The 67,964-nt window shown below is 33.6% G+C and overlaps 7 protein-coding genes across 9 annotated transcripts; 4 read left to right on the top strand and 3 right to left on the bottom strand.

Moving 5' to 3' along the window:
* Nucleotides 1-27,380: 27,380 nt before the first annotated feature.
* LOC107924682 (UDP-glucuronate:xylan alpha-glucuronosyltransferase 1) lies at nt 27,381-30,652 on the top strand. Of its 2 annotated transcripts, none has more exons than XM_016855234.2 (5): nt 27,381-27,556; nt 27,738-27,832; nt 28,472-28,678; nt 28,773-29,401; nt 29,490-30,652. In XM_016855234.2, the coding sequence occupies exons 2-5, from the start codon at nt 27,777-27,779 to the stop codon at nt 30,518-30,520; spliced, it is 1,923 nt and encodes a 640-aa protein (XP_016710723.2). In that variant the 5' UTR covers nt 27,381-27,556; nt 27,738-27,776; the 3' UTR covers nt 30,521-30,652. The 2 variants fall into 2 exon arrangements, with proteins under 2 accessions (XP_016710723.2, XP_016710725.2); XM_016855236.2 differs by having other exon boundaries at nt 27,398-27,561.
* A 10,754-nt stretch (nt 30,653-41,406) lies between these two features.
* LOC107924037 (probable pectinesterase/pectinesterase inhibitor 51) lies at nt 41,407-44,278 on the bottom strand. The gene is made up of 2 exons (XM_041080751.1): nt 42,641-44,278; nt 41,407-42,345 (listed from the first exon to the last, which is right to left on the bottom strand). The coding sequence occupies exons 1-2, from the start codon at nt 43,680-43,682 to the stop codon at nt 41,660-41,662; spliced, it is 1,728 nt and encodes a 575-aa protein (XP_040936685.1). The 5' UTR covers nt 43,683-44,278; the 3' UTR covers nt 41,407-41,659.
* A 971-nt stretch (nt 44,279-45,249) lies between these two features.
* On the bottom strand, nt 45,250-48,214 carry LOC107924007 (alcohol dehydrogenase 1). Its single transcript, XM_041080752.1, has 10 exons — nt 47,841-48,214; nt 47,573-47,709; nt 47,423-47,469; nt 46,840-47,165; nt 46,668-46,750; nt 46,314-46,389; nt 46,161-46,222; nt 45,978-46,073; nt 45,698-45,859; nt 45,250-45,519 (listed from the first exon to the last, which is right to left on the bottom strand). The coding sequence occupies exons 1-10, from the start codon at nt 48,058-48,060 to the stop codon at nt 45,403-45,405; spliced, it is 1,326 nt and encodes a 441-aa protein (XP_040936686.1). The 5' UTR covers nt 48,061-48,214; the 3' UTR covers nt 45,250-45,402.
* A 546-nt stretch (nt 48,215-48,760) lies between these two features.
* On the bottom strand, nt 48,761-51,180 carry LOC107924008 (alcohol dehydrogenase 1). Its single transcript, XM_016854256.2, has 10 exons — nt 51,026-51,180; nt 50,763-50,899; nt 50,618-50,664; nt 50,212-50,537; nt 50,039-50,121; nt 49,775-49,850; nt 49,617-49,678; nt 49,431-49,526; nt 49,149-49,310; nt 48,761-49,024 (listed from the first exon to the last, which is right to left on the bottom strand). Exons 1-10 carry the CDS (start codon nt 51,066-51,068, stop codon nt 48,908-48,910), a joined length of 1,149 nt encoding a protein of 382 aa, XP_016709745.1. The 5' UTR covers nt 51,069-51,180; the 3' UTR covers nt 48,761-48,907.
* A 4,157-nt stretch (nt 51,181-55,337) lies between these two features.
* Nucleotides 55,338-56,103, top strand: LOC121203289 (peroxidase 72-like). The gene is made up of 3 exons (XM_041081610.1): nt 55,338-55,544; nt 55,636-55,827; nt 55,903-56,103. Exons 1-3 carry the CDS (start codon nt 55,338-55,340, stop codon nt 56,101-56,103), a joined length of 600 nt encoding a protein of 199 aa, XP_040937544.1.
* Nucleotides 55,999-56,654, top strand: LOC107923531 (peroxidase 72-like). Its single transcript, XM_041080753.1, has one exon. It carries the CDS (start codon nt 56,131-56,133, stop codon nt 56,545-56,547), a length of 417 nt encoding a protein of 138 aa, XP_040936687.1. The 5' UTR covers nt 55,999-56,130; the 3' UTR covers nt 56,548-56,654.
* A 2,041-nt stretch (nt 56,655-58,695) lies between these two features.
* LOC107924009 (NAC domain-containing protein 82-like) lies at nt 58,696-60,592 on the top strand. 2 transcript variants are annotated; one of them, XM_016854257.2, is made up of 2 exons: nt 58,696-58,849; nt 59,084-60,592. In XM_016854257.2, exon 2 carries the CDS (start codon nt 59,379-59,381, stop codon nt 60,423-60,425), a length of 1,047 nt encoding a protein of 348 aa, XP_016709746.1. In that variant the 5' UTR covers nt 58,696-58,849; nt 59,084-59,378; the 3' UTR covers nt 60,426-60,592.
* Nucleotides 60,593-67,964: the final 7,372 nt, after the last annotated feature.

The following is a 67,964-nucleotide window of genomic DNA, read 5'->3' on the forward strand; positions in this document are numbered from 1 at the left end:
GAAGTTAACTCATACATAATTATTTTTATTAAAGAAGAACACTAACAATCTATCACACCCTAAAATTTACTCATTTCCACGAGATATCCGAAATTTCTTAAAAGTTGTTGGAATATCTTCAAACTTATGAATGTCCATATGGAAAAAAGGGTGGAAATATTCATAATGCACTTTTACCAGAAAAATGAAATAAAAACAAATATCCATATTCTATAAAAAAGAAGTAAGAGTTGGGGTAAGAATAAATTAGGAGGGTATCTTTATTGTATGGAAATGAAAGGTAGTGGAATTAGGTGCTGTGAGTGTGAAATGACTGGTTATCCAATGTGGTTAAGTGAGTGAGTGGTAGGGGCAGATCATGCAACCATGCCCCTTTGCTTCTAGACCCACCATTCAACTTGTCCTTATTTCATATAACATCTAATTAATTTTACATATCATATAAACACAAAATACAAATGTGAGAATGCATATATTCTGTGTCTTTAATTTGTTGAAGATTACCTCACAATCCACTTTGAAGAGCTACTTAAGTTGACCCCAAAACCAAAAACATAATCATTTGATTAGACAGAGAGGAAAAAAGCCTACACCCCCTCCTATAATATCAGATCATTTTACCCACTCTCTTACCATTATTTATTTATCATCATTATGTCTTCAAATCAACACCCTTTTTTTTTTTTTCCTTGTCCTTTCGGAATCCTTTTTGCCCATTCTTTTCAAATTTGATCTGCCCCATCTGAGAACACTACTGCAATGTTTTTTCTCACTTTTAATTACACCATTTGGTTTAAAACTTTAAGGGTAAACTACCGGAGTTGTTATTTTAGTCATTTAATTTTTTATTAATTTAATCATTTTAATTACTTTTATTAAAAATTCTATTAATTCAGTAATGAATTGCTGATGTGATATGTATATATATTAATATAGTTAGAAACATAGTAACGTCAACAATAATTGAACTCTCTTGAAATATTATATTGAAACTAATTCAAAATTTAACTAAACTCAATTTAATTAATTATAATTATAATTAAGATAACCATAAAAAATTAGGACTCAAATTTAAAATCTCAAAAGCATCATTGTTTTATTTCTTGTTTTATTGGAATGAGTTATCCTGCGAGATTTTGAAAAAAAAGATTAGGCTTAAAAAATGGGTTTAGACAAAAAATTAGGTTTATTTAAATTATGGGTCATATTTAAGCTTAAACATCTAATGGTCAAGCTCGGCCCGTTCTATTTTTAAGTTTGTAATACTTTATGTAATTTAGAACACATTAAAAAATAAACTTATATTAAATATATAATACTACTCTAATATAAACATTAAAATAATATTAATATGACTATATAAAAATTTTTAATAAATAAAAAATGTATAAATTTATTAAGTATTAAAATAAAATAAATATTTTTAAAAAAATAATATAAGCAGATTTAATATAGACTTAAGTTAATTGTTTACAATTATAGATAAATTTAGGTAAAACTTAACATTCATATTTTAAGCTTGATTGGACTTGAACAATATAAAATATATTATTATCATATTTAAACTCCGCCTGAGGCTACTTATGACACCAACAGTTTGAATGCATTTTCATTATTTTCAACGTGGGAATATGACGATTCATTTCGCTGAATTTAAAAGTGAATGTTTGATTTATTTTTCAACCTGAGACACATGTATGCTTTATTTATTTATTTATTTATTCTGCAAATAACCTTCCAATTTCTTAAAATTCAGCCCATACAAATTCATGATTTTCAATTTACTTTAAATATGGTTTTTATTAAATAGATTTGGAAACATTAAAAATTTAACCAATTTCTTTCTTTTTTCTCTCTCCTTAAATTCCCCTTTCTAAGACATTTATGCAATAATAAGTTGAGTTTTCAATTCTAAAAAAAGATAAAATTGGTATAATATAAAAGTTGAAGGACTTTATTTTTCTGGCTTTGAATTTTATTGGGCCAATCCATTCAGCTGTAAATTCAAATGAGGCTTAGGTTTTTTATTTGTAGAGCGTTGGAGGCTCGAATTATTGACCCAGAGGCCTAACACCTAATCCTGGTGGGTTTTTTTTTTTTACATACTAAATGAACATTACATGTTATACTCCCAAATTTTAAATAATGCGCTTTAACGTAATTGAATTTATATTCTCCTAAACTAACAACAATACTGATATTAATCGAATTAAAATCAATCCACATAATTATTGTTTTATATAATATAAATGTTAAAAAGTATCCAAAACTATAATACCTACTGTTTTACCTATCTTTTGTTCACTGATTTAGAGCATATGATCCAACATGCTCGTGGAATTTAACTATTAATACAATATTTACTTTTATTTATGTCTCTAAAAAAAATCTCATGAATTAATACTCAATCAAATAAAATAAATAAATTATTAAAATAATTTGTTAGACTTAAAAAAAAATCTTGTTCGAGAAAAAAAGCATTCCATATTAGTCTCAAATTAATAATAAAAAAATAGTACTACTGAAATAAATTGATAATGGACGAATTATTTGCCATGCCATAATTATTGAACTTTGGACTTATGAACATGTAATGCTGGGACCAATACATACATATAAATTTATGTAAGATTTTAGTTAGCAAAGTTATAAAAAAAAAGGATATATGCATTAAAATATAATGTTGGGATTGGCGTATGGTTAAACAAATAAGCCTTTACTTTTCCATTTGGCATCTTCAATGTAGCAGAAACTTGCCTATGCCTTTCAAAAACCTTATGTTATCAGTTTCACCTAACAATGAAGAAAAATGAAAACCAGAATTGTGTGATCTTTAAGTTGTTATAAGCTACTTCTGTCAATTGAATTACATCAAAAGGATTTTCAGATTTGAATCTTTATCACTACTCCTTACACGAAGAACGATTATATCAAATCTATGATAATTTTACTAGAAATTGATAAAAAAAAATTTAACATAAAATAGACCCACAATTTTTTAATATTAAATTTAGACTAAATTAAACAAAATTGATAATATGGGGAAATTAACAATAAGGGCCAAAAATAATATTAATGCTATAAATCAATGACCTTGGAAACACGTTAGGTTCATGGCTTCATGCACAGAGCAACCATCTTTTTTCAATCTTTAAAATTTAAACATAAAAAAGAAACCGGAAATCTGAAAACGTACCTGTAGCTGCGTTTTGTTTATGAATCATCTTTGTTTTTCGCCAATGGCCCTTCGAGCTCGGAATGCAGAATACAACATCCCGTAAGGTCGGGAAATAATCTTTGTTGAAGGAAACTAAAAAGGAGAGCGTGCAGACTCTTGAAGTGTTGTATTCTGCATTGCGAGCACAAAGAGCAACGGCGGGGCCTTTGTGAGATCGATGCAGTATACGGGGGGCTAGCGATTGAATCAACGTGGGTGCGCCTGGGAAGAACAATCCAAAGAATGGCGGCTACTCTAAAGCACTGTAATAATTGAATTACATATCTTGATACAAAATCTTGTAGGCAAGAAGTTGCAAAGATTAGAGTTATGGTCCTTATTTTATGGTGTTTTGAAGCTGGGGCGTAGGCTCCGCTCCCCTCAAGTAACAACACTGTTTTCAAGCTAGCAAAACAAGCCGACCTAGAAATTCAGTTGGTGTCTATTCACATACGAGAAAATTTGAGTTCAAGAACGAGTCAGGCCCGAGATTAATCTAAACTTAAACTCAAGATAGATATGATGTAAAACTCATAAATATTAATTATGAATAAAATTTTTTAATGCAATTGTTATATATGTATAATAAATATTTAAAGTTAGTAATTATTCAAAATTATAAAATTATATAAAATATATAAATGATGTAATATATTAATTTAGTGATATGAAAAATAAAATTAAACCTAAAGAACTTATCTATCAAATTTATTCAATTTTTGATTAATGAAAAATCAAATTTGTATACAGAATTCATATGAAAAATGAATTCAAAAACCTCTTAAAATAAATTTTCTTCTTAATTTAAAACATTTTGATGAATACCATCTTGAATTACAAAACTCTATCAAATAGAATCACTATGGTGTTTCTTTTAGCAGGTTCCAAAAATTCGACAAAATGGAGTACATAGTAGCAAATGACATAGACAAAATTTGAATTAACTTTTTATTATATTTTTTTATATTTTAACATTTTATGATTTTATTTTGTAGTTTGTTAGAATTTTTTTTATTAATTATCAATAATTATTATAATTATATAATATTTTACAACTTTTTAAAATTTTTATGATATTCTGAATCACATCAAAAATAAACTTGAACATTCATTTGTTCAAGTTCATTCTAGACGTGTATTTTTATATTTTTTAATATATGTACGTGGCATGCCATATATTAGCTTCTTATTGATTTTGTTAATCGCATAAGTGTCTATTAACAGTCAAATCGGTTAATGATGATTCTCATTATCAAAAGGGCATAGTTGAATTATTATTATTATTATTGAGTGTTTAATTACTTTTTTTACCCTTGAACTTAAATATAATAAATATTTTTTAATTTTCAAATTTTAATAATAAAATAAAATTTATTCAAATGTCAATTTAGTAATATAATAAATAATAAAGATTATTTTTTTCAGATTAACATTTTTTCCCAACTTGTGTCTTCTATATATTTTATAATAATTCAAATAAATAAAAAAATATATATACATATCATAGAACCATAAATGTTACATACAAATAAACAAAAAAATATTACATACAAATTCATATATAATATTATAAAATTCTTATTTATTGTATAGTCATAAACATTACATATAATAAGTTATGTTAGATACAACATTTCTATTAAAGTAAAACATGCACATAAAACTTCTGTTTTATATGAAATAAATTTATATTGTGTTATCACCATTTAAAAGATAATAATTAATTAATTATTACATTAAAAAAATTATTAAATATAAAAATTATTTAAAATTATTTAAGCCTACTCGACTTGATCTAATAGAATACGAAAAAATAGATATATACATAATTTATTACTTTGAACTTGATTTTTTTTATTTACATTTTTATAAATCAAATGGATATGTTTATTTTGTTAGTAATCTTTTTATCCCATGTTCATACTAAAAAAAACCTTCAACTTATTTTACTTATTCTAAATTAAATTAATTTTATGTTTTTATATTAAAATGTTATAGGAAGTTTTATTTGACACATTATCCTAATGTTATCATGCCATAATATGGGTGAAATAAAATTTAATATTAAAAATATATTTTAAAAAAAATTATTTAACAATTGAATTGATTAATAATTTTATTTTTAAAAAATCCTCATCAATCTTGAGTTGAATATCTAGACACTTGGTTTCAATTTATTTTATTTAAACATTTAATAAAAAAGAGAGAGACAAAAATACGATTATAAAATTATTTATTACATTTTTAAAAATGATTTTTCATAATTTCATTGATCTCATTTATTAGTAATAAAACCTTTAAAAAAATTATTAGCAATAAAAATTCATTTAAATTATGGAACAAAATCATTTTTAAGAAAGTAAGAAATAATACTGTAATGATATTTTTATCTTTTCTTATTTTTTATTAAAAAAATAAATATAAACTAAATGTGAACTTAAGATTAAAGGACCGATAAAGATTCTTTTTATAGGTAAGCTATTGCTCTGTCTATGATTCAATTGTTAATTTTTTTATATAAATATATTTTTAATATTAAATTTGAAGAGACTCATTCAATATTTGAAAGAACACTTAAGCAATACCATAAGCAATGCTACGAGTAGTACCCACTAGTTGTATCATTGCAACTGAATAAACATAAAAAAAAAATTTATGCAACTTTATTTTTTTACATTTGCATGGTCTTGTCTAAAGAAATCATTCTCTATCTTAAACCTCCCTAAATAGTGATTTAAGTCCTAACACAAATTGGTATAACAACATCATTTTTACACTTAAGATCTAGATCTTTCTCTACTAATTTTTTCCTTAAAAACTTAATTCATAAACCAAGTAACTCATTTGTTTACATTTACTTACAAAATGTACTTAAAATAATGAATTTCTAATAAACAAATTAAGTGCTTAACTCTCCTTTGTTCTAACTTACAGAAAGCTTTTCATATATAAGAGTTTGAAGCTTCCCAAGATAAAGATCAATTACAACCAAGACCTATTGAAAAAGGATTATAAAAGGCCAGGCACCTTCATAAAGTAAGTGTAATGGCCAATTTTTTGCCCAAGCAAACAAGCAAAAAATAAAACCCACATAACCAAATTCTAAGTCCATTTACAATGTTAAACAGCCTAAAAATCAAAACTACCCAATTACAATAACTAAACCTACCCAAACCCAATACCCAAAACCAGCCCAAATTAGAACTACCCAAACCTAAGCAATTTTTAGCAAAGAAAAGTGGTGATGAACCCTAGCCGTCACCCCACCTTGGCCACCTACGCCGCTACCGGTTGTCTGCCACCAGCACACCCACTTGCCTCCACCACTCTATACCTGCAAAAGAAGACAAAAAAAAGACAGCAAAGAAAAACACCAAAAAATAAAATTCTTTGTATTTTTTCTTTGGATTTTGGGCTATATAAAAGCCCTATGTTCTTTGTGCCATGAGGGGGGAATCGATTGTATTTTGGAGAGAAGAGATTGTATTAGAGGGGGTTGTATTACAGAGATTTTTGGGAGAAATCAAAAGGAGAAAACAAGTTCAAAAGGTGTTTGTCCTTATTTTTATTTATTTATTTATTTTTTGATCTTCTTTCTATTCGTTCGTTTTATCTATTTTACAAATATTTTTAACAAAAAAAAACTTGCAAAAAAAATATAAAAAAGGGAAAGAGGGAAGGAACTTACCGGTGTTCAGTTTTCCAACATCGTGGACGACCGAGGAAGCCACCGTCGAAGATCGGTGGCCGGAAACCGAATGGATTCTTGAGTTCTAGGGTGCTTCTCATTAATTTTTGAAGGTTTTTGGGTCGTTTTAACCCCAAATCCGGGCTCTACTCGAGAAGAGAAGCGAAAAAAGGCCTCGGAAGATTTTTTGGCCACCGTGGACGGCGGCGCTGCCGTCGGTGGCCGGTGACCGGCGTGACGGTTGATGGCCGGTCCGATGACCGGAGGAGGGGAAGGGTTGAGAGAGTTGAGAGCCTTCTCTCTATTTTAAAAAATGAATGTACGGTGGTAGGGTGATGTTTTAACTCTTTTTTTTGTTGTTTTTTTTAAAGGTTTTTTTTATGATTAAAAAAAAGAAAATAAAATATGATTTTAATTAATAATAAAACAAAATAGTATGAGGAAGTAGTTTTAATTAACAATAAAACAAAATAGTATGGAGAAATAGTTTTAATTAACAATAAAACAAAATAGCATGGGGAGTGTTTTTTATTAATAATAAAACAAAGTAGCATGAGGGGAGTGGAATCAGTTTTTTGCTTGGGACCATGCATGTTACGTTTAATTGGGTAATTTACGCAATTGGTCCCCTCCTTTGTGCTAGCCTTCAATCGGGCCATATTTAAGTTTTTTATATTATTTTAATTTGGCCATGCAGTCTGTGTGCTATTTCGATTTGCCCCATTTGCGTGGTATTTTAAGATTTGGGGCATTTTTAATTTTAGATCTCGGACATTTATACGCAATTAATTTTAGCCCAAAATTCTGTTTCAATAATTTGTTTTGCTTGTAAGTTATCTCTTGGATTTTGTTTCTTCTCTCAATTAAGTTTCAGTTATTCTTTTTAGAATAAACATGTTTCTACATATTATTTTGATTTCATACTTTTGTAATTTTTATTTTTCTCTTTTCTTTTTTTTACGTGCATACCTGTTTATATGAAATACCTTTATATTATTATTACTACTATATGTATAGATTTATAATATTACTAATAGTTTATTTTTTACATTATTATGTATATACCATGTAAATATTTTAATATTATATTATGTATATATTATATATATATTCTTTTAATATTGTATTTTTATTGTTTTGCACATGCCCTAATATTATATCGTTTATATATATTTTTTTATTTCCCATATTATCTTACTTTATATATTTTTTAACTATATCATGTATATGCTACTACTATATATCTATTTATGTAGTATTATTAATAGTTGTTTCTAATATTATGATTATTACTAATATGTATATATTATGTATTTACCTTCAATATTATATATCGTATATTTCTAATACTATTACGTTATTACTACTATTATATTATTATTATATTTTTACCCATTACTCTTTAAATACACTTGTTTTACCTTTTACTCTTCACTCACTATATATATTGTTTACTTATCTATATATTCACATACATATATATAATTTCACACATCATTCCAAAATTTTTACTTGTAATATTACTATTAATATTATTATTATCTTCACTATACTATCGTTCTTTAGTCTTACATAATGATTGTTTATTTATTACTAGTTTTTTTTAATCTCGAATATTTCTTAGCTTATTCGTTATTGTCTTTTTATTTGTTTTATTCATTTATTTGTTACCTCGAAATAAGATTTTTTGCAAATAAGGCAATGCTTGGTGTTTGGAAATTTCGAGAAAGCAGTGCTCTAACTTATTGGGTTGCCACTTTTCTCGTTGAATTCGAATAATTAAGTACCCTTCTAAGTTTTTTTAGAGGTTTTCTAAATGCAAGCCACTATCTTGGAATTTCAAAGCAATATGTCCTAACTTATTGGATATAGCGTTTTGCTGTTTCGAGATAGGAATTTCAAAAAAGAGATAGCTTAATGTCAATACTTTGACGCTAGTGAATCCCAATTTTCAAAGTTAAAATATTTTAAAGAGGACTACATCTTAAATTTTTTTCTTTCGACATTAAAGACATTTGATAATCAATTAGGTACCAATTTTTGGGCGTTATGAGGGTGCTAATCCTTCCTCGTACGTAACCGACTCCCGAACCCGTTCTTTTATTTCGTGGACCAAAACTAATGATTTTAAAACAAAATGTTTTAAAGGTGATCCAATCACATCTAAAAAGATTGGTGGCGACTCCCGTTTTCGTTTTTAAAATCGATTCTCATTTTCCAAAACTCAATTTGAAAATGGTTTCGACAGCTTGGCGACTCCGCTGGGGAAAAATAGGAGAGTCAGGCCATGTAATTGATTATCTCTTGTCTTAATATCGGAAATTAAAAATTTTAAAATTTAATCCTCTATGCATTACATGTGTTTGTATTATTGCATGCTATATTTTGATCGCATTGCATTTGCATGACCGTTGTGGTCTCACCCTTAAGTGGGAGTGATAAGCTACGCCTTCGTGAGGTTTTCGCCTCCGTACAGGATAGTGGATCACTTTCGGGATACATCCGTACCTATGGTTTCGTGAGATTTTCATCTCCATGTAGCCATAGGGAAATGTATTCCCCTGAACTGAACTCGATTCAAATGAGCCTATAATGGGTGAGGATCGAGGAATCTGCTGGTTCGGGTACCTTAAACTTTAGAACCAACCCCATGTCGAAGGACAATATAAACCCAACTTAGACATTATCCTTATAAGTTATCGTTGAAATTTATTGATATCATGTGATACTGACTATCTCTTTTCTTTTGCTTGCATGTCATTTTGCATTTACAAAGATATCAGTTCATGGTCAGTTTCTAAGTTAGGAAGTTTTATTATGGAGAACGGACTTCTTGATAAAGTGGAAGGCAACGTTATCGTCTACAGATGGTCCAAGCAAACTCAACTAAAAAAGGGAGATAGTATAGCTGAGGGATACATATCGGAGTTGTCCGATTACACTCGTATTAGCGTCACGCAGAATAATCTCCAAGAGCTTAAGGCAAATTGGGATCAGTGGGGCAAAGAGACTAAGCAATTATTCTACGGTAACTATGGAGACTTACCTTAATTGCTTGATGTTCAAATAGACGAGCACTTATTCAGAGCCCTTGCTCAGTTTTGGAACCCGGTGTACAGTTGCTTTACTTTTGGGCAGGTAGACATGGTACCTACTGTGGAAGAGTACACTACTTTACTTCGTTGTCCCCGGTTTCAGAATGATAGGATCTATTCCCGAGCTCCTTGTGTCCCTACCTTTTGGAAGAAATTGATGATTATTACGGGGATGAGCGAGCAGTGGGTCACGGCCAGAATTAAAAAGAAAGGCGAGTGCAAGTGCATCTCGTGGGGCGCTTTGAAAAATTTGATTTTGACACATCCTGATGAGACAAAGAAGATAGATGTTTTTGCCCTAAGTTTATATGGATTGATGGTCTTCCCTAGGGCTTTGGGATATGTGGATGAGGCAACCGCGGATCTTTTTCATCGACTCAGTAAAAAGGTCACTTCTGTCTCTGTAATTTTGGCGGAAACATTTAAGTCTTTAGGTGCATGTAGGAGGGCTGGTGCTGGCAGGTTTATAGGGTGTGCTCAGTTACTTTTGGCTTGGTTCTACAGTCATTTACGGTTGATAGATAGGGTGGTTTGTCGGGTTTACTTTGAGGATTATTCACCGTTGAAAGATATAGTAGCTTCAACCAGGAGAGTTGATGTTCCAGAAGAGAATTGGATAGCGTTACTTCAGAACCTTCAGTCGAAAGATGTCGAGTGGAGGGCTCCGTGGATGATGTGTGGTGAGGTTCTTTACCGATGCGGTAGTTTTTATTGGGTACCCCTATTGGGGATTTGAGATGCCATTGGCTATGCCCCTTTGCCCGTACTGAGGCAGCATGGATTGAGACAGTTCATACCAGCGACTCAGGGGTTGGCTCAGAGTGAGTTTGTATATAGAGGAACCGATTACAAGAGGAGAGTTAGTGAAGTTTCTAGTGCTTGGAAGAAGACTTGTCGATTGAGAGAAAAAGCTATTAGCCCCGCTACGACACCGGAATACATAGAATGGAGAGGTAGAAGAGTTAATGATAATATCCCTAAGCCAAGTATGGAAGGAGCTCGACCAATGGAGGAATATTTGCAAGTAAGACCCTCTGAGTTAGAAATTATGAAACAGGAGTTCGAGAGACAAAGCTTAGAGTTTGAGAGGAGGATAGCAAAGCTCGAAGAAGAAAAGATGTACTTGAGTTTGGACGTTGATGTTCAAAAGATGGAAGTCGAGAAAGAGAGGAAGGAAAAAAGGAAGATTGAGGAAGATCGAGATGATTTAAGGGAACATTAGAAAAGGGCACAAGTAGCCTTGAGGAGGGCGAGAGTAGGAGGATCTTCGAATCAGTGGCAGAAAGAGGTCCAAGAAGAAAAGGCTAGAGCCGAGTATTGGGAAAGGAAATTCCAAGAAATGCAGGTGCAGAATTTGGAATTAGAGGAAGAGGATAAATGATTGAAGACCAAGGTAATGGAACTTGGAAAATCCCTGCGTTGGCACCAAAACCATAATTTTACGGTCGAGTTAAAGGAGTTAAGAAGCAAGGTTGAAGATTTGGAGGTGGCATTGCATGACGGTGAACTCCGGGTTGAGCAGCTCAAGGCGCAAGAGGATTATCTAAGGGGAGAGCTACATCAGGCTAAAGAACAGGTCAGAAAAAGGAATCATGTCATTGGTGAAGCCATAGCTCAGATTCGAGAGGTTGCTGAGTATGTGCAAGATTTGGCAATTCGAGCTGACGTATTGAGTCTGATGTATTCATCATCGTCGGATGTAGGACGAAAGTTAGCCCTTTTATTAGATAGAGTTAAAACTTTGGGACTTAGGGCGAAATCGTATTTGTAATCCTCTTATATGTAAAGATATTCTTTTTCTAAATAAAATTTTCTAAATGAAGTTGAACCAGAATCGATATTCTTTTTGCATTCATGCATTTGCATCTCATAACATTTCATCACATCATTTGCATTCAAGGTTATAGAAAGACCTTGATTAGTTAAAGTTTACTTTCCAGAGAAGTAGAAAAGAGAGAGGTAGGAAAGAAAATCAGGAAATCGCACACCCCTACGGCACTCGTACTAAAACTAAGAACATGGATCAAAGGTTCGAGCAATTACAAAAAGATATGCAAGATCAAATGCAAGAGCAGTTGGCCAAAATACAGAATGAAATGAGGGAGCAGATGCTAGAGGCTCAGAGAAACATGATGGCTGAAATGGCTCAGCTGCTAAGAGCCACTGATAAGGAAAAAGCTCCCATGGCGATCACTAAAGAGGAGAATGAAGGTTTTCCTCCGGGTTTTACTCCGCCTCATGTGCCCCCGCAAACCGAGGTACCTCCTAGAAGGCCATCTGTCACAGTAAGGCCTCAATATGGGCCAGTAGATGCTGGAATCCCCATAAATTTCCCATCTGGGTTGGGAAATAATTTGGGTGATAGCTCGATCAACCCTATTACTCCTGATTTAGATTTAATAGAGAAGGAAAGAATGGCCACTGAATCCTTAAAACAATTGGAAGATCGTTGCAGGTGGTTAGATGAAAAGTTTAGGGTTTTAGAATGCGCTGGAAATCATCATGGAATTGATGCCAAAGACTTAAGTTTGGTTCCAGATTTGGTGCTTCCTCATAAATTTAAGATGCCAGAGTTTGAAAAGTACACGGGACTACTTGCCGAGAGGCACACATAACAATGTTTTGTAGAAGAATGACTGGTTATGTGAACAACGATCAACTATTGGTCCATTGTTTTCAGGACAGCCTAGTGGGAGCGGCGGCTAGGTGGTACAATCAGTTGAGCCGTGCAAGAATCAGTTCATGGAGAGATCTTGCACAGGCTTTCATGTAACAGCATGTGACTGATATGACGCCAGATAGGATCACATTTCAAAACATGGAGAAAAAACCTAATGAGAGTTTTAGGCAATATGCACAACGATGGAGGGAGGTGGCAATGCAAGTACAACCACCATTATTGGAAAAGGAAACCACCATGTTATTTATTAATACTTTGAAGGCGCCATTCATCACACATATGATTGGAAGTACCACAAAAAGTTTCGCAGATATAGTTATGGCGGGTAAGATGATTGAGAATGCCGTGAGAGGCGCTAAAATCGAGGGGGAAGTGGCTAAAAGATCGGTCCGAAGGAGAAAAGACAATGAGGTAAACAACATGAATAGCTTCAATTTCAGGGCAATCACAATTGGACAACCTAAAACAGCTACGGGTGAGCAACAAAATACTCAAAGACAGGAATCGGGTACGAGGCAGAATTCAGAGAGGATGCAATTCACTCATATCCCTGTGACATATCGTAAGCTTTATCAAAGCTTATACGATGCACATGCCGTTGCTCTGTTTCACTTGAACCCGCTGCAGCCACCTTACCCCAAATGGTATAATGCAAATGCTAAATGTGAATATCACGCGGGAATATCGGGACATTCAATTGAAAACTGCACTGGGTTCAAGAAGGTCGTGGAGAGGTTCATCAAAATTGAGGTTGTGAAATTTGATAGTACCCCTGATACTGAAAGCCCGTTACCGGATCATGGCAATCAATGAGTGAATGTCATTGATGAAACAAAGAAAAGAAAAATCAAGAAAGACATTGCTGAGGTGAAGGCACCTATGAAGGTAATATGGGAGGAGATGGTGAAGAGAGGTATACTGACCTCTAGAAAAAGAGGAGAAGGAATAGAGAACCATTGTGAGTTTCATGGGGAGGTGGGTCATATGATCTAAAATTGTGAAGAGTTCAAGGTCATGGTACAAGGCCTTATAGTTAACAAAGAGTTGTAGGTTTCTGAGGGTAGTTCTTATGAAGGACAAATATGTGTGCTGGAGAATGAACGACAAAGAACCAACCAATCGAGAATTATTATTTTCTTGCCAGGGAATAATGAGGAGGGGTCTCAAACTAGGCCCAAAATAGTCATCCATAAACCCAATCCTTTCCTTTATAAGGATGATAGGAGGGTGCCATGGAGCTATGACTGTAATATAATAATACCTGAGGGGGAGAGTATAGCTAACGCGTCCAGGGGCACGCAAAATGAAGGTTCTCATACACAAAGTGGGAAACGTTATGACGGGAGGAATATCAGAGTAGAGCCCGCAAAGACGAAATATGTCAAGGCTGAAAGGGAAAAGGAAACTGAAGTACTCCTTAATGAGCCGGTAAAGGAGGAAGAGGCTAAGGAGTTTCTAAAATTCCTGAAACATAGCGAGTATAGCGTGGTCGAGCAGTTACGCAAGCAGCCGGCGCGTATATCAGTGTTAGCCCTACTCTTGAGCTCTGAGGTGCATCGAGATGCGTTGTTAAAGGTGCTTAACGAAACATATGTTACCCGTGATATATCCGTTAACAAGCTAGACCGGTTAGTAAACAACATCAGTGCTGACAATTTCATTTATTTTAACGATGATGAAATTCCACCTGGGGGCATAGGGTCAACCAAAGCCCTACACATCACTACTCGGTGCAAAGGATACACACTTCTAAGTGTACTCGTGGATAATGGGTCTGCTTTGAACGTCCTGCCGCTATCCACCTTGAACAGATTGCCCATTGACAGTTCGCATATGAAAACGTGTCATAGTGTGGTAAGAGCCTTTGATAGAACTGAAAGAAAAGTAATGGGGCGAATCGACATCCCTTTGGAGATTGGGTCGAATATGTATGAAGTTGATTTCCTAGTGATGGATATCAAGCCCTCCTACAATTATTTATTGGGGAGACCATGGATACACTTGGCAGGAGTAGTGCCATCTTCATTGCACCAAAAATTAAAGTTAGTGATGGATTGTCACTTAATAACCATCAATGCGGAAGAGGACATCATAGCGGCTGTTACCAGCAAGGCCCCTTATGTTGAGGCAAATGAAGAGGCTATTGAATGTTCTTTCCACTCTTTAGAGGTCATTAATGCCACCTTTATTTTGGAGGGAAGTAAAATGCCGGTACCCAAAATGTCTGGAGCCATGAGGATGGTCCTACAAATGATGATGGGGAAAGGAGCATTGCCGGGAAAATGGCTAGGAAGACAGTTGCAAGGAGAGGTTCAAATCCCAAAACTGATTGAGAAGAAGGACCGTTTTGGCTTGGGCTTCACGCCAGACCACAAGCACAAGAGGAAGGAAATAGAGAAGCGCCAAGCGAGAAGAAAGGCGCGTTTGAATGGAAGAGAAGTGGAGTGGAAACCGATGATATTCCACCTATATCCAAATCCTTCAAATCAGGAGGACTGCTGATAAAGGAGTCATCAAGTTAATGCTGTACACAATGAAGGATTGGAGCAATGAAGCCTCGAGGGCATTCGCCCTTACGAACCGGGGAGCTCTCTGAATAATTGGACTGCGGAAGACCTTCCTGTAGTCTTTAGGAATTTTTCAGAGTAATTCTCAAAACATGTCTGTTACTCTAGGGCCTAGGAGTAGTAAGATTATATTCGTGAAATAGGCTTATGTTCATCTATAATTATTTAAATAAAACATAACTTTTTATCAATTTAAACGAGTATCGTTCTATTTTTATCGACCAATATTCCTTCAAATTCTAGCAATTCTTATTCTTTTATTCATAGCACATAAACAATCATTCTTTGATTCATTCATTCTTTGTATATTCTTTCATACCCCCACAGGTCCCTAGATATCAATGATATGAGCGCTGATATTACAGCTCCTAATTTCTCTGGCGAGCAAGACATGTGTTTAGAGGAACCTCAGGATTTTGAAGATGTTCAGGATTGTGATGTATCTCTCGATCTGTTAAGAATGGTTAAGCAGGAGGAGAAACAAATCATGCCACATGAGAAAGAGGCAATAGAGAATATAGCCCTAGAGGAAGGGAAGGAGTTAAAAATCGGAACCCTAATTGGCGTGGACACAAGGCATGGTCTGATTGAGTTGCTTCGAGAGTTCAAGGATATCTTCGCCTGGTCATATCAGGATATGCCTGGATTGAGTACTGACATTGTGGTACATCGTCTTCCGATAAGACAAGATTGTAAGCCAGTCCAACAGAAGTTGCGAAGAATGAGGCCAGATATCGTTTTGAAGATAAAGGATGAAGTCAAGAAGCAGTTTGATGCAGGATTCTTGCAAGAAGTGAAGTACTTCGAATGGGTAGCTAACATTGTGCCAGTCCCCAAGAAGGATGGAAAAGTACGAATGTGTGTTGATTACAGAGACTTGAACAAAGCAAGCCCAAAAGATAATTTTCCTTTACCCCACATTGACACTTTAGTAGATAACACAGCGGGATATTCATTGTTCTCATTTATGGATGGTTTTTCAGGATACAACCAGATAAAGATGCATCTAGAGGACATGAATAAAACCACCTTTATAACCTTGTGGGGCACCTTTTGCTACAAAGTAATGCCATTTGGACTAAAAAATGCAGGGGCAACGTACCAAAGGGCCATGGTGAACTTGTTCCACGACATGATGCATAAGGATATCGAGGTATACGTTGATGATATGATTGCCAAGTCGCGTACGCAAAAAGAGCATATTGAGGTCTTGAGGAGATTGTTTGTAAGGTTGAGAAAATTTCAGCTGAAGCTTAATCCAGCAAAGTGTACCTTTGGAGCCAGATCCGGAAAGTTGTTAGGCTTCGTAGTTAGTGAAAAAAGAATTGAAGTCGACTCAGACAAGGTCAAAGCCATACGAGAATTACCTCCATCACGTACTCAGAAAGAAGTTCGAGGATTCCTAGGAAGGTTGAATTACATTGTTCGGTTCATTTCACAACTAACCGAGAAATGTGATCCTATCTTTCGCCTCCTTAGAAAGCACAATCAAGGTATTTAGGATGGGGAATGCCAGAGTGCTTTTGAAAAGGTCAAGCAGTATTTGTTGAATGCTCCGGTATTGTCTCCACCTAGCCCAGATAAACCATTAATACTGTACTTATCAGTGTTCAGTAATTCTATGGGATGTGTGCTTGGCCAGCATGATGAGTCAGGGAAAAAAGAGAAGGCAATTTATTATCTCAGTAAGAAGTTCACTGACTGTGAGATGAGATATTCACCAATCGAAAAGTTGTGTTGTGCGCTGATTTGGACAACTCGGAGATTAAGACAGTACATGCTATACCATACCACTTGGCTCATCTCAAAACTGGATCCGTTAAAATACATGATGGAGTCAACAGCTCTAAATGGGAGAATGGCGAGATGGCAAATTTTACTTTCGGAGTTTGATATAGTCTACATAAGTCAGAAGGCTATAAAAGGAAGTGCGGTAGTGGACTTCTTGGCTAGCAGGGTTCTAGAGGATTATAAGCCACTAAACTTCGATTTTCCAAACGAGGAGTTGATGTGTATAGCAATGACTGAAAATTCTTCTTGGAGGCTCAATTTTGATGGGACTTCGAATGCAGTCAGAAATGGAATTGGGGCAATCTTGGTATCTCCGAATGGCGATCATTATCCTGTTATGTGCAAGTTGGACTTTGATTGCACAAACAATATGACTGAATATGAATCATGCATCATGGGACTTCAAGCAGCTATAGAGCGAGGTATAAAAACTCTAGAAGTATATGGGGATTCGGCGTTGGTTGTTTATCAGCTTAGAGGTGAATGGGAGACAAGGGACCCTAAATTGATTAGTTATCGAAAGGTAGTTTTGGGGTTACTTGAGGAATTTGATAGCATCACCTTCAATTATTTCCCACGAGACAAAAATCAGATGACAGATGCTTTAGCAACCTTGGCCTCAATGATCAAGGCAAATAAAGAAGAAGAAATGAATCCAATTCAAATGAGTGTTTACGAGGCTCCAACTCATTGTTGTAACATTGAGAGGGAGGGAAATGACAATAACCCCTGGTATCAAGATATATTGCGATACGTGAGAGATCGTAAATACCCTGAACAGGCCAGTGAAAATGACAAACGAACCTTGAGGAGGTTAGCTTGCGACTATGTTTTAGACGGAGATGTCCTGTACAAAAGATGAAAAGACCAAGTACTTTTGAGATATGTCGATGCTGTGGAAGCTAAGTTAATTCTATAAGAAGTTTACGAAGGTGTATGCGGGACGCATGCAAATGGGTTCATGATGGCAAGGCAAATAATGAGGTTTGGCTATTATTGGGCCACTATGGAAGGGGATTGCATCAGTTACACCAAGAAATGCCATAAGTGCCAGATTTATGGGGATAAAATTCATGTACCACCTTCACCTTTGCATATTATGACTTCTTCATGGCCCATTTTCATGTGGGGCATGGATGTTATTGGACCAATATCACCGAGAGCTTCGAATGGACATCGGTTTATCTTTGTAGTAATTGACTACTTCACAAAATGGGTAGAGACTGCTTCTTATGCGAATGTTGGGGCAGAGATTTGTCGATTCTTGATCTTCTCAGGCTGCATTTGTCGGTATGGAATGCCTGAGAAGATCATATCCGACAATGCATTAAACCTAAACAACAAAACGATAGCAGAGATTTGCGACCAGTTCAAGATCAAGCATCACAATTCTTCCCCTTATCGTCCAAAAATGAATGGGGCAGTGGAGGCCGCCAACAAGAATATTAAGAAAATAGTGGGGAAGATGACTAAGACGTATAGAGATTGGCATGAGAAGTTACCATTTGCACTCTTAGCCTACCGAACATCTGTCAGAACCTCTACTGGGGCAACTCCATTCTCGTTAGTCTATGGGATAGAAGTAGTATTACCTATTGAAGTAGAAATACCTTCTCTTCGAATTTTGACAAAAGTAAAGTTAGATGAAGCTGAGTGGGTTCAATCCCGGTATGACCAGTTGAACTTGATTGAAGAAAATAGGCTAAAAGCCATTCGACATGGTCAGATGTATCAGAAGTGAATGATGCGAGCTTATGACAAGAAAGTTCGACCAAGAGAATTCCACGAGGGAGACCTTGTACTGAAAAAGATCCTTCCTATTCAAAAAGATTTTAGAGGAAAATGGATGCCGAATTGGGAAGGGCCGTATGTCGTGAAGAAAGCTTTCTCCGGTGGTGCATTGATCTTAGCAGAAATGGATGGGAAAAGTTTACCTAATCCAGTGAACTCGGACTCAGTTAAAAAATACTTTGTCTAAAGAAGAAGAGAATCTAAGGTGAAAACCCGTAAAGGGCGCCTTGAAAAAAAAATCAAAAATGGAGAGGCCAAGGTGAAAACCCGCAAAGGGCACCTTGTGACCAAAAGGGTTTTGAGTTGAAAACCTGAAAGGGCAGCTCAAATTTTGAAGAGTACACAGTGATCTTGTTACAAAGAGCGAAGAATGCTACAAACTGGGGCATCAACAGAGTACTTGGGATCTTTTAAACACATTTTGAACTCAAGAAAGATTTCATGGAGCTGGTGTATAGGCACTCAAGCGGTGATATCTAGAGGATCTAACTTCTATCTTGTTTTCCATCTTTAGATTCTACTCCTTCCTAAAGATAGGCCTTCAGATTAATTTCCTTTGTATTTTTTCTTCTTAATTCATTCAAATCCAATTATTCTTAAAGATTTATTCATCTTCCATGCTGCATTGAAATAATGATAGATGAACTAAATATGTTTACAAACGAAGTTTTGCGTATTACTCTGAAATTTCTAGACAATACAAGAAACTAAAATAGGACAATTGTTCGAGAAATTTACGTAAGTAAAGGATAAATGAACTCGAGGAATTTCTTTCGTCCAGTCTAAAGGGAAAATGAACAAAATCAATGATTCAATTTTAAGAAAAGATTGTTTTACAAACATCCTCAGTGGATCGTAGCATTGGAGGAAGGGTATAGGCCTACAGGCTGAGTGTCAATGAAGCTTTGAGAAAAGAAAGGCAAATGAAAGAATGAATGATGACGTCTAGGATAGGGGTCATATTCATGACATTTTGCATAATAACATGTTTAATTAGGAACATTTGACTCACTTCGAGCATAGCATCCTAAATTATCAAGCATAATCATTTTTACAGGTTATCGGAGACGGCGCGCTTTAAAACCCAAAATAGTAGGGTAATAGGCTACGGCATAGCAGATTTGACCTTCATCGGGGCAGATCTAAGATGACAGATCTTATCTCTCTGTATTCGGCGGGGAGCATATCAAAGATATAGTTGATTTGGCTTTCACGTGTTTACGATGAAGCAAATCTAAGATGATTTGTCGTCTCTGTATTGTCAGAAAACGAATCGAAGTTTGGTATCTTCACTTTGATGGAGAGCAGACACATAGCAGATCTGACCTTCAGAAGTTTATGCTGAAGCGGATCCAAGATGGTTTGGCATTCCTTGTGTTTACAAGGAACAAATGAAGACATAGCTGATTTGGCTTTCACGTGTTTACGTTGAAACAAATCTAAGATGATTTGTCGTCTCTGTATTGTCAGAGAACAAATCGAAGTCTGGCATTTCCACTTTGATGGAAGGCAAACACATAGCAGATCTTACCTTCAGATGTTTACGCTGAAGCAGATCCAAGATGACAGATCTTATCTCTCTGTATTCGGCAAGGAGCAGATCGAAGATATAGTTGATTTGGCTTTCACGTGTTTACGATGAGGCAAATCTAAGATGATTTGTCGTCTCTGTATTGTCAGAGAACAAATTGAAGGCTGGCATTTCCACTTTGATGGAAGGCAGACACATAGCAGATCTTACCTTCAGATGTTTATGCTGAAGCAGATCCAAGATGACAGATCTTATCTCTCTGTATTCGGCAGGGAGTAGATCGAAGATATAGCTGATTTGGCTTTCACGTGTTTTCGATGAAGCAAATCTAAGATGATTTGTCGTCTCTGTATTGTCAGAGAACAAATCGAAGTCTGGCATTTCCACTTTGATGGAAGGCAGACACATAGCAGATCTTACCCTCAGATGTTTACGCTGAAGCAGATCCAAGATGACAGATCTTATCTCTCTGTATTCGGCAGGGAACAGATCGAAGATATAGCTGATTTGGCTTTCACATGTTTTCGATGAAGCAAATCTAAGATGATTTGTTGTCTCTGTATTGTCAGAGAACGAATCAAAGTTTGGCATCTTCACTTTGATGGAGAGCAGACACATAGCAGATATCGCCTTCGGATGTTTATGCTGAAGCGGATCCAAGATGGTTTGGCATCCTTATGCTTACAAGAACCAAATCGAATCATAGTTGATTTGGCTTTCACGTGCTTACATTAAAGCAAATCTAAAATGATTTGGCACCTCTGTATTGTCAGGGAACAAATCAAAGAAACAGATTTGACGTTTCTATGTTCGACGGAGAGCAGATCGAAGATATCAACATAACAGTCATGAGTTTGCAATGAGCAAATTGAAGAAGCAAATTTGGCGTCTCTGTATTAGACGGGGAGCAGATTGAAGATAATAGATTTGTCGTCTCTGTAGTAGACGGGGGGCAGATCAAAGATAACAGATATTGCCTTTCTGAGTTGCAGTGAAGCAAATTGAAGCCGTCAAGAGGCCATTTAAAGAATATCAAGTACTAAGAAATTAAAATTCGGCGAGACTAAGAAAAATTGGTCATTTTGGAGTCTTTGCTCCATTCTCATTACACGACAATGAGCAAAGAGGGGCAGCTGTAATGGCCAATTTTTGGCCCAAGCAAACAAGCAAAAAATAAAATTCACATAACCAAATTCCAAGTCCATTTACAATGTTAAACAGCCCAAAAATCAAAACTACCCAATTACAATAACTAAACCTACCCAAACCCAATACCCAAAACCAGCCCAAATTAGAACTACCCAAACCTAAGCAATTTTCAGCAAAGAAAAGTGGTGATGAACCCTAGCCGTCACCCCACCTTGGCCACCTACGCCACTACCAGTTGTCTGCCACCAGCACACCCACTTGCCTCCACCACTCTATACCTGCAAAAGAAGACAAAAAAAAGGACAGCAAAGAAAAACACCCAAAAATAAAATTCTTTGTATTTTTTCTTTGGATTTTGGGCTATATAAAAGCCCTATGTTCCTTGTGCCATGGGGGGGAAATCGATTGTATTTTGGAGAAAAGAGATTGTATTAAAGGGGGTTGTATTACAGAGATTTTTGGGAGAAATCAAAAGGAGAAAACAAGTTCAAAAGGTGTTTGTCCTTATTTTTATTTATTTATTTATTTATTTTTGATATTCTTTCTATTCGTTCGTTTTATCTATTTTACAAATATTTTTAACAAAAAAAAACTTGCAAAAAAAATATAAAAAAGGGAAAGAGGGAAGGAACTTACCGGTGTTCAGTTTTTCAACATCGTGGACGACCGAGGAAGCCATCGCCGAAGATCGGTGGCCGGAAACCGAATGGATTCTTGAGTTCTAGGGTGCTTCTGATTAATTTTTGAAGGTTTTGGGTCGTTTTAACCCTAAATCTGGGCTCTACTCGAGAAGAGAAGCGAAAAAAGGCCTCGGAAGATTTTCCGGCCACCGTGGACGGTGGCGCCGCCGTCGGTGGCCGGTGACCGGCGTGACGGTTGATGGCCGGTCCGATGACCGGAGGAGGGGAAGGGTTGAGAGAGTTGAGAGCCTTCTCTCTATTTTGAAAAATGAATGTAGGGTGGTAGGATGATGTTTTAACTCTTTTTTTTGTTGTTTTTAAAAAAAAAAAGGTTTTTTTTATGATAAAAAAAGAAAAAAGAAAATAAAGTATGGTTTTAATTAATAATAAAACAAAATAGTATGAGGAAGTAGTTTTAATTAACAATAAAACAAAATAGTATGGGGAAATAGTTTTAATTAACAATAAAACAAAATAGCATGGGGAGTGTTTTTGATTAATAATAAAACAAAGTAGCATGGGGGGAGTGGAATCAGCTTTTTGCTTGGGACCATGCATGTTACCTTTAATTGGGTAATTTACGCAATTGGTCCCCTCCTTTGTGCTAGCCTTCAATCGGGCCATATTTAAGTTTTTTATATTATTTTAAATTAGCCCTGCAGTCTATGTGCTATTTCGATTTGCCCCCTTTGCGCGATATTTTAAGATTTGGGGCATTTTTAATTTTAGATCTCGGACATTTATACGCAATTAATTTTAGCCCAAAATTCTGTTTCAATAATTTGTTTTACTTGTAAGTTATCTCTTGGATTTTGTTTCTTCTCTCAATTAAGTTTCAATTATTCTTTTTAGAATAAACATGTTTCTACATATTATTTTGATTTCATATTTTTGTAATTATTATTTTTCTCTTTTCTTTTTTTTACGTGCATACCTGTTTATATGAAATACCTTTATATTATTATTACTACTATATGTATATATTTATAATATTACTAATAGTTTATCTTTTACATTATTATGTATATACCATGTAAATATTTTAATATTATATTATGTATACATTATATATATATCTTTTAATATTGTATTTTTATTGTTTTGCATATGCCCTAATATTATATCGTTTATATATAATTTTTTATTTCCCATATTATCTTACTTTATATATTTTTTAACTATATCATGTATATGCTACTACTATATATCTATTTATGTAGTATTATTAATAGTTGTTTCTAATATTATGATTATTTCTAATATGTATGTATTATGTATTTACCTTCAATATTATATATCGTATATTTCTAATACTATTACGTTATTACAACTATTATATTATTATTATATTTTTACCCATTACTCTTTAAATACACTTATTTTACCTTTTACTCTTCACTCACTATATATATTGTTTACTTATCTATATATTCACATACATATATATAATTTCACACATCATTCCAAAATTTTTACTGGTAATATTACTATTAATATTATTATTATCTTCACTATACTATCGTTCTTTAGTCTTACATAATGATTGTTTATTTATTACTAGTTTTTTTTAATCTCGAATATTTCCTAGCTTATTCGTTATTGTTTTTTTATTCGTTTTATTCATTTATTTGTTACCTCGAAATAAGATTTTTTGCAAATAAAGCAATGCTTGGTGTTTGAAAATTTCGAGAAAGCAGTGTCCTAACTTATTGGGTTGCCACATTTCTCGTTGAATTCGAATAATTAAGTACCCTTCTAAGTTCTTTTTTAGAGGTTTTCTAAATGCAAGCCACTATCTTGGAATTTCAAAGCAATATGTCCTAACTTATTGGATATAGCGTTTTGCTATTTCGAGATAGGAATTTCAAAAAAGGGATGACTTAATGTCAATACTTTGACGCTAGTGAATCCCAATTTTCAAAGTTAAAATATTTTAAAGAGGACTACATCTTAAATTTTTTTCTTTCGACATTAAAGACATTTGATAATCAATTAGGTACCAATTTTTGGGCGTTACGAGGGTGCTAATCCTTCCTCGTACGTAACCGATTCCTGAACCCGTTCTTTTATTTCGTGGACCAAAACTAATGATTTTAAAACAAAATGTTTTAAAGGTGATCCAATCACACCTAAAAAGATTGGTGGCGACTCCCGTTTTCGTTTTTAAAATCGATTCTCATTTTCCAAAACTCGATTTGAAAATAGTTTCGACAGTAAGAAAAAAAAATCAAAAACCTTCAATATAAGTCTTCAAATGATTAAGACAATCTCTAAAAAACAAGGGATTCGATTTGGTTGATCCAGAACAATATCAATCTTCAACAATTGTTGCTCCACAAGATCAATTTTCGAATATGGGTCATCACACATCCATAATATAATCCAAGCCATGACCTAATTGTATTAGTACAAATGATTTTCATTTCTAAATAAGTTATGTGATTTGTGCAGTGCTAAAAGCAATGAGCACTACTTATTGCACTGTTCATATAATTGCTTCAAAAATTACTTATTTTAAAGTTAAACAAAACTTCTACAATTAAAATACGAATCCATCTTCGTAAAATAAACTTTAATCATATTAAACTGTATAAATATAAATATAATTGATTGTAAAACATCACAAACAATATACACTATATAAACGTATCACACATAAAGAAAAACTCAGCACCCTAATAATAATAATAATAATAATAAATTTCTTTACAAGTTATCGACAGTTAATGGATGATACTTGTAAGTATGGCACAAGTAGATGGCATGATTGGGTTTAGGGGACTGATGAAGTGAGAAATGGAGGAGCAGCATATTATATTATAACATAGTGGATGGGGGTGTTGATTATTGAGACCCAAACAAGTAGCCCGCCTCACTCTGACTCTTTGTCTCTCTCCGACCACCGGAGGAAATCTATCTAAAATCAATTGGAAATTGGAAAGCAAGCAAGCAAAGGAAGACTGGCAGTGGCACCGCCTCGTGCGGGCGGTGACTTTAGTTACAAGTGAAGAAATTCAGACTGCAATATAGAAAAGGATACCACCTAAAACAGGAAATCCTAACCAAAAAAAAAAACCCCAAAAAGGAGCAGCAGCAATTATAGGTTTGGAGGAGTCTGAGATTTGTTTTTGGGGTTTTGGTAGAAAGTTGAAATTGTCAGTGGGAGTGGGGTATCAATCGGTCCAGTAATCAAAATGAGACGGTTAACCCAACTTGAAAGTACACATCGGTTCTAGCCTGCCATTGGGCTTGCTTAGCTTAAAATACAAAATACTTATACGTTGTGGCACCTGGATTAAATAATGGGAGTTGAATGCAACCTTCATTCTACTGAAAATGAATCTAACTATTAAATTTGATCAAAATATTTAATGCTACTAATATGATTAAATGAATCCATACTCTCTTTACTTCTTAGGTTAAGGCTTTGAAGCCGTAAGAATTACGTATGATTTTGATGATTAGGACACACATACTTCTGCATTATAACACTCATCATTTACTCTTAATTTATCAATTCAATCCTAACGTTGTTGTCCTGTTTATGCTCCTCCTGTCCTACATGGGATGACAATAAACACTGTGTAAGGCTTCCATCATGCAATCAACTCCCATCTTCTCTATCTAATTACAAACTTAGCCCCACCTTTTGCCTTTCTTCTTAATTTAAGCTTAAACTAAAAGTTATTAAAGTAATTAAATCTCTAATTGACATCACTATCTTCAACAATAATATCCTATTACCACATTCTACGACCTTGTAACATTTCTTTAATAATTTGGCATTTTCCTTAAGCCATTACTTTTCCCTTCTAGAAAAATCTCTTTCCTTTTTGAAGACAGGAAAAAAAATTGTGATTTAGACATTGGAAATTCAAATCCCAAATTAACCATAATTATTCATATATATTTTTTAAATCGAGGTGTATTTGGTGAAATAGTAACTGAAAGAACCTTAAACCTACATGTTTTGCCTCCTTGTTAATTAGTAATTACTTTTGCAGTAAGAAAATGATGGATTAAAACAGACTTGTGCAGGGCAGGTCACTCAGCCTAGCTTGAAGGTCCGTCTGAAAAATGAGCTTGAGCAAAAAAATAAGGTTCGACTCAAATTTGTAAAAATATATTTTGTTTTGCTGTTGTTTTCTCACTGTTTTACTGTCATTTCACTATTATGTTGCTAGTATTTTGTTATTATTGTTTGAATATTGTATAACTCTTATTTTATTGTTAATTTTGCTATTATTTTAAAGGCATTTGCTTATTAAGTTGCACATATCTTACTATTATTTAAGTATAAATATTTTTTAAAATTTATTTTCAATTAGTTGAGAAATATTTATTTAATGTTTTTAGTGATTTTTATGTATTATATATATTTTAAAAAATTATATATAAAAATAATATAGAAAATTAATACGTGTAGGCTGGACCTGAATTTTAATATTTTTATCCCGGTCAATTTTAGACAAAATTTTAAGTATTATTTGGGTCAGGCCCAAACCTATCAAATGGTTGTAAAATTTTATCAAGATCCGACCTTAACCTGATACCGCATATGAAAAGGTACAGTAGAATAATAATAGAAATAGTTAATGTTATCATTTAAGAACCATGAATTAGGTGATAGAGCCACCCTTTCCACTAAACAAGACACGTACCTTGATTTTTCCAAAAATATTAAAGAAAATAAAATAGAATGAAAATGTCAACAAAATGTAAAAAAAAAGAAAAGAAAAAAGAACAATTGGTTTATGATGTAAACAATTAAAAGTAAACTTAAGTATTGATTACAAATTGGATTAAGATGCATGTGAACAGTTTATATAGAAGCTTCAATATATATATATATATATATATATTTCTTCTTAGTTAATCTTTCTTGAGTCTTAATCCAGATCGCCTTTCAACCAAACTAGTTATTTTCATTAACCTAATCTGTCAACTACTCTTACAAATGTTTTTCTTTAAGAAGTGTTGTATTTTTGTATGAAATCTTGTTTATTAAAAAACATAATTGTCTTATTATGGTCTAAGGAATTAAGGCTTTGCATTTAGATCCTCAAGTTTAGTGCATGATGGGTGTAAGTAGGTGGTTTATGGTGGAGCCTCCAGACCAAATTGGTAAAACTGAAAACTACATAATTAAAATCTTTATAAATAAATAAACAAGAGAATTATATGATACACATATGAAATTCAAAAGAAAAGTTGGTAAGAAATCAAAAATGAAATGAGTGGTTAACATTGGAGTAAATAATAGAACATTTTAAATCGACGTGACTCGTAGTGTTATATTGCCTCCATTGCTTTGTTTGCTGGTTTCCAAGGCTATATCATTTCCCCCTCCATTGCCTAATATCATCGGTTTTGTTATTGCTCTCTCTCTATCTCAGCCTTGTTTTTTTACTGTTTTAATTACTTGCTTTTGATCGGAGGTTTTCTACGTAATTCTTTTGAAATCATGAAAGTTGATCAAAGAAAAAGTTGGATTTGATTGGATTGGATTTTAGTGATGTATATGATGATTTTCTTTCTGGATTATCAGATGTTGCATGCATGAGTGTGCTGCTAACAACTTAGAAAAATGAGAGGAAACTCGCCGGGTTCTGTCGACACTAGACATCGGTTATCTGCATCAATGTGAGTTCCTTTTTTTCCTTGCTTGAATCACAATCTGCTTAGAATACCTAGTTTCAGCATTGATTTCTCTTTTCCTTTTTTGGGGTACTGAATTTGTCCTGGAAATCCCTTTCTGTTACAATGGTAGATGATATGATTTGAGCGAACTGATTAAGCAAAGAGCCTTGAGTTTGATTTAATACCAGCAATTAATCCCATTTAGCTTTTCCTCATATTTTCCTTTTGATCTACAAATCTTTTCTTCTTATTATTAAAGCTGTTTGATGAACAAATGTCTAAATCACCTTTTGTTAAGGTTCTGCAATGTGAAGTTAGATCTTTGCTTAAGTTGAAAGTCAAGTTTTAAATGCAAATTTGTCCAGTTTACCTGCTATTTTTTTTTTAATATATCTTGTGTATTGTTGAAGACCTACCTTTCAGAGATATGTATAATTCATTTGATTCTTCTCAAGTAGAATGCCTTTTAAGGCACTGGAACTTTAAATCAAGTAATTAAAATAGGCCAGGCCTGGAGTTTTAGAAGGACTAAAACTAAAATTTTACCATTTTGGAGGCACCTGACCTCTGGCAGGGCGTGGTCGCTCTGGCTTTCAAAATGGCTCGTATTCATTTTACTCTTTTCAATTACAATAATTGCAGTGAGGCCATATACAAAAGGCGGTTAAATAGGAATAAAGTGAAAGGTACTGGGAAGCCTTTCCACATCTCAGTCCAAGATCGAAACTCATGCTGCAAATACCCTCTTCTCAAACTTGTGTTGATTGCCATTGTTTGTGGCACTTTTGTATCGCTTTTGTACTCTCCAGAGGCCTATACAAGTGACCATTTATCGGCTGTGAAATCCCGGTAGGTGCCATCATCAATCTCTGAAACAAACTTCCCAATAGTTTGATTCAAAAGCATGATATGATGATTAATGAAAGGTATATGCTCCATGCAGCCGAGATTTTATGAAGAGGTGGATATGGGGAGGGGCAGATTCTCGATATGTATCGGATATTGATATCGACTGGGATGATGTTATGAAGGTTGTCGAGATGATGGGTGAACAGCATGACTACCAGGGAATCGGACTTTTGAATTTCAATACTACTGAAGTTACTCATTGGAAGCACCTGATACCTGATGCAACACACATTGTCCTGCATTTGGACTATGCTGACATGAACGTAACTTGGGATTCGTTATATCCGGAATGGATCGATGAGGAGCAAGAAGAAAAGGTCCCTGTTTGTCCCTCTCTACCGAAGATCGAAGTCCCTGGAATACGTCTTGATCTGGTTGCTGTCAAGCTGCCTTGTAGAAATGAGGGGAATTGGTCAAGGGATGTTGCTAGGTTGCATTTGCAGCTTGCAGCTGCTAGTCTTGCAACCTCGGCCAAGGGCTTTTATCCGATGCATGTGCTTTTCATTTCAAGGTGCTTTCCGATTCTGAACATGTTCACTTGCAAAGAACTCGTAGCACGCGAAAACAATGTCTGGTTATACAAACCAGACTTGAATGTGTTGAGAGAAAAGCTCCAGTTCCCTCCAGGATCTTGTGAACTTGCCCTTCCTTTTGAGGTCAAAGGTCAGTTCATATTCTTAAAACAAATGCCTCATCCTCCTGCAAGAATATAGATTCTTAGAAGCTAATGTACTGTTATGTTAAATTACAGAGCCTATATATTCAGGGAATGCATCTCGACAAGCTTATGCAACGATTCTTCATTCGGCTCATGTATACGTATGTGGAGCTATAGCTGTTGCTCAAAGCATTCGCTTGTCTGGCTCAACCCGAGACCTTGTGATACTTGTGGATGAGATGATCACTGCGTACCACAAGAGTGGACTTGAGGCAGCAGGATGGAAAGTTAGGACAATTCAAAGAATCAGGAATCCGAAAGCCGAAAAAGATGCATACAACGAATGGAACTACAGCAAGTTCCGGTTATGGCAACTGACCGATTATGACAAGATCATATTCATCGATGCAGATCTACTTATACTGCGCAACATTGATTTCTTATTCGCAATGCCAGAGATATCAGCCACGGGAAATAATGGCACACTGTTTAACTCGGGTGTCATGGTCATCGAGCCTTCAAATTGCACCTTCCAGCTTTTGATGGAACATATCGATGTGTTCGAATCATACAACGGTGGGGATCAGGGATACTTAAACGAGATTTTCACATGGTGGCGCCGGATTCCACGGCACATGAACTTCCTGAAGCATTTCTGGATAGGTGATGAGGAAGAAGTGAAGCAAAAGAAGACTCGGCTATTCGGATCGGACCCGCCTATACTTTACGTACTTCACTATCTAGGTATAAAGCCATGGTTATGCTTCAAGGACTATGACTGCAACTGGAATGTGGATATAATGGTGGAGTTTTCCAGCGATGTGGCGCATGAAAGGTGGTGGAAAGTGCATGACGCAATGCCAGAAGAACTGCAAGAATTCTGCATGTTAAGGTCGAGGCAAAAGGCGCAACTGGAGTTCGATAGAAGGCAAGCAGAGAAAGCAAAATTCAGGGATGGGCATTGGAGAATCAAAATTGAAGATAAGCGGTTAGAGAAGTGTATCGACAACAGATGTAAATGGAAGGGTATGTTGAAACAATGGGGTAAAGGTAATTGGACTAATGATGAAGCTTTTGTTCCAACACCTCCTGCAATCAATACAAAATTTCTCTCTGGATTCTGAGTTTCTTTGTTTGTTTCAGTTTTTCCATTTTTTCATTCAAAACTTCGAAGTTTTTTCTTGTAGAAGATAATATAAGCTTCAATTTTTTCCCAGAATTGTAGTTATGAGTGTGGTATATATTTGAATTTTTCATCTCCAGTATTAAAACTTATCAGTTACCAAAAACTATATATTATTACAGAAGAGATGACATGAAACTGTAATTATAATCATCCCGATGTCTCTCTAATAGAAAAATGACAAATCTGATTATTGCATTTGGATTTAAATTTTGTTTAAAAGTAAAAATCTGATTTGTTATTTCATACAATCCTTTTTCATTATTGTAGAAAAATTTGATTTGTTATTTCATACAATCCTTTTTCATTATTGTAGACTTGAATGGCATTAATTTCAGGTCCAATAGTAATGGATTGTAAATTTATCAATTAATTTTGTAAATCACCAATGTAAAAGAGTTTACAGCATTTTACCGTTAAATTGAGAATTATTATCCGCACAATCTTATAATAGTGAGAACAATATGCAATTATCAAATGTTAATTAAGGTAGTAATTTATGTTAGTTGTTTTGGCCATTAACATTTATATCTCTCCATTCGCCAATAGATGCTTAGTTTCTTGTATCCCTATTAATATTTTGCACTTATGACGGTTAATTTCATCAATTGAAACTTTACTTTCTTATTTTAAAAAAAAATAAACCACTTTAGTTGATTATTCAATATTTTTTAACGGTTTTATTTTGATTATTCAAGTAAAAAAACTTTCATTTTGTTTATTATCATTACAATAATTTATCATTTTGGTCACCTATCTATTATCTTATTAACGGAGATTAATGTGACATGACAAGTAATTTTTTAACCAATTTTTTAATTAAATTTATTCCACATAAACCTTCACATGATTGATGCCCAAAAAAAATTGGTTGAGTGTTTTATTTTAGACAAAACAACATTGTTTTGGAATTTTTAACTTAAAACTAAATAAGGAATTGCATCTGAAATTTTAATCGGAAAAAAACCCCAAAACAAGTAAATTTAGATTTTAAAAAAAAACTCAAAAACAAGAGGTGTACCAATTAAGATTTTTTAATTGAAAATTGATTTTAGGATAATCAAATTTGGGGGTTAGGGGTGAATTTATTAATTTTGTTGTTGTCGATCGATCAGAGGTAACAGTTATTGGATCGCAATGAAGAGCCAATATTTATACATTGACAAAAATTATATATACTTTTTAAAATTGTTTGTGGGTTTATTCTCTTCTATTTATGATTTTTATTTTGAAAGATTAGGAAACCAAAAATTATATGTACTTAGAGGGTTGTAAATGTTTGTTAGGTGAGATAATATTTAGGTTATTCACTAACATATTTGATTGGCAATGAGTAAATAATCATGGAAAGGGCATGTCATTTATTGAAAATTTGACATGTGAGAGGCATTTTATTGACAATTTTCATGTGCTGACACTGTTTGTTGTTCTTTTATGAGAGGATGATCATTTTTATTTGTCTTGTCTGATAAAAATAGTTTGAAATGGACTTATTTGCACATTCGATCCACCTAAAAAAACTGCTCCTTCACCCAAACAATAGCTATCTGCAGTAGTTGTTCCAATAGCACCTCCAAATACGAAACTTGCTCCAGCTAAATGGAAACCTAATCCTCCAAGTGCCCACTAGACCACCTAAACTTGATATGTATATTTACTTAAATAGCATTATTAATTTTCATTTTACCATTCATTTATTATTTGGATTGTCATCATATCTAATATGCTACTATCATTGTGGTTGGTTGTTATAATCATTTTATTTGTTCTCTTTTCTCAGATTAAAAGGGTTGCACCAAGTGCAAATGAACTTCTATCAAGGGCAGCCTTCATATCAACATCATGATATGCAACAATCATTGCTAGGAATGAAGGTTAAACACGAAGCAACAAAGAACACTCACTCTCAAGTTAATATAGTCAAATGGATGATGATTCCAACTCCTTCGAGTCAACAAAGCACATCGGAAGGTCTGTCTACACAAGAATCGGTCTCTTCCAAGAGACCTAAAATGGATTCAAGTAAAGGCAGTATTTGAAAAAATTGGGTTCTGCTCTTTTTTTTTTTTTTTTTGGTATAGGACAAAATTTGGAAAGTGATGAAAATTACCCTTTTTTTGGTATAGGTTTAGACACTTGATTATGGTCACCTAATTAAATTTTGGTTATTGGTGACTTAATTTTTTGTGGTTTAATTACTTAAGATCCATATAATGTAAAAAAGTAGAAGGTACAAAATTTTTATCTATTATGTAATTTTTATCATTTTTATTTTGGATATTTTGAATGTTACTTATTGAATTATAATACATATGAATGATATGAACGAATATTTACTTCTCAATTTTTTTCTTTATTACCATTGATAAATTATAACGGATGTGAAATGATAAATTATTATAACGGTAGTGACTAAATGAAAGTATCCAAAAAGTTAGGTAACTAACTAAGTAGTTTACCTATTAAAAAATGAGTTTAATTTTAAATTTTATCCCTTAAGTTTAATTTTTTTTAAAAGTAGCCTCTTTATTTAAATTTGTCAAAAAATTTTCTTATTTTACAAAAATTGATAAATTAGTTGAATAAGCATATGAGATTGAAATGTTGATTTTTGTTAGTTTGTTGCATATAAAATTACTATTGATTTTCAATCAACAATTTAACAACAAAGTTCACAATTGGACTATCTTTTCAATTTCTGTAAAGTGTTCTGAATAGTTTTTAAATTTTTGCAAAGTATAATAATGAATTTAAGAATTGTACTTGATAAAATGTCACTTTATTTAGGAAAAAAAACTATTCGAAATATAATAATAAGTGGTAGTAGTTTCGAGAGCTCGTTACTGGCCATTCCATTAGATCCAGTGGTAGTTAGTTGGGAGAATGAGGAAATTATAAATGTTATGCCTTTTTGTATTGGAGTGTGACTTATGTATTAGATCCACCTTGAAACCATGACAAAGCATCATATATATTATATATGCATGCGATTGAATTGAAGCCAAGAAAAAGTCCAAAACGCACCCAACCTTGGTTAATTAATTGCAGGCATAGGAAGCTATGTTAGAGTGGCTAGTGGAGAAGCATGATGGTTCTCTGTGCCATTAATTAAACAATAGTCTGTCTAACCTTATCTTATGACCCCCACTTTTGGATTCTGCACTTCAATTATTTATATCCATCAACAAAAATAATCTATTTCATAGTAATATATAGCTAAAGCCCAAGAGCAAAGGGCTGTTGGACACATGAAGACCCTAGTTATGAAAGTTAATTAAGGCATGAGTAGGGATGGACATTGCGCTTTCTCCATCATGTGAAGCAATGCCACCTTTTGTTTGGACTTTGTCCATAGTTTCATGTGAACTTGTGACTCATAACCATATGCATATTTAATATCCATCCAATTAGCATTTCTGTCTATCTACAGAAGCAGATGAAAGAACCTTTGTTTCACATAGAGCTCGTAAGTGATCACTGCCTTTCACTACATGCTAAATGAGGAAGCACTCAAGTAGTTGAAAGGCAAGGCGAGAAGTGAGATAAAGGCGTGAAGCAATGACCAATCCTATCCAATACACAATTATGCCATATTCAAACAGCAAATGTACCGTGTCGGCGTAATACCTTTGCCTGTAAGTCAAGAAAACCAGTTGGGCACAGGCTATTCCTGTTGAAAGGTCAACAAAGGTAGGAAGCAACTTGTTAAAAAGGTTGAGCAAGTTGCACCGAATGTTGAAAAGTTGAATGGGATAATTGCAATTTTGGTCCCTAATTTTTTAGGCCATTTGCAAGTTAGTCCCTGAACTTCAACTATAAATAGGCCTTTTCATTTTTCATTTCAACCATCCCAACCAATCTTTCTCTCTTAGTTTTCTCTCTTCTCCCATTTGAGAATTCTTAAGGAATTCTATTTGTTTGTAATACTTTGGAGATAGTAAAGTTATCATCTGGTGTTAGTGCCCGAGGACGTAGGTATAATTTACCGAACCTCGTTAAAACTCTTGTGTTCTTTCTTGTCCTATTTTTCTTTCAATATTTGAGGGTATAATAGTAGTATTTAATTGTGCTATTAAATTACTATAGAAGGGATATTCTGTCTAAGGAAAGACTTGGTATTTAAGAGATCCATGTGATCCACCTCTCTTCCCTGGGAATTGAACTTTGTGTGATTTTTTAGTACAATAATTTACACGCTTCCGACCCTATTAGAACAACAAGTGGTATCAGAGTCGAAGGTTAATCGTAGTATGCTCTGTGGTTGCAGTTTAAACTGATCTTCCACATCAGAAAAGATTTCCTTAGGTATATTGAAAGATTATGGAGAAAACGGTCGGTGTAGGAGCTTCAACATCGTCCATGTGGACAAGACCGACAATTGCAAATGCAAGATTGGCCGTGGAGATCTTTGATGGCACCGGCCATTTTGGTATGTGGCAAAGTGAGGTTCTAGATGCCCTTTTTCAGCAGGGTCTAGACATTGCCATTGATGAAGAGAAACCAGATGATGTACAGGAGAAAGATTGGAAGGCGATCAATCGGTTGGCATGTGGCACAATTCGATCATGCCTTTCTCGAGAGCAGAGGTACGCTTTTTCAAAGGAGACTTCTGCAAATAAGTTGTGGGTGGCACTTGAAGAAAAATTTTTGAAGAAAAACAGTCAAAATAAGCTCCACTTGAAGAAAAGACTGTTTCGCTTCACATACGTCCCAAGTACCACAATGAATGATCACATCACCAAATTTAATCAGTTAGTCACTGATTTGCTGAATATGGATGAGACATTCAAAGATGAAGATTTGGCTTTGATGCTGTTGGGGTCACTTCCTGAGGAGTTTGAGTTCCTAGAAACTACTCTACTTCATGGCAGGAGTGATATATCTCTGAGCGAAGTCTGTGCGGCCTTATACAGTTATGAACAGAGAAAGAAGGACAAACAGAAAAACTCAATCAGAGATACAGAAGCTTTAGTAGTCCGAGGTCGTTCATACACTCGGAAGAAAACTCAAAAGGGGAGATCAAAGTCAAAGTCCAGACTCGGGAAAGATGAATGTGCCTTTTGTCATGAGAAAGGCCACTGGAAGAAAAATTGTCCAAAGCTGAAGAGTAAGAGAAAAGCTGCTGTAGATGCTTGTGTTGCAAAGCATGATACCAGTGACTCTGAACTATCACTAGTTGCATCATCATCGTCGTTCCACTCAGATGAGTGGATATTGGATTCGGGTTGTACCTATCATATGTCCCCTAACCGGGAGTGGTTCTCTGATTTAGTAGAACTAAATGGAGGAGTTGTTTATATGGGCAATGACAATGCCTGTAAAACTGTTGGGATAGGTTCAATCCAATTAAAGAATCAAGATGGATCAACCAGAGTTCTGACTGATGTTCGGTACGTGCCTAGTTTGAAGAAAAATCTCATCTCATTGGGAGCCTTGGAATCCAATGGTTCAGTTGTTACTATGAGAGATGGGGTTTTGAAAGTGACATCTGGCGCACTTGTGATATTGAAGGGCATCAGGAAAAATAACTTGTATTACTACCAAGGTAGTACAGTTATTGGAGCAGTCGCTGCAGCTTCCGGTAACAAAGAATTGGACTCAATGCAGTTGTGGCATATGAAGTTGGGACATGCCAGCGAAAAATCCTTGCAAATTCTGGCAAAGCAAGGATTGTTGAAAGGTGCAAAGGCTTGCAAATTAAAATTTTGTGAGCATTGTGTTCTGGGAAAGCAAAAGAGAGTGAAATTTGGTACTGCTATCCATAATACAAAAGGTATTTTGGAATATGTTCACTCAGATGTGTGGGGGCCTTCCAAGACACCTTCATTGGGAGGAAAACACTACTTTGTTACTTTTGTTGATGACTTTTCCAGAAGAGTTTGGGTGTATACCATGAGAACTAAGGATGAAGTGCTTAGAGTTTTTCTTAAATGGAAAACTATGATCGAAAACCAGACTGGCAAGAAAATCAAGCGGCTTAGGACGGACAATGGAGGGGAATATAAAAGTGATCCGTTCTTCGATGTGTGCCAAGAGTATGGTATTGTTCGACACTTCACAGTTAGGGATACACCACAACAGAATGGAGTGGCAGAGCGTATGAATCGAACATTGCTGGAGAAAGTTCGATGTATGTTGTCCAATGCTGGGTTGGGCAAGCAATTTTGGGCTGAGGCTGTGACATACGCTGGCCATCTTGTTAATCGTTTGCCATCATCTGCATTAGAAAGAAAAACTCCTATGGAGGTATGGTCTGGAAAACCGGCTACAGATTATGATTCCTTACATGTGTTTGGATCTACTGCATATTACCATGTGAAGGAGTCAAAGTTAGATCCGAGGGCAAAGAAAGCTCTCTTTATGGGAATCACTTCTGGAGTGAAGGGATTTCGTCTTTGGTGCTTAAGCACAAAGAAAATGATCTGTAGCAGAGATGTTACCTTTGATGAATCTGCCACATTGAAAAAGGTAGCAGATAAAGATATTCAGATGAGCAATACTCCACAGCAGGTGGAGTGTACTCCAAAACAGGTGGAGTTTGAGCAGATGGGGATTTGCCCAGTTAATAAGTCTAATTCTCCAGCCACAATGGAGGAATTAGAGGTTGAAGAGGTTCTGACCCAAGAACCACTAAGTACACCAGAACCAGTTGCAGTTGTAAGGCCACGGAGAGAAATTCGTAAACCTGCTCGATTTACTGATATGGTGGCCTACGCCCTTCCCGTTGTTGATGATATTCCTATCACTTATCAAGAAGCAATGCAAAGCTTAGAAAGTGATAAATGGAAAAGCGCCATGGATGAAGAAATACAGTCTCTCCGGAAGAACAATACTTGGGAGTTGGCGTAATTACCGAAAGGTAAAAGGGCAATCGGATGCAAGTGGGTATTCGCAAAGAAAGATGGATCTCCTAGCAAGAAGGATATTCGCTACAAGGCAAGATTGGTAGCTAAAGGCTACGCTCAGAAGGAGGGAATTGACTACAATGATGTATTTTCCCCTGTTGTAAAGCATTCCTCCATTAGAATTTTGTTGGCCTTGGTAGCACAGTTGAATTTGGAGCTAGCTCAACTTGATGTTAAGACGGCTTTCTTGCATGGTGAGTTAGAAGAGGAGATCTATATGACTCAGCCAGAAGGATACACAGATGCTGGTGGTAGAAATTGGGTTTGTAAGCTTAACAAATCGCTATATGGATTGAAGCAATCCCCGAGGCAGTGGTACAAGCGATTTGATAGCTTTATGAGAAGGCAGAAGTACACAAGAAGCAAATATGACAATTGTGTGTATTTGCAGAAGCTGCATGACGGATCTTTCATTTATCTACTCTTGTATGTTGATGATATGTTAATCGCTTCGAAGAGCCAAAATGAGATAGATAAGCTGAAGGCTCAGTTGAATCAAGAGTTCGAGATGAAAGATCTAGGTGAGGCCAAGAAGATTCTTGGCATGGAGATAAGTAGAGATAGACAGAGAGGCAAGCTTTGTTTGAATCAGAAGCAATATCTGAAAAAGGTATTACAATGTTTTGGTGTAAATGAAAACACAAAACATGTAAGTACCCCACTTGCTTCTCATTTGAAACTTAGTGCTCAATTATCTCCGAAAACTGAAGAAGAAAGAGAATATATGGCGAAAGTCCCATATGCTAATGCAGTTGGGAGTTTGATGTATGCGATGGTGTGTACGAGGCCTGACATTTCACAAGCTGTTGGAGTTGTGAGCAGGTATATGCATGATCCTGGAAAAGGACATTGGCAAGCTGTGAAATGGATTCTACGGTATCTTCGAAAAACCGTAGATGTTGGTTTAATTTTTGAACAGGATGAAGCACTTGGTCAGTTTGTAGTTGGATATGTTGATTCTGACTTTGCTGGTGATTTAGATAAACGTCGTTCAACTACGGGGTATCTGTTTACTCTTGCGAAAGCCCCAGTGAGTTGGAAGTCTACCTTACAGTCTACAGTAGCTGTGTCTACTACAGAGGCAGAATATATGGCAGTTACAGAAGTTGTTAAGGAGGCTATTTGGCTTAATGGATTATTGAAAGACTTGGGAGTTGTTCAAAGTCACATTAGTCTATATTGTGACAGTCAGAGTGCTATTCATTTAGCGAAAAATCAAGTCTATCATTCAAGAACCAAGCATATCGACGTAAGATATCACTTTGTGCGGGAAGTCTTTGAAAAAGGAAAAATTCTACTTCAGAAGATTCCGACAGCAGATAATCCCGCAGATATGATGACCAAAGTGGTAACAACAATCAAGTTTAATCATTGTTTGAACTTGATTAACATCCTGAGAATTTGAGCACCTACAGGTGTATGGCGCTCGAGAGCGCATTTAGAGGCACTACAAAAGATAACTTTATCGAATTTGGGGAGTTGAAGGAAGTGTGTGAAGATGTGATTATCCTAATCAAATCTTCAATGTGGAGATTGTTGAAAGGTCAACAAAGGTAGGAAGCAACTTGTTAAAAAGGTTGAGCAAGTTGCACCGAATGTTGAAAAGTTGAATGGGATAATTGCAATTTTGGTCCCTAATTTTTTAGGCCATTTGCAAGTTAGTCCCTGAACTTCAACTATAAATAGGCCTTTTCATTTTTCATTTCAACCATCCCAACCAATCTTTCTCTCTTAGTTTTCTCTCTTCTCCCATTTGAGAATTCTTAAGGAATTCTATTTGTTTGTAATATTTTGAAGATAGTAAAGTTATCATCTGGTGTTAGTGCCCGAGGACGTAGGTATAATTTACCGAACCTCGTTAAAACTCTTGTGTTCTTTCTTGTCCTATTTTTCTTTCAATATTTGAGGGTATAATAGTAGTATTTAATTGTGCTATTAAATTACTATAGAAGGGATATTCTGTCTAAGGAAAGACTTGGTATTTAAGAGATCCATGTGATCCACCTCTCTTCCCTGGGAATTGAACTTTGTGTGATTTTTTAGTACAATAATTTACACGCTTCCGACCCTATTGGAACAACAATTCCAATATGTGAGTGAGTCACAGTCATACTCCCATTCATGGACTTTGACATCATATCTTGTCGTACTGGCAGCTAAAACCTATGTTACTCGAGGTTCAATGTTAGTACCATATATGAATTCGTGTGCAATATGAGTAAAATTACAAAGAAAGTTTTTCTATTTTGCATTTCGATTTTTATTAAAAATAAATTAATTAATCTTTATACATTTTAAAAAGTAAAATTATATAACATGGAACATTAATTAAAATAATTAGTTACTAATTTCATCCCTAAGTTATAGCTAAAATATTATTTTGATTTTTTAAAAAAATTCTTAACAATAATTCTAAAAAATTTAAAAAAATTTAAAATAAATATAATTATATTTCGGTCACCCAACTTTCAAAAGTTATATAATAGTCACTAGCGTCATCAAATTATTACATTTTAGTTAGTTGTCAATTAAATACCATTAAGAGGATTATGAAACATGTTATTTTAATAGTTAATTACAAATTTATCCCTTGAACTATAGTTAAATTTTTATTTTGATACTTTAAAAAGTTTAAAAATAATTCTAAAAAATTCTTTAAATTACAATAAAAATATTTTAAAAAAGTATTGTTATTACTTTTAAAAAATAATCCGCTATGATTTTTTTATCTTCTCTTAACTTTTTTCTTAAGAATTCAAATCTGCCAGATTTCCATTAAAATAAAATAAAATTTTATTAAAGCCAAAACCTACATTCAAATAAGTTCTTTTTTTTTAATTGTGGTGGTTTTTTTTTTAAATATTGAGCACTATTTCAATAATAAAGAAATATTTTCATTTTCAATAAAATTCTCTATTTGATGAGAACTATCTAATATAATAAGACACTAATCTTACTTATTGAAAACACTTTTCGGTACAATTCTAAAAGCACCAATTTCAAAAAAATATTGACTTTATTACTGTTAAAATACATTCAAACCAAAGAAACAACACATTTATAGTAAACACAATCTTCCGATTTTGCATCTCTTTGGCGACAAAGAAGAATACGAAGGCAAGGAGCTCTATTCGCGGCTTCTCCACTTTGGGGGGATGCATTGATGATTTTGGGGTTTTATTTTGAATTAAAATTTCATTTTTTATATTTTATTTCTCCCTATAAATTTAAAACATTATTTTATAAAATTTCAAAATTCATGGAGTCATTGTTTAGAATCATAAATTTATATTAAAAATTCAAAACCCATAAATTTTTAAACCTAGTAACGCTTCTTAGGTATTAAACAATAAATTCTTCAAAAGGCAAAGTTCGTAATAGCTAAGAAATACGAAAATGAAATATCGAAATTTTATAACAGTGATTACACACTATCAAGAGATGCGAAAATAAGTATTCATTGAAGTAGAAGAAAGCAACCATTAAATAAATTTTTATGTACCTTTTAGTTAGAGTCCTGCGATGAAGATAAAATTGAATATTAACGAAAGCATAAAAAAATTAGAAGTGTTAATCAAAACTTTTAGTTTTAGTGTTTTTTTTTTTTGCTTCAGTGAAGTTTTTATTTATTTATTTTGTTCTTCAATAAGCATGGGATTTTTTTTTTCTTGGTTTTGTTAAATAGGAAAAAAAATATTGTAAAAAGACATAGTTTTTGAGTTTCGAAATAAATAAAATTTAACTATAGTTCAAAAATCAAATCAGTAATTAATCATCTCATTTAAACAGAAAATTTAACAAATGAACTAATTTATATTTTTAAAAATGTATAAAGATTAATTTGTTTTTTTTCAATAGCGGGGCTAAAAGGAAATCTGCCCCTAAGAGGCTTTCTTGGTGATTTTACCGTGCAATATGAGAATACTAAATTTTTGATGTTTTTCTATATATTTGAGAAACATATTCCATTACAGACCCAAACTTCAAATATGTACATACAGATAATTTAGGAAAAAATAAAAAGGACAAAATAGCGTAGGCTAAGGCACTAACATTCTCCAATGAAGATTTTGTTACAGACGAATATGATTATGATTGGCTAAACTTTCCTTGGGTTTACATTCTTGGAATTCTTATCATCTTAACTTTGTAATCAACATGATTCCTGGGGGTAATCAAGATGATGTTGGAATCCATTGATCTCCTTGAATGAAATTTTGGACTGAAAATGTATGTACATGCTGGGATGGAATTTGAGTACTCCATGGAACTCTGTTCAATGGAATGGATCCAAGACCAGAATTCCCAAATTCTCCATAGAAGAGTGTTTTCAATGCAAAGTCACCCTTCCATGGCATCCATCCATTTGGATTAATAAGTGCTTCCATAACACAATTTATAAAAACTGTCCTTGAATATTCCTTCCATGGCCTTCCCAAAAAGTTCTTGTGCACTTTAGGCTTGCCATAATAGTATCTCATGTATTCATCAGTTCCGTTGATCAAGCAGTTCTGGAAAACCAGACCAGTCGATTGAGCAGGATCAGTTCTACCATGAGCTGTCACAGCATTGTTCTCACCTTTTTCGGGTTTTACCTGCCGGGGAGCAACCAAAATTTCACAATCTTGGAACACCGAGGCAGAATTCCCGAAGATAAAGTCCACGTTCCCCTGAATACGGCACTTCCTGTAGAACTGGCGGAGGGAGTGAGCGTAGAGAGTATCTTGGTTGCCTAGGAATTCACAGTTCTCAATGACAGAAAGATCACTATCTGATCTAAAGGCTACTGCTTGGTGGGCATCAGGGCCTGCTGTGTTCCGGATTGTGAGCCCACTCGCCATAAATCCATCCCCAAGAACCCCTGCAACAGCCAAAGCTCAATCTACATTTGCAATAATCATATATGTACAGCCTAAAGAAAAGGGGATACACCTCTGGATTAGCTAAGCTAAGCGAACAAGACTTATTTGATGAGTTAACTCAGAGACTTTTACTCCAAATTGGCTTATGGGTACTACTACTATATATAGGCTCTGGGAAACCATGAAAGTCTAGACGCAGTATCTTATCAAGCTCATTCATAAATGTAAAACTGAGAATTCTTAAACAAAGTTAAATGTTTAACGTAAGTAGTGGAGGAGGGTAGTAGTACTCACCGACAGTAGCAGTCTCATAAGTGGTAAGTCCAGGCATCCCTGCATTTAAAGCACCCGTAATGATGGTTTTACCCATTCCATCCCCCAAAAAGACCACATTTTTCTTCTCCAGTGGCACCCTCACCGTTTCTTCGTACACACCTTCCTTTATATATATCACGAAACGGCGTGTACTCTCTGCATTTGCCGGTGCTGTGTTGACGGCCTCTTGCACTGTCTTGTAACACCCTCCGCTCCCGTCTTTACACACCGTTACGTCCGTCTTCAAGTTTGACGGTAAACCCCCGTTAAACCCCAGCTCCGTCCCACCCGACCCGTTCTCGTAGAACCCGTCCCGTTCCGTCTTGGGAGGGACCCACGCGGCTATGTCCTCCCCGTAATTATCGTAGGCGACCATCATGCTCAACGCGTTGCTGCTGTGTTGCGTTAAAGAGTCCAAAAACGCCATCGTTTCACCGACCAATTTGGTGTCATTTACGTACTTGAGCGCGCTCCAACAATCGTATTGGTAGCAAAAGGCCGCGCTCATCCATGCACGAGCGTCCTTGATCTTGCCACGTGCCAGAGCGTCATTGGTCGATCTTATGCGGTAATCAGAATTAGAAAGGATGTTGAGACAGATGGCGGCGGCGTTGGAGCGGTTGAGGTTGCCTTTGGAGGAGTCGAGGATGGATTTCACCATGGATTGCCCGGTTTTGAGGTTATCGGAAGAGACGGAAATGGCGGATTGGATGAATTGGAGGGAGGTCGATTTAGGAGGGAGAAGAGAGGATCGCGAAAGGGAGGATTCGCAGGGTTGTGGGAAGCGAGTGGATTTGCAAGCAAGGCGGATTTGAGAGGACTCAGAGGCGTAAACAGGGGAGTTATGAGGTGGGTGATGACTGGAAGAAGAGAAGATGAAGAAATGGGAGAGGGAAAGAAGGGAAAGGAGAAGGAAAGCAGACATGGATAGTGAGACAAGGAGAGAAGTGGAATTCCAGGGATTTCTTCTGGGATGTTTTTTGGGGGACTGGTGAGAAGGAGGTGGTGAAGATGAATACATGGTTTTGGGGGGGTATAAATATGATAAGGAGAATTGATTAGGAATTTGGGAGTTGGGTAAAATTTGGAGATATGTGTTGGTTTGGAACGAAAGGGAATGAATTCACGAGAAGAAAAGAGTGAAAGTGAGTCACGGGGCGCTTGGGAATGGGCAGGGCATGTTAGATTTTGGAAGTTTGCCAATGGAAGCAGTGGAAGTGGAAATGGAAGGCGTGGCCATTTACTGTCAGTCACGAGATGATTGGGTAGAAAAAGTAATCCCAAATAAAAGAGGGAAAGCTTTTGTTTTTGATGCGGTGAAACTAAATGGAATGAAGATTAGGAAACGAGGAAAACTATGGGCGTGGGGAAGGGGAGGGAAGGAACAAGGGGAATGAAATAAGAAAACGCAAATGGGAGATTCATATATTAAACTGGGTAATCGGGTTTGGGTCTTACTGAATTCAAATACTACCGCCTACCCGACTCTGCCTGCTTTACGTATCGCTTTCATCACACCAGTTGCCATAGGGATCGGCTTTCATTTCTTACGTCTTGTTGTCGATTTTCATTTTACTTGCCTTTGAAATTAATAATAATTTCTTTCTTTTGTGTGTCTTTCCAACATTTATTGTTCATTTCATCATCATGTGCAATACATAGATAACTAGTTAATTAAATTTACATTATTGTGAAAGATAATTACAAATTTATTAATAAATCAAATATGAAACATATTTTAATTATTCATACATTTTTAAATATTTTCTAAAGTTATTTTGATGATTAAAAAAATAATATGAACAATACATTAATAGTTTTTAAAATAAATTTATTTTTTAAATCTTTAATGAAAAATTATAGATAAAGAGTTATTTTAGTGGTTTGAAATATTTATGATTAAACAGTTATTAAGTTTTTTGAAAAATGTATATCTTATTAAATTCTAATTGAAAAGGTGAAAAACTTAAATAATTTTAAAGGGTTTTGAAACTTATATAATGATTACTAGAGGTGCTGATGAGTTTGATTAGATTTGAGTCGGGTCTAAATATAATATTAACATATTTTATATTTGTTCAAGTCTAATTTGACTCAAAATATGTACCTAAAATTTTGTTCAAATTTACTTATATCTGCAAAAAATTAACCTAAACTCAGTTTAGGCCGCTTATATTATATTTTAAATATTTTTTAAAAAATATTTATATAATCTTATTTTAATATTAATAATTTAATTTTTTATTTAATAAAATTTTTTATATAATCATTTTAATATTATTTTAATATTTACATAAGAGTAATATTATATATTTAGCATAAGTTTATTTTTTTAATTTGTTATAAATTATATAATATATAAAATAAATATTATAAATTTAAAAATGGATTGATTTGAGTCAAGCTCAGGCCTGAAATATTCAAACCTGAGCCTTTTCATATTTTAAACAGACCAATTTTTTTTTTGACTAAACACATTTTTCGAGCCTAATTTTTTTATCCGAGTCTTCTAAAATTTTAGATAACCTTTCAGTCCTATGCATAACTCAGCCGATGAATATATAGGAAATGATTTGAGAGAGGATAAATAAAACAGAAATGGAATTGTAGTTTGATGATACATCAAAGCAAATCAACACAAGGCGTGGTGGGTACCGTCACATGAATATACAAAGCATGAAAAGGGTAACGCATTGATTGCTCAATTTATTCACATTTCTTTATTAAGGGTTTACAAATTTTCAAGCATCCATGCGAATGATACAGCGGATGCCCTCCCCAGCAAGCATGTAATCGAAGGCCTTGTTTATATCCCGGAATGCCACTTGCTGCGTTATAAATTTCTCTAGCTCAAGCTCCTACATGCATCACAAAGAAATTACAAACATGAATGTTCTAAGTAGCCATCCAACATGTTAGAATTGGTGGACAACATGCTTTAACTCAGATTTGGTATTATATTCTAGTAATTAAGATTCAAAGTTTAGCTAGCGCCATATTTGTCAAGAAGTTCTAGGAAGGAACGATGTAGCTTACTTTGTTCATATACTTTTCCACCACCGAAGGAAGGTCGGACCGGGGCTTGTAGTTGCCAAAGAAGGTTCCTTTCAGAGTCCTCTCATTCAAAAAATTCACGGGATGTGTTTTAAATGCATCATCTCTGTTTGGAACACCGACGAGTACCGCAACACCCCATCCCTGCACAAAAACCAAAAACATAGCTAAATGTGTCAAACATCAGAATTTCTGTTATTTGCTTCGTTGTACTTCAGAGTTTCTATCAAGATTAGGCAAATGCATGAAGAAAGGGAATTACATCGTGAACACATTCAAATGCAGAGATCATGGCATTAATGTTTCCAGTACACTCGACGCTTCGATCAACTCCCCCATTTGTCATTTCAGCAAGCACCTGAAAATAAGGGAGTAAAATTTTGAGAATGAAGCGTTGTCTTCATTTAGTTTTACCTTGAAACCAATTGTTATGGTTTTCACAAACCTCTTGAACCGGCTTGTTATGGTCTTTCGGGTTGACGAATTCAGTGCAACCAAATTTCTTAGCTGTTTAAGATACACCAAGGAAACTGAACATTAGACGAAGCATTTTAAAGACAATAAATCAACAAATTCCCTTCTGGGGTTTTTAACTTACCTTCCTCAAATCTGTTGGGATTCAGATCAACCCCAATAATCCTAGAAGCGCCTGCAATGCTAGCCCCTTCAGCAGCCTAATTATAAACACCACATCAACAATGTTATCCAAGTTAGCAGCAGCAGGGGCGAGGAAAAAAAGTACGAAACTTATTATGTTCCCACGCTATATTATTTTTCTTGAAATTTCTATGTCCAAGAATGGCATTGGACACATGAAGCTAAGAATATAGCCTCCAAAAATTCCTCCATATACATTTTAAAAAAAGTAACTTCGAGAAAACTGATCAGAACCATGTGGAACACATCCCATATACGATACTCTGCTCAATTGTATGGAAGAAGGGATACTCACAGCGAGGCCTACTGCTCCCAGTCCAAAAATGGCCACAGTTGAACCTTTGGTGGGCTTTGCAACATTCAAGGTGGCACCAAGACCTCGAAAATTATTTAAAGCTCCATTAAACTAACAGATTAAATGGAAAATGAAAATTTTAAATCAAGTAACAATTGATTCTCTTTAAGACCTGTAGAGATGCCACAGCTGAGAATACAAACTTTGTCAAGAGGAGCGGCGGGATTGATTTTGGCAACACTGCCAACATGAGCAACAGTGTATTCACTGAAGGTGGATGTGCCAACGAAATGGTAGATGGGTTTTCCATTAATGGAGAACCTGGTCTTGCCATCACTAAGCATCACCCCTCGGTCAGTGTTGATCCTTAGCAGGTCACACATGTTGCTTTCCTTGGACTTGCAATGACGACAGTTGCCGCATTCCCCAGTGAAGACCGGAAGCACATGGTCACCGGGTTTAAGGTGTGTCACACCCTCACCCACACTCTCAACAATCCTGTAAACAAAATAGTCAATAGAGTGATAAAAATATCTGGTTACCACACTAAATGGATACAGATATGGCCATTTATATCTAGGTTCAACAGATCCGACCAATCTGACATAGATCCCATGCAGATGCTGTTCAATGTAAAAAATATGCCTTGCTGAATTTATATGGAAATGGATCGGATAAGAGTTTGACTGTTGGACTCATTGATGATAGATGTACTAAAAATGAAAAAAGGAAAAAAAAAATAGTATTGAGCATACCCCCCAGCTTCATGACCAAATATACGAGGGAATAATGAAGTTTGGCCCTGAAAGATGACAATGCTGAACAATATTAGTTTCCAAGTATGCGAGTAATGAGTATTGCTTTACAACGAGAATGCATCATGAGGAGGCATTTAACTAAAATACCTTGGCTTCCCAAAAGTAAACATCAGTGTGGCAGAGAGAGGTGAAGAGGATCTTCAGACGAACCTCCATTTCTTGTGGTGGTGCCACCTCCACTTCTTCAATCACTAGTGGCTTCCCGGCTTCCCATGCCACCGCAGCTACATGCAGTTGCAATGTATTTCAAAGAAAAAGCATATAAAATGACAAATGGTTTTCCTCAAAAACGAAGCATCAAAGTATGATGATAAAACCCTAAACACTCAAGTAAAAATCCAGAATGAAGATGTACCTTTGCAACGAATGACCTGACCAGCAGTGCTTTGGGCAGACATATTTACTTGGCAAACTATCCGTTTTTTCCTTTTGGAAACCTGGAAAAATATTCTAGTAAATTGGGGTTTAGAAGCTTGGCATCTCTTAAAGTAAGAATCGAGGGGACTGATATTTTTACACGTCAAAGAAGCCTGCTTTGACGGGGCATTTGTAAGAGACATATACATTGAGTTCATGAACTGGAAGCAAGAATTCACCCAAGGAAAACGCTGTTTTTCTTTTGATCCACAAAGCAAACGACGCCTAAAATTTATTTGTTTTCCCGAACATGGGTTCGTGAATATGTTAGTATTTTAGTAGATTGATTCGACGGGTTGAGGCAAGTGGGTAACTTTACCTTCAGCTAAAAGTGATCAGACGCTTGTTTTCGAAATATCTGCCTTTTACCGTTTTCGGCCGGACACGTGGTGATCTTACGTACCCCTGTCGACTGAGTCCCTGTCAAGCCTGACCATACCCAGAACTTACTATCTAGACTTTTTCAACCATGCGCTCTATAAAATTTTAAGCATATCAATTGCTTTATCAAATTATATATTTATATATTTAATTTTATTCAATTGCATATATCTAAAAAAACAAATACATATATATTTTTTATATTTAGTTAATATTCTTATTTGTATATAATATATCAATATAAATAATTTTAATTCAATATCATTATTCAAAATTTATGAAAATTAAACCAAATCAAATTTATATATAAAAATTTATAACATTAAAATTCATATATAATATTACACATTAAATCAAAATTACCAAAATTTACATATAAAAAAAATACTTGTATATCCCGTCCTAAAATAGGTTAGGAGTTGACTTATTAAACTTGAAAAATATATTTTAAATCTTTATCAATTGATTAATTGAACAGAAATGGAATTGTAGTTTGATGATTCATCAAGGCAAAGGAACAGAAGCGTGGTGGTACTGTCTCATATAGTATACAGAGCATGAAAAAGGGAAACAACATTAAGATATGTATGATCGATGATGATTACAAATGAAGTTTGATAGGTTTCAAGTATCCATGCGAATAAGACAGCGGATGCCCTCCCCAGCAAGCATGTAATCGAAAGCCTTGTTTATATCTGAGAATGCCACTTCATGCGTTATAAATTTCTCCAGCTCAAGCTCCTGCATGTATCACATTACTCTTTCTGAGTTCATAACGAATTACAGAAATGAATGTTCTAAGTAGCCATCCAATTGCTAGCTGCATAATTGTCCAGAGTTTTTAGGAAGGAATGATGTAGCTTACTTTGTTTATGTACTTCTCCACAACTGAAGGAAGGTCGGACCGGGGCTTGTAGTTGCCAAAGAAGGTACCTTTCAGAGTCCTCTCGTTCAGAAAATTCACGGGATGTGTTTTAAAAGCATCATCTTTGTTCGGAACACCAACGAGTACGGCCACACCCCATCCCTGCATAAAAACAGAAAACATAGCCCAATGTGTCAAGCATTATTGTCTCTATTCTTAGCTTCATTCTGCTTCCTAGTTTCTGTCAGGTTTTAGGCAAAATGCATGAAGAAAGGGAATTACATCGTGGACACATTCAAATGCAGAGATCATGGCATTGATGTTTCCCGTGCACTCGACGCTTCGATCAACTCCTCCATTTGTCATTTCAGCCAGCACCTGAAAATAAGGGAGTAAATTTTGGGAATGAAGTGTTGTCTTTATTTAAATGTACATTACAGCCAAAAGTTATGGTTTTCAGTCACAAACCTCTTGAACTGGCTTGTCATAGTCTTTAGGGTTCACGAATTCATTGCATCCAAATTTCTTGGCTGTTTAAAATACACCAAGGAAACAGAACATTAGAGGAATCATTTCAATTTTCAAGACAGTAAATCAACAACTCCCTTCTGGGATTCGTAGCTTACCTTCCTCAAATCTGTTAGGATTCAGATCGACCCCAATAATCCTAGAAGCGCCTACAATTCTAGCCCCTTCAGCAGCCTAATTATAAACACCACATCAACCAGCCGCAGGGCAAAGGGGAAATAAATTATTGGAAACTATGTTGGTTTAACTCTTTACTGATATCAATATATATATATGAGAAGACTCTGAAGAAAGTGATACAACCATGTCGGACACTCACGTCCAAATTTGATTAAACATAGTATGAAAGAAGGGATACTCACAGCAAGCCCTACTGCTCCCAGTCCAAAAATGGCCACAGTTGAACCCTTGGTGGGCTTTGCAACATTCAAGGTGGCACCAAGACCTCGAAAATTATTTAAAACTCCATTAAACTAACAGAATAAATGGAAAATGAAAATTCTAAATCAAGTAACAAATTGATTTTGTTTAAGACCTGTAGAGATTCCACAGCTGAGAACACAAATTTTGTCAAGAGGAGCGGCGGGATTGACTTTAGCAACACAACCAACATGCACAACAGTGTATTCACTGAAGGTGGATGTACCAACAAAATGGTATATGGGTTTTCCATTAATGGAGAACCTAGTCTTGCCATCACTAAGCATCACCCCTCGATCAGTGTTGATCCTTAGCAGGTCACACATGTTGCTTTCCTCGGACTTGCAGTGACGACAGTCGCCGCATTCCCCGGTGAAGACCGGAAGCACATGGTCCCCGGGCTTAAGTTCTGTCACACCCTCACCCACACTCTCAACAACCCTGTCAATAGAGGGATAAAAATATCTAATTGAGTTGCTCAATTTATAGGGAAATGGATGGGATATGACTTTAGGGCATACCCCCCAGCTTCATGACCAAATATGCGAGGAAAGACCGGAGTTTGGCCCTGTAAGATGACAAATGATTGATCGTATTAGTTTTCAAGTATGTTAATTGCTTCACAACGTGAACGAATCATGAGAGGCAATAAATTAATTAAATTACCTTGGCTTCCCAAAAGTAAACATCAGTGTGGCAGAGAGAGGTGAAGAGTATCTTCAGACGAACCTCCATTGCTTGCGGTGGTGCCACCTCCACTTCTTCAATCACCAGTGGCCTCCCGGCCTCCCATGCCACCGCAGCTAGTTACAGTTGCAAAGTATTCCATTTTTTTAAATAAATAAAAATATACAATTGCACATAAACTCTTAAGTAAGAAACCAGAATCAAAGGGAAAAGATAAATGGAGAAAACAGAAACAAATGAACCTTTGCAACGAATGACCTGACCAGCAGTGCTTCGGGCTGACATATTTACTATGAAAAAAAATACTAGTAAAGTTGTTTTTTAGCCTTCTCTTATAAAAGAAAATCGATGGGACTGGAGTTTTACACTTGAAAGAAGCCTGCTTTCACTGGGGTACTTATATGATACAGAGATTTATAAAGTTCATGAATTGGAAGATACCGCCAAGTTAACCGCCTCCTTTACAATATATTTTTTTATTATATAATTATTAAGTGAATATTTTTTAATTTTAAAATCTCACGCAACAATTTTAACAAAAGAATTATACCAATGTTAATTAATCAACCAAAATTTTTAAATTAAAAATAATTCCGAATATCAAACCTATTATAATTTTTAAATTTTTATCTATAATTTAGTAAAAAAATAAATAATTAATAGCATGGCAAGTAGGCAACTTTAAGCTGAGGGGAAAGTTAATGTGAGCGGAGGCGACGCCTGGCTGGGTGTCTTGTCTTCTTCCTTTTTTGAACAACACCTGGTGGTCCAAACTCTAACGCAGTTTGATTTTTCATTTTCTATACGGATCCTGTCATGCCTGAGCAAAGCCTTCATTTAAACTATTATGTTCCATGTATCATTAAAAGTATTAAACTTTATTTACTTTGGTGATTGCGGTGGCCATCTCATGTCCACCATTGAATCCAGAAGTTTACTTATTTTTATATTGGTTTAAATATGAAATAAGCTCTTCTACTTTTTTATTAAATTTTAATTTTAAAATTTTAGTTTCTTCATTTTTTATATTTTGAATTTTAAATTTTGTTAATTTTAAATCTATTAATATTATTTTACAGGTTTGTGTAAAATATAATTATTTTGAGAAATCAATAAATACACTTTAAAAAATATTTCGATGTAATATAACATTATATTTGACTTAAGTAATAAATTAGAATATAGCAGATATTGCATATGATTTTATATGTTAATTTTATTTTTTAAATAATTTTTTTTATTTTAAGAAATTAGTGTAATGTACATTATTTAAATCGTCTAACATAATTAAAAATATTACAGAAATAAAAAATTTTAATCCTTTTAAAAAATAATAATAATGAAATTCAAACTCCTTTTAGTGATTTTTAACTACTAGTTAAATGAAAATACCTAAATATTGAATATTAATGCATATATTTTGTAGTGTTAAGTTTTAGCTTTAAATTGAAATGCAAATTGTTTGATCAAATAAGATTTTATTTATATATTAAAATTCTATTAAAATAAATAAATGAAATTTAAAACCAACTTAATTATATTTGTAAATTGATTAATATTTGATATTGCAACTAAAAAAAATTAATTTTATAAATAGTGTTATGTCGAAATTGATAACAATCTTTCGTGATTAATCCATTAGAGCGAATTTAGTGATAATCCTTTGTGTTCTATAGGCCTATTAATGGGATAGACGTTAGCTACAAGTTTTAAAGTTACTCTATACCTAGAACTAGGATCGAACCCTTGACCACTGATTAAGGTGGAAGAAATCATTGTCATCTTATCTAACCCCGTAATACTTAACTATATATGCGTGTGAATTAATATACTCTATTCGTAATAATACAACTTTAAAAAAAATAAATGTAGCTCTAAATCTCTTAGGCTTTAGCTTTAAATCTATACTCCTAACTAATAATGTATATCTCAAACACTTTTGAACCCACGAAGTAAAATATATATATTTTTATAAAATAATAACAATTACACATTAATCATAGCATACTAAATTAAAGGGAAAAATTATCTCTTCGTAATTGACTCGCTATCACTAAAGGTATCTCTTGAAAAGCAGGTGGATTGACAAGGAATTGCATCATTGATCTGGCAAGAGCATGTGCAATTGTATTAGCCTCCTTGAGACATATTGGATAATTACCCTCCATTATCTTCGACACAATTCATTACTTCTTATAACTAAATCCCTATTCAGTTGACTTTAAAATCTACTCTGAATGGATTCAATAGAAAGAACACAACTTATCTCTACGATAACATTTATCCATTTTGCTTCTCATATAAATTAAAGACCACCATAGATAGCCCATAATTCAGCTTACTCAACATTACATCTCCCAATATTTCTTCTAATTCTTCAAAACCAATAAATTTTAATACTATTAAAATTAGATATCTTAATATAAAATTTTAACCCATGAAATAAAATAGATTTAAATAATCAACTTCTAAAAATTATGTCAATACTATAATGTCTGAGTGTATTTTGTTCAGTTCAATTTTGGATTTACACTAAAATTAATTGAATCCAACCAAATTCTTTTTTTATGTTTAATTTATATTAAGCTTTTCTTCTATAATAATATGAAAACAAATCTTTTATATTTAAACTACGAAAAATTAAATATTAAATAGTACAAAACTATATTCAAAAAATGTTTAGTAAATTAATAAAAATTAAGTATGAAATATAATTATATTTTTCAGATAAATGTAAAAGTTGACTTTCAAAATGTTATTTATTTTTTAGTTTTAACCTTTTTAATATAATATTTCATATTATTTTAGATAATTTTGAAAAATGTTAAAAAAGATAATTTTAATATCTCATTTTTAATAATTAGGTACCTACTTAATTATTTTAATTAATATTTTTTTGAGTAAATTAGTCACTTAATTATTAAAGTGTTTCTATTTTTATCAACAAAATATTAAAAAATTTGTGACATATTGAATTGGGTTGAAGTAAGATATAGCTTTGAGTTTTCGGGTGTTACAAAAGTGCTTGTATTCTTTATGAAAACAAGAAAAGGCACTAAATGAAGTATACAATTACAGTAAAAATCGAATCACACTTTATGCCGGAGCCGGGGGTAGGGCCGTCCCTCTTGGAAAAATTTTCATTTAAGCCCTTTATAATTTATAAAATTTTAAATTAATAATGATAAAATTATACTTTTACCCTTTAAAAATGATTAAAAAATTGATTTAATCTTAAAAAAATATAAAAATATAGACAATTAAAATAATAAAATTATACTTTTTACTGTCGTAAAATTATACAATTTGATTCCACCCAACAATTTTATGAGATCAAATAAAATCTAGAGGATGTGGAAAAAAAATCCCGGTAAGAGTAGGGAAAGATATTTATTTTTTGGAATTAAAATTTAAATTTAAGTTTTCATATTAAGAATACAATTTAACTATCGCATTCAACACTTATCTAAATATTTAAATAAGAAATATCAAATAAAAATAATTAGGGTAAACTGTCAAAATAGTCACTTTTGTTTACCTTAGATTACATTTTAGTCACTTATGTTTGACATGTTACATTTTAGTCACTTATATTAACGTGTTGTAATATTTTATCACTGAGCTGTTAATTGCCATTAACGACGTAACGGTAAGCTGACATGGTACGTTAAATTATCATTTCAAACAAAAATGTTAGGTTAAATTATATAGTTTAATTTTTTTCATTTTATTTCTTTATTTTTCTTTTCTTCTTCCTCTTTAGTTTTGACAAATGGAACACAGAGAAAAAAACACGTTAAAAAGATGAAGAAGGGAGGAAAACAAAGGGAGAAGCAGAAGAGAATGAAAAATAAAGAAAAAAAAAACAAAGGAAAGTTAAAAGAACATAAAAAAATTAAATTGCTCAAAATGAAAAAATATGGGGACCAATTGTATAATTTAACCTAAAATTTTGTTTGAAATGATAATTTAATATGTCACGTCAGCTTACCATTACACCATTAAATATATCAAAAATATCAATTAACAGCTCAATGACTAAAATGTTACGTTTTAATCACTTATATTAACATGTTATAACATGTTAATGTAAGTGATTAAAACGTAACATTTTAAACATAAGTAATTAAAATGTAATATGAAATAAATAAAAGTGACTAATTTGATAGTTTACCCAAAGAATTAAAGTTGGATTGTAGCAAATTAAAAACATATTTTAGAAATTTACACATTAAAAATATTTAAACTTTTGACTTGAAACTAAATTAGATGGGTGTGAAACAGAAATTACAACTTGGTTCCTGTTAGATAATTATACTGGGCAAGCAAATGTGGGCAATTAGCTACCAACTCCAACCTTTCTGCATCTTTTTCCTGCTTTTTGCAAAGCTAGTTACCTAATGTCATGTTATCTCTTTGAACCAAATCTCCCTTATATATACCCATTACCCTCTTTGAAAGCTCTCATCATAACAGCGTTTTCTCTTCCTATTTCTGCTGTTTCCAGTTCAACTATACGAAAGTAAAAAAATGGACCAAAAAACAAAAAACATTATGGTTTGTTCTATAATAGCTATTACTCTTCTTGCCCTTGGCCTTGCTTCCAATATAATTGGAAGATTCCTGTACCCTCAGTTTTACGATCATTCATGTCCCAGAGCTCAAGAGATTGTGAGAAACGTTGTTGCCAAAGCTGTTGCAAAGGAACCTCGCATGGCTGCTTCATTGCTTAGGCTGCACTTCCACGATTGCTTTGTTAAGGTAACTTATTCAACCTCACCAAACCAATAGCAAAGTGTCGAATAAAAGACTAGTGTGTCTAATATGGATATATTCAATTCATTGTTTTCAGGGCTGTGATGCATCGATTTTGTTGGACAGCAGCGGGAGTATTATCAGCGAAAGGAGGTCGAATCCAAACAGGAACTCAGCTAGAGGATTCGAAGTGATAGATAAGATCAAAGCTGCAATGGAGAAAGAGTGTCCTCATACAGTGTCATGTGCTGATTTTATGGCTTTGGCTGCTAGAGATTCTACCGTTCTCGTATGTTGTTTTGGTTATAGCCTTGTCTTGTCATTGAAATTGACCCCATGGTAACATGTTTTTTTGGATTTGCAGACAGGTGGGCCAAGCTGGGAAGTCCCTCTTGGAAGAAGGGATGCCAGAGGTGCAAGCTTGAGTGGCTTTAACAACAACATCCCTGCTCCAAACAACACATTCCAAACAATTCTCACCAAGTTTAAGCTACAAGGCCTAGACATTGTTGATGTTGTTGCACTTTCTGGTAAGCTATATAGTTCTTTCACGTTCTGCAAATAACCAAGAAAGGCAAAACTCTGAAAATATATGACCAAGTTGCCCATATATATATCATGCAGGGAGCCACACAATAGGAAATTCCCGATGCGCCAGTTTCAGGCAGAGACTATACAACCAATCAGGCAATGGAATGCTTCTCAACTGCGCCGGAACTGTCCAAGATCAGGCGGCGACCAGAACCTGTTTTTCTTAGATTTTGTTAGCCCCATAAAGTTCGACAACAACTACTTCAAGAACTTAATGGCTAACAAGGGACTGTTGAACTCTGACGAAGTTTTGTTCACAAAGAATGGTGAATCAAGGGAGTTAGTGGAGACATATGCTTATAACCAGGAACTCTTCTTTCAGCAATTCGCTAAGTCCATGATTAAGATGTGGAATATTTCACCGTTGACAGGGTATAGGGGTGAGATCAGACAGGATTACAGGAAAATTAATGCTTAAAATCATGAAGTGAAAATTATATGAATAAAGTTTGTATCCCTGTTTGTTATGTTATTTTGATTTCCTTGTTTTGAATTAATTAATAAAAGAATTTCATTTGTGTGTGCTGGGCCAACGATTGTCCCTTTCTTTGTTCCCTGTTGCTGTTTGGGGAAGTCCCGAAAGCATTTTTTATTTTTGACTTTTACTAAAAAATAACTTTTGGGTTAATTAGTGAGGTGTTGTCAAATCACTCAGTGTAAGATCTATGAACTTATTATATATTATATACAAACTACTAGTTTGGTCACTGAACAGAGGCAGACTGGTAGGCTAGGAGGAGGCCTTGGTCACACAAAATTTTTGAAGAATTTGATTTTTCTTTTTAGAAAGTTTTAATTAAAATTATTAAAAATTTTCATTTCTCTTTTTAAGCTTTTAAAAAATTTTACTTAGACGCTTTTTAAAATTTTGAAAACTCACATTATATCTTTAAATTTTTAAAAAATCAATTAAAACTTTTAAAATTTATTATTAATTTTACAAAAAAAATTTAATTGGATCCCAATTTTTATTTAAAATTTTCTCACCAAACTCTTAAAATTTTGAAAAATTTTACTAAACTCTCCTGAAACTTAAAAACTTAATCTCAAAATTCATCACTGTCATTAAAAGAAGTATTATACAAATTCTTGATTAAACTTTTTTTAATAAAAAAATGATCTATACCTAAAAATATACTTATATATTAAAATTAATTTTTTTAAATAGTTGCACGTGTCAAAGAAGCATGGACTCAATCTTTAAGTTGAGACCTGAAAATTTTTTAACAAGACTCGGCAATTTTTTTTGGAATAAATAAGCCAATTGCAATTTCATTTAATCAATGGGATAAAACATCGTTAAGAACAATATCATCGGTCCTACTAAACTTAAACCTAACATCATTGGTTGTACGTAAGCCTACGCAGATCAAGTTATGCATGTTTGAGATTTTCAAATTTGGGGATATCAAAAGAATTCGGATCCAATTTGATTTAATAGATTTTTTTTAAATCGGATTTTAGAATGGGTCAAGATGTATTTAATTTTTTAATTAATTAGATTAGATCGAGGTCAAGTTTAAAAAATAGCCCGTCTCACTTTAAGATAATGACCAAACAATTCATTCATATACGATATTAGTTTAAAATATATTTATTCATAGACTAGGTTACTGGGTCTAACTCGAAGGCTCGTTTAAAAAGTGAGAAGGTTTAGTAAAAATATAGGTCTGAAAAATGAGTTTTGGGAAAAAATAAGGCCTATTTAGAAAACAAGTCAGGCCTCGAGTAAAGTTTTTTTGACCCGAGCCAAAATTTGCAAAAAGAAAAAGTCTATAATTTTTTTCTGTTTTTTATTGTTTTCTCATTATTTTGCTATCATCTCATTATTATGATGCTACTGTTTTGTTGTTAATGTTTAAATATTATATAACTCTTGTTTTATTATTAATTTGGTTTCTATTTTAAATATATTTGCTTATTAAGTTACACATATCTTAGTGTTATTTAAGTATACATTTTTTTGATATATTTTCAAATTTTTGAGAAACATTTATTTTAATTTTTTTTATGTATTATATTTAAATATATATATACGGGAGGGTTAGACCGGGATTAAATTTTAGTATTTTTATTTGAGTCAAGCTAAGTCTAACTAATGGGTCTAAGATTTTGATTAGGTCTGACTCGACCCAATCAATGAACACTTCTAATTTAAAATATATGAGAATAAATTTTATATTAAGATTTACTCTAACGTAATTATACCCCGAAAACAATTAATAGCATCATTAAAATAATAATAAATTAAAATTACTGTTGTATTTTGATAAAAAAAAATTATCAGCATATCAAGTTGGGTGAAAGGGTATATGTTTGATGAAGATAAATAAATAAAAAATTAATATTAAGTTAGTGGGAGGTGGAGTTATGTGTTGCCATCTTTAATTGGATTTTTTAAGATTTATTTGTTAATTAATTAATTGATTTAAAATTTGAGTTAATTATTTAAGTGGTTGTAATATGTAGAAGGCGTTAAATGAAGCATATAATTAAAGTAAAATCGTATCAAACTTCAATTAATTACAAATCAGATAAAGATACGAATAAAAGAGAATTTATTTCGGAATTTAAAAAAAAAAATCGTAGCAAAAAGTTGGGATTATAAAAGACAGGGCACTGTGCGTAATATTCACCCTACTTTTTGTTGCTTTCAGTTATTGGCTGTTGACTCAATCTCCCTCGGTGCTCTCTCTCGCTCGCGGCTCTCTTCTCTACGGGTAAAATTCTAGGGTTTTCACTTCTTCTATTTCATAATAATTCTTGTTTCTACAAATAAGCATTAATCGAAGGTCTTTGCTTTGATCTGTTAGTTTCGGTCTTCCTTGATTTTTCAATTTAGGGTTTTCTTTTTAATTGGATCTAGGTTTTCTTTTTTAAACAAAAAATTGAATGTACTTATTGTTATGGTCGATGATCTTTTAATGACATGGGAGCCTTGATATTGAAAACAGGCTTTACATTGCACACCAAATGAATTTTGAGCTCAATTGGGAACAGCCGCCTTCTGTTTTTGGTTCTGATCTGGGGTTTACGAACCGTGGGAGATTGAGGTATTTTTCACAAAAGATTTTCTTTTGGCATTGGACTTGGCCTGTTTTTTACGCGTCAGGTTTTTTGTTTTGATTATACGATTTGATTCTGCTGCTTTACTTGAAGAAGCGGAATCACAAATTTTGTTGTTCATTTTCTCGTGAGCCATATTTGTTTGTTATTGGATACTGAGACTCCAAGTTTTGGATTTTTCTGATGGGGAAAAACGCATTACCCCCGGGGTTTCGATTTCACCCCACCGATGTAGAACTTGTTATGTATTATTTGAAAAGAAAAGTATTAGGCCAAAAGCTCTTGTTGAATGTGATTGCTAAAGTTGATGTTTATAAGTTTGCTCCCTGGGACTTGCCTGATATGTCCTGTATGAAGACTGGGGATCTTAAATGGTACTTCTATTGTCCCATCGAGAAGAAATATGCTAGAGGGGATAGGGTGAATCGAGCTACTATATTCGGCTACTGGAAAGCCACGGGAAAGGATCGGCCCGTGAAGTACAATGACGAAGTTGTTGGAATGATCAAAACCTTGGTATTTCACAAAGGTAAAGCTCCACGTGGTGACCGAACAGACTGGGTTATGCATGAGTATAGGCTTGAAGAAAAAATATTGGCTGACAGAGGGCCTGTTCAAGATATGTATATGCTTTATGTTGTTTTCAAGAAGGATGGTCTGGGCCCAAGAAATGGTTCCCAATACGGAGCCCCATTCAAGGAAGAGGAGTGGAGTGACGACGAGCAGGCAGATTTGCCTGGTGCTGGTTCCCTTTGCGGCCTGTCTACAGTAGCTGTTGGTGGTGATAATAGCTCCTGTGTCCCCGAGAGTGTATGTGTTGGGCCTTCTGTTGAGTCAAGTGGGTGGTGTACACAACCATCGATGATGGGTCATACTAATGGCGATGTTAATGTCACCACTGCCATTGATACTAATGCTTATGCTGCCCCTACATGCCCGGATGCCCCTGAAGTTCAAGTGGTCGCTGTTGCTGAGGATGTTCCTACATTGTTGGAGGTGCCTCAACCTGCTCTGGTTCCTCAAGATCAAGAATCGAATGATAACATGTTATCTATGTTGGAGTACTTCTTTGAAGAGGATGCATTTGGTACACATGAAGGTCAGAGGAGGGGCAATGCAACTGATTCTTCCTTCAAGGATACTCCTGTTTCTGATGAGGACGATATTTCAAATTTGTTGGCCTCTTTTACTGATGTCGACAATTCAAATAACTGGTCTTATCCTTTTTAATAAAGTAATTGTTTCAACTATTGGAACTGGTAGCAATGTTTGTAGACTTCTTAGGAATAAATGCTGTTGTTTGGTTTACCAGTGTCATTGACTTGTTTCTGTTTGATTATCATGTTGTGCTCTCTATACATTTTCTTTAATGGAATGTCTGGCATATTATTTGTGAATTTAAATGTTCCAGTATTATGAATTTTCTGACTGTTGCTCTAGGAATCATAAGGTTGCAGGTACAAACTACAATCCATTGAAGAAAAAGTATAAAAGCACATATGAAAGGAAAGGTATCTCAAAGGAATGAATGCTGCTGCTACTGTTGGGTTTACCAGTGTTATTATCAGCAAGTGTTTGGTTTGAGATAGAAGGGCAGCAGCATTCATATCAGTTTAAATACTTTTTCTCCAATGGAGTGTCAGTTTTAACCTGCAGTGTGTGGTGATTTAAATTGATATAAATTTTTTTGTAGAAATATTTCCCAATTCCCATGGCTATTTGGATAGGAATCAATCATAAGTAGGCAGTCTTGGTACGTATATAAAATGAATTATTAGTTTGTTAAATTTGTATTTTCTTTCCCCCTTGGTGTGTTCATTAGTTTTCTATTACTATTGCGAAAGGAAAGGCACAAAAGAGAAAAACAGGGTCCTCATGTTGTTAGTTTCGCCTAACAATGATGAAAAACATAAACCAGTCATGTGATTTTATGTTGTTTCATTCCATGAATCTGCCGTAAATACGTTAGTTTTACTTGAAACTGATAGCAAGTAGTTAACTTCAAATACAAAATTTGCGTTTCTATCAAATTTAGGCTCAACTGAACAAAATCAATTCGCTTGATTTGCATACAAAATCAAGCCTAATTAATTAGTATGATTAAATGATTTACACAACTTAATCCCAATTTTGTTAAAATTATGATCAACACACTATATTTGAATTTTTGTGCAAACTCCTTTACTTTGATGACTATTTAAAATTTTTACTTTCAGCACAATTAATTAATTTTAATTGTCTTATCCAGAATATGCAATTACGTTATTCATACAAATTTTTTCCTGATTTTTCTGTTAGTTTTAAGTTTTTACTTGCAAATAGTTGAAAGTTATAACGAGTTATTGGAAAAACTGATTAGACATATAATTAATTTATAATCAAGTTTCAACTCTTCATTTATTAAATATAAAATTACTAAATGATAGAGTCAAACCATTAAAAGTATCATTATTGAACTCTCCTTCGTATATCATTACAAACACTGTTTATATTTTTAAATTTCAATCCAATAATATTTTTATATGTGTTACTCTTATAAGTATTTCGTGATTGCTTAATGTTAAACCCGTTCAACTAGTGTTTTCACTTTTATCTCATGGGTACCATTGTACTTATTATATGATGAAAATTATTTATACCGATAATGATTAAGTCATTTGTTCTAGACAAATGATTCATGATTATGTTAAATTTTAAAAAATCATAAAGTTATTTTATTACCTCTATTTTATTTTAATATAATTTTTACATTTTAATTTATTATGTCTATTTTACTACCTATCACTTGTATATTTATACTTACTATTATTTAAACCTCTAATTGAATTGGTGTCACGAGTCAATTGAGCACTAATTTGGTTTGAAAAATTATGGAAATGTCGTTTCCTATTAAAATAAGTATATTATTGGAGGGTACTTTAATCTCTTAATTTTTTAGGGTTAAATCATTTTTGAGGCCTGAACATGATAACTTTTCTTATATTAGGGCTTAAACTTTATTTTTGTCCAAGTTAGCCTTTGAAAACCTTAAAGTTCAAGCTTAAATGTAGGGATTGCCAAGATCAGGGCCTAGTTTAGACCAAGAAAAAAATTTAAGCCCCAATGCAAGAAAAATTGTTAAGTTCAAGCCCCAAATAGTAATTTAATCATTTTTTTATAAAAAAATAAAAAAATTACACAAAGTGGGATTTCAACACATGTAATTTACGTCAATAACACCTTAACCATTCTAGCAAAACTTTGTTTTAAATAGGATATATATTAATTTTATTTTACATATTTTATTGCCTTCATGAATTGTATATCTATACAATACTTGTAACACCCCTATACCATGTTCGACTCAAGGAACCTGATATAGGAATATTACATTTAGTGCCAAAGTAATTCTTGGCTAATCACTAATATATTAGAACATAAAAACGGACACTTGGAACATACTTAATATTTTTCCTAAGTACATGTCATTCTATTCAAAATTTTAAAACATACCCTGTTGTTGCTTGAAAAAGTAATAAGATGAAAGCTTGCAATCTCAAAATTCAACTCTTCAAAAATTCCTGTACCTAATCTGCACACGGAAACAAACCGTACGCTGAGTATACACTCAGTGGTATTACTATAATTCAAATACTTAAGGTCAAACAATATATATATACATTAAATCTTACCACTATTTTACCTTTAATAAATCTTTCATGCATTTAAACTTTAATTTTAATTTAATAATATGTATTTAAAATAACTTTTCTTCATTTTAATTTATATATCTTCTTACTACATCAATATCCATTTCATGCATTTCATCAATAACCATTTCATAAATTATTATTTCATAAATTTCATTTCTATATCTCAATTCAATAACTAATTCTCAAGAAAATATTAATTTCTATTCATAATCAATCAATAACAATCAGTTGTTCAGTACTTTAATATAATTATTCAGTAATCATCAGTTATTCAGTAATATTAGTCTTTCAGTAATTATTTAAACCAACATTTTCGATAAAAATAATTCTAATTAATTTATATGATTATATTCAATTAACTCATACACTATTTCATTATTTCATATTCATTCTATTTTCACTTCTTATTTCGATATCCCAATTTCAATTTATATTTCAATTCATAATTTTATTTTCTCATACTTTCAATAGTTCAATTGATCAAATTCATTCGATTTTCTCATTTCATTTATTCAACTAATATCAATATCGATAATTCGATATTTAACAATTTCATGAACCTTAAGTTCATGCTTCAAATCTCATGTCTCAATTCAATTCACAATTCAACTCATAATTTCTTTATCATATTTTTAATAGTACGATTAATCAAATTTATTTAATTTTCTCATTTCAGTTATTCAGCCTATTAACAAACCCGGACCTTGGCTGATACACGGATCCAACCAACACACCAGTACGGCACTCAGTGCCTCATTGGCTTTGCCGAAGTAAACAGTAACAGTACGATACTCAGTACCTAATCGGATTAAACCGAAGTAACAATAACAGTATGACACACAAGGTGCCTCATCGACTTAAAGTTGAAGTAACAGCATGACACTTATAGTGTCTCATCGACTTAAGGTCGAAGTATCCCTGAACACTTCCAATCCTATGGCGTGCCAACTATATCCGACTCAGCCCGACTAGTTAATAGGGAATTCAAATCATTTTTCTATTTCAAATTCACTTTCAATTCAATCACAATTTAATTCAAATTCACTTTTTCACTTTCTAATCAATATACAATTCAATACCAATACATATTTAAGATAAGCACATATAATCATACTTTGATTCAATTCAATCCACTTTTCAATCAATAACAATTCACATATTCATAATTTAATTTACTTTTATTCAATTCATATTTTTGATTCATTTTCCAATCAAGTTCAAATAACTAATCACTTTTCAATTAATATATATTTCAAATAATCACATATTTTCTTCATTCAATTCATTTTGATTCAATTCAAATCACTTTTAATTTCCAATTTGTTCACATTTAATTTCAATAGCCATAAACACTTTTAAATCAATTTCATTCAAATCAATATCATTATTTCAATTACTTTTCTAAATTTATCTACCATGCATTTTAATTAAAATATAACAATTAATAATAAATAGATTTGAATTATAGTAATACAAACCCGGATTTATTCGATTACTCCTCGACAACTTTTTTTTTCCTTTCGGTGCCGATGCCTCGGGTTCTTTGCTAGCAATTTTAACTTCAAGCTTCAAATCCCTAATTTTTTCTTTTTCTTTTCATTCTTTCTTTCCTTTCCCCTGTTTTGAATGCTCACTGTTCTTTCTCCTTTCTTTTTCTTTTGTTTTATTCTTTTATACCTTATATATATATATACTTTATTTTATTTATTTACTTAACATATATTATAATATATTTATTCTAAATATCTATTAAGTATTTAATCATATATATACAAATGTACACCATCAATACCATACAATTGTCATCATTTATTTTATTTTTCACACAACAATCTTATAATTTAATTATTTAATTAACAATAATATAATTTAATCTAATTATATATTACTTTAATATTAAGTAAATAAATTATTTTATAACAAGTGTACATATATCTATTTATTACAATTGTGCCAATATTTTTATTACAATTATCATTATTCAATTTGTTTATTATACAAAAATCTCATAATTTAATTATTTATCTAATAAATATCTTTTAATTTACTAATGATAAATAATAAATAATAAATATCTTATGCTTAATTAATAAGCAATTAAATCTATAATTTACAATTATATGCTTATTTTTAACTACACATGTATATCATTATTATCACACATTTCACTTCATTTTAATTTATTTAATAACAATAATAATAATAATAATAATATATAGTTATAATAATACTACTAATAATAATAATATGCCGTCAACCATTGAGAAATGGTTTATTTGCCATTGTGATCCCTCTTTCTTTTTATTAATCTATAATTAAACTTTTACCCTTAATTCAATTTAATTCTTTTTCCTAATTACTCTTAATTAAGCTAAGTTTACCTAATTAGAACCTAATTAGGCACACCACTAGTTTCATAAATGTTTCTAATAATTATTTACAAACTTATTTCATTAAAACGGAGGCCCGATATTGTACTTTTCCGATGCCCGTGAATTTTGGGTCATTACAGTACTATTACTTAAACCCCTGTTGAGTTGGTGTCATGAGTCATCCGTGCACTAATTCGGTTTGAGAAATGATAAAAGACGTCGCTTTATATTTAAAATAAGTTATATTATTTAATGGTACTTCGATCTTTTTATAGTGAGGTTTAAAACCCATGCCATTTCCATTAAAAAAAAACTTAACCATTGAACTAAAACTTTATTTTTAATATAATATATCAATTTTATTTTTATTATACATACTTTATTACCTCCATCAATTATATATATTGATAATATTATTAATTCAGTTGGTATCACAAGTTAACTCGATAGTAACCATGATAAACAATTATAGTGCATTATGATACATTTACATATTTAAATTTTGTTTTACTCACAATTTAATTTAATTTTTTCATTTTAAAATCTTACGTATTTCACGTGTTATTACTAACTAATTTCAAGTCACATGTTTCATTATTTATTGCATATTAATTTTAAACGTGCATTTATGTTTTAAATACTTAATTTTTATATGGATAAAATTTTAATAATATATAAAAAGGAAAGAAAAAGAAAACTTAGACTAGAATTTAATATTGTATTATTGACAACTTAATTAAAATACAAATATAAATATATATGTGAAAAATTGCAATATAGAATTAATTAAAATTTAAAATAATTCAGACTAATATTGACTAAATGACATTAAAATAGCACATGACGGCACAAAAAAATCTAGCAAAATAAATCCTAAACACTTACAAATAAAATTCAAACACCTCATATAGTGTTGTAATTGTTAGGATCATCCCGAATAAGCAACGAACAAGTAAAAATAGTAGAAGAAATTGAGAAGATGAACACACAAATTTAACGTGGAAAAACCCCTCAAAAGAGGATAAAAAACCACGGGCAAAGATAATTTTACTATAATGGCAAAAGAATGAAGAGTACAAAAGATGGAGATAAAAACTAAACCCCGAAAACCCGAAAAACAAAGAACCCTCAAACGTAAACACAAAATTCTCTGAATGTGTTATGAGTTCTAATCTAATGGGTGTCTATTAATTCTAAGATTGTAAAGGAGCCTATTTATAGGCTAAATTAGTAAGTCAAATAAACTATACTAATAAATGCTAAATATATTATACTAATAAATACTAAATCTTCTAGAAAGAATATATATTTTTGTTTAACTTGACTTGCAAGCAATCTCTTAGAATTTGGGTCACACAATTCTAACAATTTCCACCTTGACACGAATTCTTTCAATGCCATCTTTGCCAAAACCCGCCACGGGCCTATCTTGAACTAAGCAGGGAATTAACTAAGTCGAATCTATGCTTAGAAGGTGGAAGACTTCTAGCCTTCGACTTGTGCACTGCCAAATCAAAACTAACCCGGGTCTGATTTTTACGAATACAGTGCCCTAACTTTTCAAAACCTGCATCCAAAAGAGAACCTTTCTTCAACGAAACGGTCATACCTTTTTCCCTCCTATGACCAAGTTGCCTCCGCTTCAAATGAGTTGACTTTGACTCCGTAACGGACGAGGGACGTCCGATTTCACCGGTCACTGTAGAACCTTCCAGAATATAAAGACTGCCGGTTATTTTACCTTTTAACAAAACGAGAGCTCCACGAGATACTTTAATGTCGCTCGACTCAATGTTGATTCTGCATCCTTTCAAGTCTAAAATACTCAAGGAGATGAGATTCTTGCGTAAATCAGGTACATACTTGACATCTGAGAGTGTCCTAATCGTCCCATCGTGTATCCTAATTTTAACAGCACCAATACCGATTATTTTACTAGATGAATCGTTTCCCATGTGCACAACTCCACCTTCAACTGAACTGTATGTGGAGAACCATTCTCTATTGGGATACATGTGGAAAGAACATCCTGAATCTAGGATCCACTCAGACGTAAGCTTGGAGTTATCGCTCGTTGACACTAACAAGAAATCATCACCGCCTTCATCGACCAAATTAGCACCAGCTACATCTTCCTCGTTACTCTCAGCAGCTCTTTTATTTCGCAGTTTATAACAATCTGCTTTGACGTGACCTAACTTTTTGCAATAGCGACACCTTTTGTCTCGTTTCTTTGATGCTACCAAAACGGAAGCTTGTCTATCTGCTTTGCTATTCAAATCAAACTCATTGTCGAGTTTGTCTCTACTCAACAAATGACCCTTCACATCTTCGAACGAGAGTTTGTCTCTGCCATAAATCAGGGTCTCCCTGAAAGACTTGTATGAAGAGGGTAAAGAGCACAATAATAGCATAGCTTGATCTTCATCGTCAATATGAACCTCAACGTTCTTTAAATCATTTAAAAGAGTAATGAATTGACTGATGTGATCTTTAAGAAGCTCACCTTCGTTCATGCGAAACGTAAATAGACGTTGTTTCAACACTAAACGGTTAGCCAGAGACTTAGTCGCATAAAGAGTTTCTAACCTTTTCCACAAGGCGAATGAGGTCTTCTCCATCAATACCTCCTGCAATACTGTATTCGCGAGGCACAACTGGATTGCAGACAAGGCCTTTTCATCAAGCTCTTCCCATTCTGTTTG

This window comes from Gossypium hirsutum, chromosome A11, assembly GCF_007990345.1.
Source record: "Gossypium hirsutum isolate 1008001.06 chromosome A11, Gossypium_hirsutum_v2.1, whole genome shotgun sequence".
Classification (NCBI taxonomy): domain Eukaryota; kingdom Viridiplantae; phylum Streptophyta; class Magnoliopsida; order Malvales; family Malvaceae; genus Gossypium; species Gossypium hirsutum.

Coding starts and splice junctions, on each gene's coding strand:
- LOC107923531 (XM_041080753.1), top strand. CDS start 56,131: ATGACCAAGTTGCCCATATATATATCATGCAGGGAGCCACACAATAGG.
- LOC107924682 (XM_016855234.2), top strand. CDS start 27,777: ATGAGAGGAAACTCGCCGGGTTCTGTCGACACTAGACATCGGTTATCT. Junction 27,833..28,471: donor CATCGGTTATCTGCATCAAT/GTGAGTTCCTTT, acceptor CAATAATTGCAG/TGAGGCCATATACAAAAGGC. Junction 28,679..28,772: donor TTATCGGCTGTGAAATCCCG/GTAGGTGCCATC, acceptor TGCTCCATGCAG/CCGAGATTTTATGAAGAGGT.
- LOC107924009 (XM_016854257.2), top strand. CDS start 59,379: ATGGGGAAAAACGCATTACCCCCGGGGTTTCGATTTCACCCCACCGAT.
- LOC107924037 (XM_041080751.1), bottom strand. CDS start 43,682: ATGTATTCATCTTCACCACCTCCTTCTCACCAGTCCCCCAAAAAACAT. Junction 42,346..42,640: donor TTATGAGACTGCTACTGTCG/GTGAGTACTACT, acceptor TGGCTGTTGCAG/GGGTTCTTGGGGATGGATTT.
- LOC107924007 (XM_041080752.1), bottom strand. CDS start 48,060: ATGAACTCAATGTATATGTCTCTTACAAATGCCCCGTCAAAGCAGGCT. Junction 47,710..47,840: donor TCAGGTCATTCGTTGCAAAG/GTACATCTTCAT, acceptor AACTGCATGTAG/CTGCGGTGGCATGGGAAGCC. Junction 46,074..46,160: donor ATAACAAGCCGGTTCAAGAG/GTTTGTGAAAAC, acceptor CCTTATTTTCAG/GTGCTTGCTGAAATGACAAA.
- LOC121203289 (XM_041081610.1), top strand. CDS start 55,338: ATGGTTTGTTCTATAATAGCTATTACTCTTCTTGCCCTTGGCCTTGCT. Junction 55,545..55,635: donor TCCACGATTGCTTTGTTAAG/GTAACTTATTCA, acceptor CATTGTTTTCAG/GGCTGTGATGCATCGATTTT. Junction 55,828..55,902: donor CTAGAGATTCTACCGTTCTC/GTATGTTGTTTT, acceptor TTGGATTTGCAG/ACAGGTGGGCCAAGCTGGGA.
- LOC107924008 (XM_016854256.2), bottom strand. CDS start 51,068: ATGTCAGCCCGAAGCACTGCTGGTCAGGTCATTCGTTGCAAAG. Junction 49,311..49,430: donor CATTTGAATGTGTCCACGAT/GTAATTCCCTTT, acceptor GTTTTTATGCAG/GGATGGGGTGTGGCCGTACT. Junction 49,025..49,148: donor TGGAGAAGTACATAAACAAA/GTAAGCTACATC, acceptor TGATACATGCAG/GAGCTTGAGCTGGAGAAATT.